At 46.4% G+C, this 69,702-nt stretch overlaps 1 protein-coding gene across 1 annotated transcript; it reads left to right on the top strand.

Moving 5' to 3' along the window:
- Nucleotides 1-21,050: 21,050 nt before the first annotated feature.
- PACC1 (proton activated chloride channel 1) lies at nt 21,051-69,288 on the top strand. Its single transcript, XM_040430398.1, has 8 exons — nt 21,051-21,175; nt 33,393-33,495; nt 39,881-40,084; nt 41,739-41,893; nt 47,890-48,032; nt 63,443-63,587; nt 63,811-63,918; nt 65,603-69,288. The coding sequence occupies exons 3-8, from the start codon at nt 39,904-39,906 to the stop codon at nt 65,762-65,764; spliced, it is 894 nt and encodes a 297-aa protein (XP_040286332.1). The 5' UTR covers nt 21,051-21,175; nt 33,393-33,495; nt 39,881-39,903; the 3' UTR covers nt 65,765-69,288.
- Nucleotides 69,289-69,702: the final 414 nt, after the last annotated feature.

Genomic DNA, 69,702 nt, shown 5'->3' with positions numbered 1-69,702 from the left:
AGCAAATAGATAAACTATTAATTTTATGGTCCTGGATCCTGGTCCGATCTAGTCTAAAGAAAAAATAAAATTAGATTAAAACATGCAGTGGGGTCTGCGCTCGCACATCAAAAATTTGCAGTCGCTAGTTAGCAGTGATGGCCAGTTCGCATTGAACACATGCGGGCTGCCATCTTAACTCACAAGTCCGGCGAGGCACAGGTAAGCCCTTACCTGTGCTGCGAGCCCGTCTGAAACAAATGCGGTCAGCGGGAGCAGGCAGTTCCGAGAACAGCCCGATGAAGGCCCCCGGCGGCTGTTCTCAGAACTGAATCCTGACCCATTCATTTCAATGGGTCTGTGTAGATGAGAGTTGTTTTTCATGCATCAGTTCTGCGTTGCGTGAAAAATGCAGCATGTTCTATATTCTGCGTTTTTTTTACGCAGCCCTGGCCCCATAGAAATTAATGGGGCTGCATGAAAAACGCATTGCATTCGCAAGCAAGTGCGGGCGCGGTGCGTTTTTCACTGATAGTTGCTAAGAGATGTTGTTTGTAAGGCCTCTTTCACACGGGCGAGATTTCCGCGCGGGTGCGATGCGTGAGGTGAACACGTTGCACCCGCACTGAATCCGGACCCATTCATTTCTATGGGGCTGTGCACATGAGCGGTGATTTTCACGCATCACTTTTGCGTTACGTGAAAATCGCAGCATGTTCTATATTGTACGTTTTTCACGCAACGCAGGCCCCATAGAAGCAAGCAAGTGCGGATGCGGTGCGATTTTCACGCACGGTTGCTAGGAGACGATTGGGATGGGGACCTGATCATTATTATTTTCCCTTATAACATGGTTATAAGGGAAAATAATAGCATTCTGAATACAGAATGCATAGTACAATAGGGCTGGAGGGTTTAAAAAAACAAATAAAAAATAATTTAACTCACCTTAATCCACTTGTTCGCGCAGCCGGCATCTCTTCTGTCTTCTTCTTTGAGGAATAGGACCTTTGATGACGTCACTACGCTCATGACATGGTCCGTCACATGGTAAAAGATCATGTGATGGACCATGTGATGACCGGAGTGATGTCATCAAAGGTCCTATTCCTCAAAAAAGAAGACAGAAGAGATGCCGGCTGCGCGAACAAGTGGATTAAGGTGAGTTAAATTATTTATTAATTTTTTTTAACCCCTCCAGCCCTATTGTACTATGCATTCTGTATTCAGAATGCTATTATTTTCCCTTATAACCATGTTATAAGGGGAAATAATACAATCTACACAACCTTGAACCCAAACCTGAACTTCTGTGAAGAAGTTCGGGTCTGGGTACCACATTCAGTTTTTTATCACGCACGTGCAAAACACATTGCACCCGCGCAATAAAAACTGAACAACGGAACGCAATCGCAGTCAAAACTGACTGCAATTGGGTACCTACTCGCGCGGGTTTGCCGCAACGCATCCGGACGTGTGAAAGAGGCCTAAACCTTCAGGTGTTTATCACACATGTGAAAAACGCATCAAAACACATTGCACCCGCGTGCAAAAAACGGAACAACTGAACACCATCGCAGACAAATCTGACTGAACTTGCTTGCAAAATGGTGCGAGTTTCACTGAACGCACCCTGAACGCATCCGGAGCCAATCCGTCACGGTCGTGTGAAAGAGGCCTAAGAGAGCAGCTGCTAAAAGGCCATTACAAAGCAGCAAACAGGTATATGAAGCTGCTGGTGCCTCTGGACTCCCGCGAACCTCAAGGTGTAGGATCCTCCAGAGGCTTGCAGTTGTGCATAAACCTACTATTCGGCCACCCCTAACCAGTGCTCACAAGCAGGAATGGTTACAGTGGGCCAAGACAGACATGAAGACTTATTTCCAAGCAGTCTTATTTACTGGTGATGAGTGCCCTGTATGGTCCAAATGGATGGAGTAGTCAGTGGACGGTTGGTGGATGGCCACCATTTCCCAACTAGGCTTCAACATCAGCAAGGAGGTGGTGGAGTCATGTTTTGTGCTAGAATCATGGGGAGAGAGCTGGTAGGTCCCTTTAGGGTTCCTGGAGGTGTGAAAATGACCTTGGCAAAGTATATCGAATTTCTGACTGACCACTTTCTTCCATGGTACATAAAGAAGAACTGTGCCTTCTGAAGCAAATTCATCTTCAGGAATGACAATGCACCATCTCATGCTGCAGAGAATACCTCTGGGTCATTGGCTGCGATGGGCATAAAAGGAGAGAAACTCACTGTGTGGCCACCATCCTCCCCTGACCTCAACCCTATTGCGAACATTTGGAGTATCCTCAAATAAAAGATCTATGAGGGTGGGAGGCAGTTCACATCAAAACAGCAGCTCTGGGAGGCTATTCTGACGTCCTGCAAAGCAATTCAAGCAGAAACTGTCCAAAAATTCACAAGTTTAATGGGTGCAAGAATTGTGAAGGTGCTATCAAAGAAGGGGCCCTATGTTAACATGGAACTTGGCCTGTGAAGATGTTTTTGATTGAAATAGCCTTGGATTTCAGTAAAAATGACCTCTTAATGCTGCAAATTCAACAAATTACCATTTTTAGTTCTTTACAACTGTGACAGGACCAGGGGGAAGTGGTAGAAGGAGTCTACATTTCACCGAGGTTCCTGTCTTAGGGCCCTTTCACACCAGCGTTCTTTTCTTCCGGCATAGAGTTCCGTCGTCGGGGCTCTATGCCGGAAGAATCCTGATCAGTTTTATCCTAATGCATTCTGAATGGAGAGAAATCCGTTCAGGATGCATCAGGATGTCTTCAGTTTCGGAACGGAACGTTTTTTGGCCGGAGAAAATACCGCAGCATGCTGCGCTTTTTGCTCCGGCCAAAAATCCGGAAGACTTGCCGCAAGGCCGGATCCGGAATTAATGCCCGGCCTTAAGCTAAACGTCGTTTCGGCGCATTACCGGACCCGACATTTAGCTTTTTCAGAGTGGTTACCATGGCTGCCGGGACGCTAAAGTCCTGGCAGCCATGGTAAAGTGTAGTGGGGAGCGGGGGAGCAGTATACTTACCGTCCGTGCGGCTCCCCGGGCGCTCCAGAGTGACGTCAGGGCGCCCCAAGCGCATGGATCACGTGATCACATGGACACGTCATCCATGCGCATGGGGCGCTCTGACGTCATTCTGGAGCGCCCCGGGAGCCGCACGGACTGTAAGTATACCGCTCCCCCGCTCCTACTATGGCAACCAGGACTTTAATAGCGTCCTGGGTGCCATAGTAACACTGAAAGCATTTTGAAGACGGCTCCGTCTTCAAATGCTTTCAGTACACTTGCGTTTTTCCGGATCCGGCGGGCACCTCCGGCAACGAAAGTGCACGCCGGATCCCAACAACGCAAGTGTGAAAGAGGCCTTATACATTCTAAATAGCAGCCAGGGAGTTGAAGGAGCAAGGAAAACTAGGTTTTATGTTTGTAAGGGTTTTATCAAAAACCTGGTTAGAAGGGCCTGGCTGCTTGGTGCAGGGAGTTGGGTGGGTTCTTGCTCCAATTAACCCCTCCAGGTATTCATGGTGAATGTGGACTATAAGGCTGGGTTCACACTTGAGCGTTTTACAGCGCGTTCAAACGCGCTGTAAAACGCTCAACACATGAAAACCAATGCTTCCCTATGGCCCTGGTTCTCACTTGAGCGTTTTACAGCGCTGAAAAACGCGCTGTAAAACGCCCTACGCTCAAACAAGTACTTGAGCTTCTTTGGGGCGTTTTACAGCGCGTTTGTGGCCATAGGACATTGCAGTCAATCACACAAACGCGCGTCAAACGCGCGTTTACTATTGCAAAAAACGCGCATAAAAAACGCGCGTCAAAAACGTGCGTTAAACGCGCATATCAAAGACGCTCAGGTCTGAACCCAGCCTTAGGCTCAGTTCACACCTGAGCGTTTTACAGCGCGTTCCTACGCGCTGTAAAACGCTCAACAAGGAGAAACCAATGCTTCCCTATGGGAATGGTTCTCACCTGGGCGTTTTACAGCGCGTACGATCGCGCTGTAAAACGCCCGACGCTCAAACAAGTACAGGAGCGTTTTTTTGGGCGCTTGTCGCGCGTTCCCGTACATAGACTTTCGGGAACGCGCGACACTGTGTGTACGCTTGTCTCTGTATGCGCGCTTGTAAACGCCCGTACAATCGCGCATACAGAGCGCTCCTTTCAGAACCCTCAGGTGTGAACTGAGCCTTAGGCTGGGTACACACTTGAGCGTTTTATAGGGCGTTCAAACGAGCTGTAAAACACTCAACACATGAAAACCAATGCTTCCCTATGGCCCTGGTTCTCACTTGAGCGTTTTACAGCGCGTTTGAACGCGCTGAAAAACGCCCTACGCTCAAACAAGTTCTTGAGCTTCTTTGCGGCGTTTTGACGCGCGTTTGTGGCCATAGGACACTGCAGTCAATCACACAAACGCGCGTCAAACGCGCATATAAAATACGCTCAAGTGTGAACCCAGCCTAAGGCTAGGTCTACACGACGACATTTGTCGTGCGACAGATAGGGCACAACTACACTGCAACATTTGTCACGCGACATTTAGTTGCACCAATGTCGCGCGACAATTTGTATAATGGCAGTCTATGGTGTCACACTGCAACATGCGACATGCTGCGACGCGACAGTCGCAGAAAAATTCATCTCAAATGGATTTTCTGCGACTGTCACGTCGCAGTCGCAGCATGTTCCATGTTGCAGTGCGACACCATAGACTGCCATTACAAAAACTGCCGCGCGACATTGGTGCAACAAAATGTCGCGCGACAAATGTCGTCGTGTAGACCTAGCCTAAAAGGGGCAGACAGCTCACTAGCTGAGGGCTCTGCTCCTGGGAAAAAGCTCTCATGTGAGTACAAAGCAACCGTGTGATTTGGGTTATGGCGCTGGGCATAAGGCTCAGTTTCCTGTAGTTAGGACCTGCTGTATGTATTACTGTTTTGTTTAATATTTTTGCCGGCAAAAGCCAAATAAAACTGGCTGCGGTCAGTTGCACCATACTTGCTTGGACTGGACTGTCTTTTGTGTGCGTACAGCGCCCGTCTATCCCAGGAGACGATGATCCTGTGAGCTAATCCCGGTACATATGGTGGAGGCTGCGCTGGCACAAAAATCCAGCAAGTTTTATGTCCTGGGTTAAGTCTGCTGTTCTTTCAAAACCAAATACAGCAGACATGGAGGAAGTTGTTAAACAGCTGATCCCGGCTAACATTCAGCTCCAAAAGGCCAATGCTAACCAGCAAGAAACCAATCGGTTGTTCATGGAGACTATGCAAGCTGGGTTCAGAGAACAGCAATCGGTTAACAAAAGTATGGTGGAGCAGATAAAGATGCTGGCTGAAAGTCCGGGAGGAATCCATAACTGCGGGTAGGAGAGTGCAAGCTTCCCTTCAAAAAATGACCATAAAGGATGAAGTGGAGACCTACCTCACCGCTGGGCAGACACCCTTGCTCCATTCCTCAGTGGAGAGCCGCAGAAAGCCTACTTTGATTTAAGTGAGCAGGATGCCCGACAAAACTGAAAGCAGAAATCCTTGCTCCACTAGGGGTAACATCTGCGCTCAGAGCCCAGCGGGTGCACAACTGGATTTTCCAACTGGATAAACCAGCGAGGTCGCAAATGTATGACCTTTTCCACCCCGCTAAAAAGTGTCTGCAGCCTGAGGTCTCTACAGCCGCTCAGGTGGTTGAAAGAGTGGTCCTGGACCGATTTGTTCGTGCTCTGCCAGTTCGGATACAGCGCTGTGTGGGACAAGCGGACCCCAGGGATGCGGATCAGCTCGTCGCCCTAGTGGAGCAGTATCTGAACACCGAGGAGTATCTCCAAGACCTCTTTCCTACTCAGTCGGCCCTAAGGAGCCAGAAGACTACTGATCGCGGTAAGACTGTTCTTAATCTAAGGGGGCGAGGGTGTGGCAGGCGCAGCACTATGAACTGCCTTTTGCGCTATGGCATTAGAAGAATTTTGATATCTCTTTTAGTCTAACCAGACTGTCTGTTACTCTGTAATTCCTCTAGCGCCGTTCTATGGAAACAGTAGGTTTAAAGAGCACACCAACTGCTTGAAATAACTTCTTTATTAACTTCAACTTTTCTTCATATAACACTGCCGCCTCCGCAGCAGATAGTCCATGTACATAACATGTGTTCAAAAGATATCGCAAAATGGCGGTATGTATAAGATGGTGGTTCAACTGTTCAATCTTGTCATTCAACATAAAATCGTGGATATATTTCTCTTGAGTATCTGTACTCTCACTTTAAGTTATTTAAGCACTTTATGATCTCTCTGAGAGGTATATCTGAGGTCTAACTAATAGTTCACTTGCTGAATTTGGTTGCAATTTGCAGTATGCAGTTAGCAGTAACTATTTGCAGATTGGTTGAGTATGATCTGGTATGGTTTTATGCAGTTTGGATTGCAATATGGAATTTGAATTTGGATTGTGAACTTTGTAGTTTGCAATTGTATGGTGGAACTGTAAGTAAACACACATATATCTGGTTCAGTATACAGTTCTAATCACTATATTAACAGTAGGAACATTATATAACTGTTTTAAATACCTATTTTGGCCTCTCTGCTTCCATAAAACACAGCTCTTAGTGGAGTGAATGTCACTCTCTGGTGAATGATTGCAGCAGCTCCTGCAAGGGGAATTTTCCACACAGGCTGTGTGTGAGGCTGGCTGTGATTGGTCAAGACTCCTTCCCAGCAACAACAGTTTAACTCTATGCTTTCTGTTTCTGCTGTGTCATTGAGCTTACCTCACATCCATATAATGAATCTTAAAGGCATATTATCTTTTCTGCTTCTGTGAACACAATTGTAACGGGGTGCCGAAGGCACACTCAGTCTCCCATCAGCCGCAGACCTGCTGCTCAGCTTCGGAATCGAGGATCTGTGTTTGACCTCGTTCCCAGGGCGGCTTTGCTAGCTGGGAGGCTCCCTGCTCCTAGGTCTGCCTTGAGCGCCGAGCTGATCACTCGGTGCTCGACTGGTCGGTCTGTCGGTCATGTGACGCTGGCCACGTCACATGACCCTCACTCCCCACTATAAATACAGGCAGCCTGCTGGCCACAGGTTGCCTGTTAATTTAGGTTCCTGGCAGTTGTTGGATACCTGTATACTTACCTGATCCTGTTCCCTGACGATCCTTTGCCTGCTCCTCCTGTACTGCGCATCCTTCCTGGTATATTGACCTCGGCTTCCACCTGACTATTCTTTGCGGACTCCTTTGGTACTTCTCGACTCTCCTGGTATTTATGACCCCGGCTTCTCCTGACCTTTCTTTGTTTATCCCTCTGTACTGCGTTGTCCTCTTGGTTTTGACCCGGTCCGTTCACTATCCGTTATTTGTCTTGTCTGTCCTTCCCGCACGTATCCTAAGTTAGGGACTGCCATCCAGTTGTCCCCTGTCATCAGGACTCGTGAGGCAAGTAGGCAGGGCCAGGGGTGAGGGTGGAGCACAGTGGTCACTATCCTTCCCCCTGTGTGTGTGTGTGTAAGTGACCGTTACAACAATATATAACAGTTATATGACATCCAAACATGAAGTCACTGTAAATAACTCTCCTTTTGTCTTTAACACACAAACATAGCAACTGTATTAAGGTTATTAGCAGGTCTAGCTGTATAAACATATAAGCTATGTTAGCAACCTAGGACAGGTCTTAGCTGGCCAGCTACAGAGGGAGGGCCATAAAGTAGGAACTGAGACAGACCTATTAGCCAGGCCTCTAAAGCTAGTTAGCACTAAACAGCCTTGGGCTGTCAAAAACATTGTGTGCTGGCGGTGGCAAGGAATGGGCCACATGGCAGCCAACTGTCCTCTGGTTGATGAGCCTATGGAGTGTGATCATTGTTTGCAGGAGCCAACTACTCTGCCTTGCCAACACCAGATACAGAGCGACAAACTTGCAGCTTGGTGATTGAAGGGCACTCAGTTAAAGCTCTGTTGGACTCGGGTAGTCTAGTGACTCTTGTGCATGACAGATGGGGCCTGGGGGTAATCTGCATACATGGGGATACAAAAGAGTACCCCACTGCTATAGTGTCTTTTGAAACCCCATGTGGAAAGTATCCCATGAAGTGGGGGTTGTAAACAGTCTGGTGCATAATGTCATTGTGGGGTGTGATTTTTCCTTTGTTTTGGCAAATGTGGCATATGCGTGAAAAGTGCTTAAGTGTAACTGCTGTAGAACCTATGCCTCTGGCTGAACCAGAAAATGTACAAGCGGTAGGGGTGATCCTGAGTGAAACCGAGAGTTTTCCCTTAGCCATGCTTGCAGGTGATACTGATGTCCCTGAAATTGGTCTCCCTGACTTGCCAGCCTCCAGTGATAACTTTGGGACAGCTCAACTCAGGGACCTTACATTAACCCATGCATGGAAAAGTGTGAAAGTAGTCAATGGGGTGTCTCAAGAACCTGGGTTAGAGAAAATATTTCCCCATTTTTCATTAGAAAATGAACTCTTGTGTAGAGTCGATGAGCAAAATGGACAAGTTGTGGAGCAACTTGTGGTCCCAAAATCGCATCGCCAGAAGGTGATGGAGCCAGCCCTTCACAGGTACTAGGGGGGCATTTGGCTTATGAAAAAACCAAAGACCGTATTTTGCAGCGGTTTTACTGGCCAGGGGTACATAAAGAGATAAAAGAATACTGTGATTCCTGCCCCGATTGTCAGTTATGCAACCCTGTAGTGACCTTTAGGAGTCCGTTAGTGCCACTCCCAATTATTGAAACCCCCTTCGAGAGGATTGCAATGGATTTGGAGAGACCTCTTGTTAAGTCTGCCCGAGGTCACCAATACATTTTGGTTGTCCTTGATTATGCTACCCGCTATCCTGAAGCAATACCTCTGAGGAAAACCTTGGCAAAGGCTAAAGCAAAGGAGTTGTTTCAAATGTTTACCCGAGTAGGCATACCTAAAGAAGTACTCACTGAACAGGGGACACCCTTTGTAACCTTTGACATAAAGGAGTTGTGTAAGCTATTAAAAATAACTTACTTGCGGACATCAGTTTATCATCCCCAAACGAATGGGCTAGTCGAGAGGCTTAATAAAACCTTAAAAGGGATGCTCAGAAAAGTGGTGGCACAGGATGGTAAAGAATGGGATTGTCTTTTACCGTATCTGATGTTTGCTGTACAGGAGGTGCCTCAAGCATCTACCGGATTTTCACCCTTCGAGCTAGTGTATGGTCGACACCCTTGGGGTCTTTTGGATGTTGCCAAAGAGACCTGGGAGAGTGAGGCTACACCCTACAAAAGTGTGATTGAACACATTGCCCAAATGCAGAAAAGGATTGAAAAAGTAATGCCTATTGTAAAAGAACACTTGCTGCAGGCCCAGGAGAGTCAGTCCCGGGTTTACAACAGGTCTGCTAAATTAAGAAACTTTAACCCTGGGGATAGGGTATTAATCCTTGTTCCCACAGTAGAAAGTACATTTTTGGCCAAATGGCAAGGGCCTTATGAAATTGTCGAAGGTCGGAGAGGTAAATTACCGGGTTCATCAACCAGGTAGACGTAAGCCCTACCAAATCTATCACGTGAACCTAATCAAACCCTGGAAGGACCGAGAGGTGTTAGCAGCTAACAGTAGTTGCAAAAAGGGATGTAGCACTGAGATACCAGAGGTAAAGATTGCAGACCCCTTGTCAGGATCTCAAACCCAAGAGACAAAGGAATTTGTACAGAAAAATAAAAATTTATTTTCTGAGCTACCTGGTCGAACAGATATAACCAAGCATGATATCATACCGAACCAGAGGTCAGAGTAAACCAAAAGCCTTATAGAATACCTGAGGCTAGGCGGAAAGCCATTTTCCAAGAAATACAAACAATGCTTCAGTTATAGAGGAGTCCCACAGTGACTGGTCTAGTCCTATAGTCTTAATTCCCAAACCTGATGGCACCATACGTTTCTGTAATGACTTTGGAAAACGGAATTCTGTCTCCAAGTTTGATGCTTATCCAATGCCTCGAGTGGATGAGCTGATTGATAGGCTTGGTAATGCCAGATTTTTTTTACCACATTAGACCTTACAAAAGGTTACTGGCAAGTACCGTTGACTGATGAGGCAAAAGAAAAAACTGCTTTCAGTGTCTCGGATGGCCATTTTTAATATGTAGTCCTTCCCTTTGGTTTGCATGGGCCCCAGCCACATTCCAGAGAATGATGGACAACATTTTAAGCCCACATCGTAAATACACAGCTGCCTATTTAGACGATGTAATAATCTATAGTCCGGATTGGGAAAGTCATCTACCCAGGGTGCAAGCCGTCCTGAATTCTATTAGGGAAGCGGGTTTGACAGCAAATCAAAAAAATGTGCCATTGGGCAAGAAGAGGAAAAGTACGTGTGGTACACGATTGGGCGCGGGGTTCGAAAACTTCAAACGAAGTGGAAGCCATCCAGAGCTGGCCAAGGCCTTTGAACAAAAATCAAGTTAGAGCATTCCTGGGTTTAACTGGTTATTATAGGCGTTTTATAAATTTTTTTGCCAGCATTGCTAGCCCTTTAAGAGACCTTACAAAAGGGAAGGATTCAACCATGTTCAAGTGGACCACGGAGGCGGAACAAGCTTTTCAGAACCTGAAGCAGGCTCTATGTGCCCAGCCAGTGTTAGTCACACCAGATTTAAAAAAAAGATTTTTTTGTGCAAACAGATGCCTCAGATGTGGGTGTAGGGACCATGTTGTCGCAAACGAGGGCTGGTGAAGAGCATTATGTAGTTTACCTGAGTAAAAAGTTGAATGAACATGAGAAGAAATACTCCATTGTAGAAAAGGAGAGTTTGGCAATTAAGTGGGCGGTAGAAGCACTCAGGTATTATTTGGTAGGGAAAACATTCAAACTGGTAACCCCTCAAATGGATGTGCCAAAACCGTGAGAAAAACAGGCGAGTGACCCGATGGTTTATATCTTTACAAGATTATAGTTTTACAGTGGAACATAGACCCGGGCGTCAGCTTGGAAATGCCAATGCCCTGTCCAGGGTGTACTGTTTTTAAGAGCACAGTGTGTTCCTACCCCAAGGTCGAAACAGGGGGGAGGATATGTGACAGGACCAGGGGGGAGTAGTAGAAGGAGTCTACATTTCACCGAGGCTCCTGTCTTATACATTCTAACGCTGCGTTCACACCTAAGCGTACGGGATGGAGCACTTGTGTATGCGCGTTTACAATCGCGGCTCCGGAACAAGCGAACGCCCATTGTCGCGCGTTCCCGGAAGTCTATGTACGGGAACGCGCGACAAGACGCCCCAAAGAAGCTCCTGAACTTCTTGGGGCGTCGGGCGTTTTACAGCGCGATCGTACGCGCTGTAAAACGCCCAGGTGAGAACCATGCCGATAGGGAAGCATTGGTTTCTCCTTGTTGAGCGTTTTACAGCGTGTAGGAACGCATTGTAAAACGCTCAGGTCTGAACCGGCTGTAAATAGCAGCCAGGGAGTTGAAGGAGCAAGGAAAACTAGGTTTTCTGTTTGTAATGGTTTTATCAAAAACCTGGTTAGAAGGGCCTGGCTGCTTGGTGCAGGGAGTTGGGTGGGTTCTTGCTCCAATTAACCCCTCCAGGTATTCGTGGTGAATGTGGTTAATCACCTGAGCACCTGGGTGTGCTATAACAGAGGCAGACAGCTCACTAGCTGAGGGCTCTGCTCCTGGGAAAAGCTCTGATGTGAGTACAAAGCAACCGTGTGGTTTGGGTTATGGTGCTGGGCATAAGGCTCAGTTTCCTGTAGTTAGGACCTGCTGTATGTAAAGACATAGCGACCAGGTATTTCTTTTGTTATACTGTTTTATTTAATAGTTTTGCCGGCAAAAGCCAAATAAAACTGGCTGCGGTCAGTTGCACCATACTTGCTTGGGCTGGACTGTGTTTTGTGTGCGTACAGCGCCCGTCTATCCCAGGAGATGGTGATCCCGTGAGCTAATCCCGGTACACAACCTATAAAATGTTTTGAAACTCCGTTGTGACGAATAGTGCATTTTGGGGTTTTTTTTATTTGAAAAAAAAATATTGTTGGCATTGGGAGGTTTGGTCAATAAAATTAGATTTTGGCTCTTTTTACACGAGCGAGTTTTCAGCAGGGGCGCACTGCGTGTTGTGCATCAGTTCTGTGTTGCGTGAAAATCGCAGCATGTTCTATATTCTACGTTTTTCACGCAGCCCTAGCCCCATAGAAGTGAATGGGGCTTCAGTGAAAAACGCATTGCATCTGGAAGCAATGCGTTTTTCACTAATTGCTAGATGTTTGTAAACCTTCAGTGTTTTTTTTTTTTTTTTTTTTTTTTTATCGTGTGTGTGTGTGTGAAAAACGCATCAAAACGCATTGCACCCGCTCGGAAAAAAACTGAACGCAATCACAGACAAAACTGACTGAACTCGCTTGCAAAATGGTGCGAGTTTCACTGAACGCATCCGTCACGCTTGTGTGAAAGATGACTTAAAAATTATACTGACTGTTAGGCCCCTTTCACACGAACTATACGGATTAGGTCCGGATTCGTTCAGGATGCGTTCAGTGAAACTCGCACCATTTTGCAAGTTCAGTCAGTTTTGTCTGCGATTGCGTTCATTTTTTTTTCCGCGCGGGTGCAATGCGTTTTGATGCGTTTTTCACTTGGGTGATAAAAAGCTGAAGGTTTACAAACAACATCTCCTCCTAGCAATCATCAGTGAAAAACGCATCGCACTTGCTTCCGGATGCAATGCGTTTTTCACAGAAGCCCCATCAACTTCTATGGGGCCAGGGCTGCGTGAAAAACGCTGAATATAGAGCATGCTGCGATTTTCACGCAACGCAGAACTGATGCGTGAAAAAACCGCTCGTGTAAACAGACCTATTGAAATGAATGGGTCAGGATTCAGTGCGGGTGCTGTGCGTTCACGTCACGCGTTGCACTCGCGCGGAAAACTTGCTCCTGTGAAAGAGGCCTTAGGCTAGGACTACACAACGACATGTGTCGCGCGACAGATGGAGAACAACTACACTGCAACATTTGTCGCGCGACAATTTTTACCATAGTGTCACACTGCGACATGCTGCGACCGTCTCAGAATCCATTTTGAATGGATTTTTTGCGACTGTTGCGTTGCGACACCATAGACTATTATAAAAATTGTCATTGAGTAGACCAAGCCTTGTTTGCATCGACCACTTAGGAAAATAGGAGAAATATAATTTGGAATGAGGTGTATGACGAAGCGCGTATCTCTTGCAGTGGGTGGCGTAGATTTAGTTTTTTTGCACCAGAAAACTGGCGTAAAAAAAAAGATAAATGTGCTGTGCCCGCTGCCCCCCCCCCCCCCCATCACACAGAGGAAAAACGAAAAATTTTACCGCCAAAAAACTGGCGTGGGGGGAGAAGTCCCCTCCATGATGTTTCTTCACAACAAAATGTGGGCTCATGCACATGACTGGATGTGTAATGCAGAGCAGATGCGGCCCCATTCTTTTCAATGGGGGCTGCAAAAGATGCAGACAGCACACTGTGTATTGTCCGCATCCGTATGTCCGTTCTGCGGACCTGCAAGAAAGATAAAACGGACAAGAATGGGACAACTCTATAGAGGGCAGGACATTCCGTTCCGCAAAGTCCGGATCACATGTGGCTGGTTTCCGTGTTTTGTGGATCACAAAAACGCCAACAGTCGTGCGCATGAGGCCTATGTGCGAGAAACCAGCCTAATATTTGTTGGTCGCATGAAATTAAAACACATGTCCTATAGTTTGCGGAACGGCTGTGCTGATCCACAGAAAATACGGATGTGTTCATGGCCCCATAGAAATAAATGGCTGTGTGCTATCCGGGAAAAATTCTGAGAAGACTGGTGAAATGTACAGTCGTGTGCATGAGGCCTAATCTAGTACACGCCATGTAGTAATCTATACTTTTTTTGTTGTTGTTGCCCATAGCAACCAATCGCATCACATCTTTCATTTTGTACAGTGCCCATGACCTATGAAAGCAGCACTGTGATTGGTTGATCTGGGCAACAAAGTCAGTTCTTCGTTTAGACATTTTTTCCATTTCATCCACCATGACGGCCCACCTTGAGATTGACCCTTGACCTCTGTAGGGGCAGGAACACATAGAGAGTTTAAGAACCCCCCACCCCTCCACCTCCTCAGTGCTTTCCTGCCCCTACAGGGGCCAACACGTGGAGAGGATCCTCCTCAGGGAGGATTACATCGTTAGTTTTTACTTTGCAGGTTCTCCAGCTGGCCTCCCGCGGCATGGGCTAAGGCTGGCCAGCTTGGAACATCGAGGACCCTCGTCTCGGCCTATGCTGAGGCCTGTGGTCCTCCCCCATACCTCTCGTACTTCCTTCCCTCCTTAGGGAAGCAGTCGGGGGTGCCGGATTCGCGGGCGCGCGGTGTGTCCTCTGCATGCTGTGCGCTTGTGACCGGCTGGGGGAGCAGGTACGGCGAGGAGGCAGGCCGGACGCCGCACGCATCCTCTCATAGGCTCGTGTGGCACCGGCTCTTGCCGTCACTAGAGGCGCAGCTTGATGACGTCAGACGCCGGGAAAATTTGAAAAGGAAAGTAGACCGCGGTTCCCTCCAGCTCTTGCCTGCAGCACCGCGATGTCTGAGACACCTGCTCCCCGCCAGGAAGGCCCTGATCCCACTACTGCCAGTACCGTGAGTCCCCTTCTGGGGGGTATATATTTCAGTCTTTTGACATTGAAATTCTAATTGGCATATCTGGTTGTTTCCTCTCCAGGGCAGCAAGGAGTCAAAGCCAAAGTCCAAACTCCTAAAATGCTGCGCTTGTTCTAAGCGTCTCCCTGAGAACTACAAAAAAAGGTTGTGCAAATCTTGCACATCGGAAATTTGGAAAGAAGAACAACCAGATATTCTGTCTGAAATGAAATCTTTTATTGCAGACGAAATTAAGTCCTCTTTAGCCACCCTGACAACCCCCGCTAGTACTCCTATCCCCTCCAAGAAACGCAAGTTGTCCGCTATCTCCTCCTCTGAGGGCGAGGAGGTGGAAGTGGCTTCCATCTCATCCAGACAATTTCCTAATGAGGAACCCTTGTCTGACGGGGAAATTCCGGACGAGGATAAAAAATATTTCTTCTCCGCTGATGAAATGGAGGAGCTGCTGAGAGCAGTTAGATCCACAATGGGTATCGAGGATACCCCTAAACCTCGTACGGTACAAGACGAAATGTTTGGGGGCCTTAGATCTAAATCCCCTATAGTTTTTCCCATTAATGAAAATATAAAGGAGATGATAATGGAAGAATGGTCAGACCCGGAGAAGAGGTTAGGCGTTCCTAAGGAGTTCAGAAACAGGCTCTGCTTTGATCCGACTGAATGCAAACTTTACAATCAGACCCCTAAAGTGGATCTACAAGTGGCTAAGGTAGTAAAGAAGACCGCTCTACCCTTTGAAGACTCCTCACAGTTGAACGATCCTATGGATAGAAAGGCGGACGGGCTCCTAAAAAAATCCTGGGAATCAGCCATGTTTGGGGTCAAGACTAATATCGCTGCTACTTCTGTTGCTAGAGCAATGTATATATGGCTAGGGGAGTTGGACGTACACCTGAAAAATAAAACCCCAAGAGAAGAGATCAGAGACTCGCTCCCTCTTCTACGCTCCGCCACTGCATTTCTGGCCGATGCTTCTGCAGAGTCGATCCGCTTCTCAGCCAAGGATGCGGCTCTTTCTAATGCAGCCCGGCGGGCGTTATGGATGAAGGCCTGGTCCGGGGACAAGGCTTCCAAGGCTAAACTCTGCTCCATCCCCTTCTCAGGGGAATTTGTCTTCGGTCCCACTTTGGATAAAATCCTAGAGGGGGCAGCAGACAAGAAAAAGGGGTTCCCAGAGGAGAAAGATTCTAAAAAGAAGCCCTTTCGTCAATTCCAGCCTCAGCAGAGATCCTACAGGGGGAAAGGGAAAACTGGCCGATGGAGCTATCCCAAAGGAGGGAGAGGAAGAGGCTTCATACTCAACCCCCAAAATAGACCAAACAAACAGCAGTGACGCCAGAGTAGGGGGGCGACTGATGGGTTTTCTATCTTCCTGGAAACAGGTAACTTCAAATCCCTGGGTTCTAAATGTAATCTCTCAGGGCTACAAGATAGAATTCGCATCAGTCCCCCCAGGAAGATTCTGCATCTCACACCAGCGCAGATCAGAACTTCCAAAAATTTGGCAGGGCGTCCAAGACCTCTTGGACCTAGGGGTGATTCAAAGGGTCCCTATCCCAGAGGAAAGGAGAGGGTTTTATTCCAGCCTTTTTTTAATAAAAAAGCCAGACCAATCCTTTCGCACCATTATAAACTTAAAACCCCTAAACAAGTCCATTCTATACAGGAGGTTCAGGATGGAAACAATCCCATCCATAATTCCCCTGATCCTGAAGGGGGCGTTCATGACATCGATCGATTTAAAGGACGCCTACTACCACGTCCCCATTCATCATCTCTCTCAGAGGTATCTAAGATTTGCTATAAAGGGTCAAGACGGATCAATCCATCACTTTCAATATGTGGCCCTTCCCTTCGGTATCTCCTCGGCCCCCAGGGTCTTCACAAAAGTAGTAGTAGAGATGGTGGCCTATCTTCGTCAAGAGGGAATTACAATCATCCCATATCTCGACGACTTCCTGATTCTGGGCAAAACAGAGTCCGAGAACCTCCGAGCTACGCAAAGATTCTCGGAATTCCTAAACAATCTCGGCTGGATCATAAATCTAAAGAAATCCACCCTAATCCCATCCAGGAGAATAAGGTTCCTGGGTGTGGAGCTGGACTCATCCCTGTTAAGAACCTTCCTCCCTCAGGACAAGGCCACGACTCTAGTGGAAAAGATCCGAGCATTTCAGAGGTCTCGCAGTTGCTCCATCCGGAAGGCCATGAGTCTCCTGGGAAGCCTAACAGCCTGCATCCCTTCGGTTGCCTGGTGCCAAGGCCACACAAGGGTGATCCAGAGTTGGATCCTAGGCATCTGGGACGGGAAGCAGGTAAGTCTGGACAAGACTTTCCGGATCCCGCAGGCCGTAAAAACAGACCTAGACTGGTGGAAAGAAAGAGGAAGACTGCTTGGAGGCCTACAGTGGCAGAACCATCCGGCAGTTCAGGTTATCATGGACGCAAGCCTCGGAGGCTGGGGTGCAAAGATTGGAGATCATCTTCTACAGGGCTCCTGGCCAGCCGAGATACGAGTCAAATCCTCAAACTACAGAGAGCTGTATGCAGTCCTGGAGGCGTTAGTAAGGGGAGAGAGTTTTTTAAAAGGGCAACACCTAAGAGTAATGTCCGACAACACCACAACGGTGGCCTATCTGCGACATCAAGGAGGGACAAGGTCACGGCCTTTGGGTGCGTTAGCAAGAAGAATCTTCTCCTGGGCAGAAGAGAACGTCTTATCTCTCTCCGCCATCCACCTAAAGGGCTGCGAAAATACGATAGCAGATTTCCTGAGCAGGAGGACGATAGATCCAGGAGAATGGTCTCTGAACAGGGACATCTTCCGGAAGATCTCGGAAAGATGGGGCCGTCCGGAGGTAGACTTGTTCGCCTCCAGAAAGAATGCGCAGGTGGAATGCTTCTGCTCCCTAAACCGGGAAGACAGACCCTGGGCAATCGATGCCCTATCGATACACTGGAATTGGAACCTGGCCTACGCCTTCCCCCCAATACCTCTTCTTCCCAGGGTCATCCAGAAACTCCTAGGGGAACCAACTACTCTGATCTTAATAGCCCCTTTGTGGCCGAAGAGGAGTTGGTTCTCCACTCTAAAACAGCTATCGCTGGAGGATCCCTTTCCAGAAATCCCTTTCCAGAAAGATGTTCTAGTCCAGGGCCCTCTACTTCATCCAGACCCCGGGATATTCAAACTGTCAGTCTGGATCCTGAGAGCGAGACATTAAAAACAGGGGTCTTTCAGAAAAAGTGATATCTACCCTAAGGGCCAGTAGGAAAAATGTGACGTCTGCCATCTACCTAAAGATCTGGAAGAGATACTGTTCCTGGTTAGGAGTGGAGCGCCCAGACACCTCCTCCCCTCCCATCAATAGGATCTTGGATTTTCTACAGTGCGGCTTGGAATTGGGCCTAAGACCTAGTACCCTGAAAGTCCAGGTCTCTGCTCTCAGCTCCTTTTATGACTGCAGCCTAGCTAGCCACAGATGGATCAGGAGGTTCTTTAGAGCGGTTTCAAGATTGAGACCCTCTCTGAAATCAAGGGCTCCTACTTGGGACCTTAACATAGTCCTAGAAGGCCTAACAAAACCTCCCTTCGTACCGTTATCAGAAATCTCTCTAAAACACCTTTCCCTAAAAACTGCCTTTTTAATTGCTATCACCTCAGCAAGACGTATTGGAGAGATCCAGGCCCTTTCTTGTAGGGAACCCTACCTCCAGATCACCCAAGATCACATCCGTTTAACTCTCGATCCAGGTTTTCTCCCAAAAGTAGTCTCTCCCTTCCATCGGGAACAGGAGATCTTTCTACCTTCCATCCCCAGATCTGAATCTTCAGGGTCTAGTGTTAATTTACATCTCTTAGATGTCAGGGATACAGTGATCCAGTACCTGGATTATACCAGGGATTTTAGGGTTGATGGCAATCTCCTTGTTCAGTTTTCGGGGAAAAATAAGGGAAAGAAACTAGCTAGGTCTTCCATAGCCAGATGGATCAGATCCACCATTGAATATTGTTACAGGTTCCAGAATATACCCAGTCCTGATAATGTTAAGGCCCACTCTACTAGGGCCACTGCCTCCTCTTGGGCTGAGAAGGGAGGAGTCTCGCTTGACCAGATTTGCAAGGCTGCAACCTGGTCAAGCACCAATACCTTTGTAAAACATTACCGTCTTAATCTTCCGGATTCGAATGAAACTCTTTTCGGCCGGAGGGTTTTACAGGCGTTATCCCCACCCTTTTAGTTATCTGTTATGTCTCAAGGTGGGCCGTCATGGTGGATGAAATGGAAAAACCGCAATTAGACTTACCGGTAATTCCGTTTCCTTGAATCCACCATGACGGCCCATACTATTCCCCTTCCCAAAAAAAAAAAAAAAAAAAAAAAAGGGGAGATATATGCTTACGAATATATCTTTTCATACTTACGTACTTTAGGATAGATAGGAGTTTAAGGGTATGGATTAATATCCTTTTACTTTTGTTCCACCTTTTCGGGTAATTGTAAAGCACTGAGGAGGTGGAGGGGTGGGGGGTTCTTAAACTCTCTATGTGTTCCTGCCCCTACAGAGGTCAAGGGTCAATCTCAAGGTGGGCCGTCATTGTGGATTCAAGGAAACGGAATTACCGGTAAGTCTAATTGCGGTTTTTCGTACATATGACTTCATGTTTTGCCGCAAATTTAGGGGCATACTAAAAGGAATAACAGAGTGGAATGCCCATAGACTTTAACAGGAAAGTGGAATGCCCATAGAGAATAAAGGAAATGTAATATTTGAATTAGAGACAAACATTTGACATATCTAATAATTATTTAGCAGACATACTCTCCAAATTCTGTGTGATTATTTAATGTTCAGATTAAGTGGGATTATCATTGGTTTCTATGAAATGACAAGGGGAAGGACACAATGGAATGCCCATAGACTATAATGGGAAGTAAAATATGCGTTTATTTGCAGGTAAATCTATGTTATGTAGGACATTAACCTTTACCGCAAGTGTTCCCTGGGTAGAGTAGCAAATTGTTAAATGAAAATTACCTTGGATTATAACCGTTTTCTATAGAATGCAAAGGTGAATGACATAATGGAATACCTATAGACTATATTGGGAAGTTCTATAGAAAACCGCTATAATCCAAGGTAATTTTCATTTTACAATATGCTAGTCTACCCAGGGAACACTTGCGGTAAAGGTTAATTTCCTACATAACACAGGTTTACCTGCAAATGAGCTCATAGTTTACTTCCCATTATAGTCTATAGGCATTCCATTGTGTCATTCCCCTTGTTATTTCATAGAAACCAATGATAATCCCACTTAATCTCAATTTTAATAATCCCACTGAATTTGAAGAGTACGTCTGCTAAAGATTTATTTGATATGTTGAATGGTTCAGACCCCAAGTCACGTTTTACTTCCCATTATAGTCTATAGGCATAATATTGCTAAATAACACAGATTAACCTACTAATAAAAACATATTTTACTTCCCATTATAGTCTATGGGAATTCCATTGTGTCATTCCATAGAAAATAATGATAATCCCACCTAATCTCAATTTAGATCAATGCTACTGTGTTCGGATAGTATGTCTGTTAAAGATTTAATTGAGGTGTCCTATGGTTCTCGACTCCACGGCCCATCTTTCTTCCCATTATACTCTATGGGCATTCCATTGTGCTATTCACCTGTCAGTCCATAGAAAACAGGAAAAAATCCAAAATTATTTCAATTGTAAAAGATGTTACTATACACAGGGAAGATCTGTGGTAAAAGAGAAGTTGATATTTTTTGCAGATTTGCCTACAAATTATCTGATACTTTGCTTCCCATTATAGTCTATAGGCATTCTGTTTGGCTTCATTATAGTCTATGGGCATTCTCTTCCCCTGTCAAAGTCTATGGGCATTCCTTTTAGTATGCCCCAAACTTAGTCATTCATCCCCAATTATACCCAAGACTTTTAGAACTATGCCGCCAGGTTTGATAAGTGTTAATAAAGTTTTGTCATTTTGACTCGGGCTGTGATATCTATCTATCTATCTATCTATCTATCTATCTATCTATCTATCTATCTATCTATCTATCTATCTATCTATCTATCTATCTATCTATCCCGTTCATATACATACAGCAGTGTACAGCTATCACTTTGGCATGACGTTCAGGGTGACAAAGTCCCACTAACTCCGTCCGCACTACTGTGTATCCCGCTGTGGAACTACAAAACCCAGAATTCCCTGCTGCCTGCCCGGGGGAAAAAAAAGATGACTGCTGAGAAGTCCACGGACTACATTTCCCAGCAGCCTCCGGGGCAGTGTGTACTGCGCATGCGCGCGGCTGTCCGGGAGCTGAATACGGGACCGCAGTGGAAGCGGAGGCAGCATCCTTGTACCGAGAGCCCGAGGGTCCTGTGCAGCCAGCCCGTCACCCTGGAGTCCCTGCCCAGTGCCATCATCAGGAGGGAGATCTCCAGATCCTACCAGGAGGTAAGTGATCCCTGTGAGATCCCATCAGAAACTTCACATCCCGGCACAGCAATGCCTGCAACTACAGCTCCCAGCATGTCCTGCCTCCCAGCCTGGACACCTCTGCTGTGAGCTGACCACTCCAAGCCCGCTCTGGCAGCCAGCTGTTGTGGAACTGCAACTCCCAGCAGACCCTGACGTGGAACTGCAACTCCCAGCAGATGGGGGAGGGCTGGAATATGTAGTTTCCTAGCAGCTGGGTGCTAGTAGGTGCTGGGGGTTGTAATTTTATAGCTGTGGTGTGAGAGAATGCTGGGAGTAGTAGTTGCACTGTTTGCGCCAGTCCAGGGGAGGTGCATGTTACTGGAGATGATGGGTGACAACACTCTGATCGCCATGGCCTCTGTTGCGACAAACGCATCGCATTTCATACGTAGATCTTCTGACAACTCGGAATAATGAGGAGGTAGTCGGGCTAGGAGGGGTTAATGCCATTTTTTTTAATGTACTGTAAATGTCATGTGTGCGCCATTTTATTAGAGAAAAAAAATCCCTTTATCAAATATCCTGGATTATCGGACGTCTCATGGGTCGTTCCCTCTGTGGATCAGTTGCCAAACAGCTGATCGATGGGGGGCGTCGGACCCCCAGCCATCCGATATTGATGACCTACCCTGAGGATATCAGGCCTTCTATATATGAAAGGAGTGGACAATCCCTTTAAGGCCTCTTGCACACGAACGTTGTGTGCCCCTTGCCGTGTTGCGGCACCGGCCCGTGTGCACTCTGCATTACGGAGGCGGACCCATTCACTTGAATGGGTCCGCAATCATGGAGATGCGGAACGGAAGCACGGATCGGAAGCTATACGGAGTGTTTCCGTGGTGTTTCTGTCCACGCCTCCGCACCGCAAAAAAAATTGAACTTGTTCTATTTTTATTTTTTTTGTGGTGCGGTCGGATCACGGAACCATTCACGTTGAATGGGTCTCGATCCGTCCTGGCCGCCGCCGCACGGAACGGATGCACAACGTTTGTGTGCAAGAGGCCTAAGTATGTGATGCAGTTATTGGAAGACTGTCTGTACTGAAGGCAATGGCAAGGCATAGGCAGCACGTGCCCCAAAAACTGCCCTGTGTGAACCCGGCCGTGCATCCTCTTCTTCGGTCACGTGTCGGCCGCGCTCCGGCTGTCACCCTTCACCGCTCCGTAGCCTTAATACATTATTTATTGCTAAAGCCGGCGGCTGAGACCAACACGTCCCTCCTCGCTAAAGGTTATTAGTTCTATCTGTTTCTTGGGGGACCACCAGTCCGGCCGCCATTACGGGGTTGTCGGGTTCCCCAAAAGCCTGAATAGCGTATTGGCCCCGACTGCTGCGGCACAGCTGGGCCGACGTGTAGTTTGAGGTGCGGAGAGACCCTGGGTGACAACCCACTGGACGCGGTCATGGCAGCGGTTAGTGGTTGTCACCCAGAAACAAGACGAGAAGATGCGGATTCCGGGTCTCCGAGGATGAGGACGGAGCGGAGGATGTTTACTAGGAAGTCACGAGATAAGGATGTGTTAGAGGAGCAGGAAACGTCTCATCTGTGAGGAGGCTTATTCAGCTCTTAGCCAAGCGCCCCTTTTAAGGCCGGGTTCACACTCTCAGGTTTTCTGATTTGTAGTTTTTGAAGCCAAAACCTGGTGGAGATCCTAAAAACGACAGATATTACTTCACTTTTATTTTTTAAATCCACTCCTCGCTTTGGCTCCGAAAACTGCAACGTGTGACCACAGCCTAACCGATCCCTCATGAATCCTCCACTCACAGGTCAGGTCAAGCAGGCTTGTGTTTTCAGTGGGGAAAGTGGGATAATCCTCTCCCAAAAAGGGCTCATGCACACGACCATATGTATTTTGCAGTCAGCAAAAAAAATACAGATGTCCACGTGCATTCTGTATTTTGCGGAACTGAACAGTCCTATCCTTGTCTGTAATGCGGACAATAACAGGACATGTTCAAATTTTTTACGGAGCGGACATACGGAAACTGAATGCACACGGAGTACCTTAAATTTTTTTTTTTTTTTTTTGAGGACCCATTGAAATGAATGGTTCCGTTTACGGTCCGCCAAAATAACGGAACAGACATTTCTGTCTGAGATAAGTTCGTGTGCATGAGCCCTAACGCCTCTACCTCCCATGGGCAAAAAGGATTAGGAATCTTTAAATCCAACATGCCTGAACCTTCTTTCCTACAAGGTCTGCTGTCGGGGGAGCAGTGACTAGTGTTGAGCGCGAATATTCAAAAAGCAAATGTTTATCTCCAATATCGCCATTTCGAGAATTCGCGAATATATTCAGAATATAGTGCTGTATGTTAGTTTTTCGAATATTCGTCATTTTTTCCCATCTGAACACGACGACTCCTTGCTTGTGGGCCAATGAGTCATTGGCCCAAAAGCAATTTGAGCCGGGAGGAATCGTGACTTCAGATGGGGAAAAAAATGACGAATATTCTAAAAAAAACCTAATATATAGCATTATATTCGTTTTTGACCCACGCCTGTATTGATTGCGTAATATTCACATCATTACCTTGCCGATTTTCGAGTAATAAAAAAAAGAAAAAGTAGAATATAACGACTATTCAAATTCGCGAATATTCGAAGAATATTCTCCATAATATCCGTGAAATATCACGAATTCGAATATGACCCCTGCCGCTCATCACTATCGGTGACGCCCCCATACAATTCAGATAGATGTCTGGGCCTGCCAGAATTTTCATGGAGTTTGTATGGACTCTTTAAAGGGGTTCTGCACTTTGTTTAAACTGATTATCTATCCTCTGGACAGATCATCAGCTTCTGATCGGCGGGGGTCCGACACCCGGGACCCTCGCCGATCAGCTGTTTGAGAAGGCAACGGCGCTGCAGCCTTCTCACTGTTTACCGCCGGCCCAGTGACGTCACGACTAGTATCACTGGCCTGGGCGGGGCTAAGCTCTGTTCAAGGGAACAGAGCTTAGCCCCGCCCAGGCCAGTGATACTAGTCGTGACGTCACTGGGCCGGCGGTAAACAGTGAGAAGGCTGCAGCGCTGCTGGAGCGTCGATGCCTTCTCAAACAGCTGATCGGCGGGGGTCCCGGGTGTTGGACCCCCGCCGATCAGAAGCTGATCTATCCAGAGGATAGATCATCAGTTTAAACAAAGTGCAGAACCCCTTTAAGGCCTGATGCATACTGCCAGGGTACAGTGTTGTACATGTCGGCCTCCTTTGCCCCCTACTGTACCTCTATCTGCCTTTTTTTGTTTTGGAAAAGTGACTCTCTCAGTTCTCCATGATTTATTATTTTCGGAAATTACTTCTAAGGCCTTGTGCACACAGCTGGATTTTTTACTTTTTTGCAGATTGCACACTGGCCAGTTCATTTCAATGGGACCATACACTCATCCGGATTTTTGGGGGATCTGTGTGGTCGTTATGTAAATTATAGAACGTGCCCTATTCTGCTCCATATTGTATATGATAATAGTCCTTTCTAGTGATGGGAGTGAGAAAATGCGGAGTGAAGGGGTGTGTAATTTGCGGATTGAATTACTGACACGACCGCGAGCTTCAAGCCTCGGAAAGATTTTGCTGCATCTCATAGGGATTGTGGGGCCAATTTATCTCAAGGAAATCCATTTTGCTTTAAGTTTATGTTGCCACAATTTGCAACGCGTGTATCAGATGGCGCGTGTAGATCCTACATTTACTACCTTTTTTTAATAAACGTCATCTTTTTGTCTACAGCAGTTTTGGCGACTCTTGCATTTTAGTTTTATTTGGTACTTTTTTTTTTTTCCTGGTGGTTTTTGCCCACAGGGGCACCATCTGCGCCAAAAATCTGTCTAAGAAAGGGGCACGGTTTTGCACACCTAGAGTTTCTACACACTTTTCCCGATATTCTCGACTGGGGTGGGGCTTAGTAGTAAGTGGGCGTGGCTTTGTTAGAAAGAGGCCGACCTTAGATGCACTATCTTGTGCCAAAATTTTGGCGCAATTCTGCTGTAAAAATCTGTCTCAAAGTTAGGGTGCATTCACACGACCATGTTTTTGGTCGGATCAACACTTTATGCAGATAGCACGCGGACCCATTCATTTCTATGGGGGCTGCAAAAAATTCTGACCACTTGCGGACGTCATCCGTGTGGCCGAGCCGCAAATCATAGAACCTGTCCTATTCTTCGCTGTTTGGTGACAATAGGCATTTTTTTTTCAATGGGGCCCTCAGTGTGGGATGCACATGGACCGCGTCTGTATTTTGCAGATTCTGGCTTTGCGGACCACAAAACGGATACGGATGTGTGACTGCCGACCAATCGTTGGTATAGAGTCAGAGAAAAGTGTCCCTCCCTCCACCATATTCATCCTCTGAGCCCCGTGATAAATCTGGCGCAGGTCTGAGCTTACGCCAAATACTGGATTAGTAAATCTGGGCCACTGTCTTTATCACTAGTGTGTGTTTTTTTTTATTTCTTGCCATTTTTCTCTGATGGAGAAGGTGATTGAAAGAAAATGCCCAAAAAACACCAAGAGCTCCAGCATGCTGCATTTTTGTAAGGCTCCATTCACACATCCGCAATTCCATTCCGCATTTTGCAGAACCATACATTTTAGTTTTACAACAGCTGGAATGCTGGGGGTTGCTGATCCCTGCTATAGACTTTCAGGTATCATCTGGAGCTGGTGTTTTTGGTGCAAAAACCTATGACTGAACCCGTCCTCACTGCGCTTTTTATTTATTTTTTGCAACTTTTTTAAAACTTGACATTGATAAATCTGGAGTGCCTCTAGTTAAGGCCTCCTGCACACAAACGTGTGCACCCCGTTGCCGTATTGCGGAGCACATTTGCGGATCCGCAATACACAGGTGCCGTTCCGTGGGCATTCCGCATCACGGTTGCGGACCCATTCACTTCAATGGGTCCTGAGATTTGGAATGGTGCGGAACGGAACCCTACGGAAGCACTATGGAGTACTTCTGTTGAGGGAAGTGACATATTCAGATATACATATGTATGTGTGCCCTGACATGTATGCATATGTGTGTGTGTGTGTATATATATATATATATATGTATATATATATAATGTGTGTATATATATATGTATATATAGGCCCTTCTTCTGGGCCCGTCCAGTTGTGATGTGTTACACATATAGAGATGTATGTGTGCCCCCTGGGCAGCATGCATCTATGTATGTAAGCCATATGGGTACATATATATCTATAGATGTGGCCCAGACATCTATGGATGTATATGGGCCCCTATAATATAGGAGGGCTTATTCCTGCCCCTATGTTAATATAATGTCGGTTCATATATACGTATAGATGTGCCCCAAGCATCTATACGCATATATGCCGGAATCCCGCCGAAGTGCGCCTGCCAGGTGGGTGGAGGAGACCGACAGTTGGACAATTATGTCCAGCGTCGGCCTCTACAAAGGACAGAGGATCAATAAGATCCTCTGCCCTTTGTCACTATCTCCGGCCGCGCCGGAGATGGTGCGCCTAACAGAGACATGGGAACAAAGAGTTCCCATGCCCCTGTGAGTGGCTGACCTCCGGCGCTGTAATTACAGCTCCGGAGGTAAGCGTCCGCTTCACAGGCGGGAGGATCAAGGGATCCCCCCGTCTGGAAGCGCGCTCCGAGATCCTCGGGCCGGCGCGGTGACGTCACATCACCACGCCGGCCCACGGGTTGAGGCCGGCGGTGCGCATGCGCACGGCGCCAAGAGGAGGACTGCGAGCGGGCGCCGCAAAGTTTAAATAGACCGGCGACGCTCCGCTCTGCAGTCAGGTAAGTCCACCGTCCACCAGCAAGAGAGGCATCCCCTGGACCAACGAGCCCCCCTGGACAACGAGCATTATAACCGCTATATATATATATATATATATAATTAGGGGTGCACCGAAATTTCGGCAGCCGAAAATATCGGCCGAAAATGCACCTAATCCACTTCGGCCGATATTGTTACATATCGGCCGAAAATATGGGGTGTGGGATTTGTCACCCACCATCTGCGGGCGGGCGCCGGGCGGGCGGTTTACTTTGTCACTGCATCTTTATTTTACCTTACAATCGTGAGGCTCCAGTAACTAACAACTCTGCAGGCAGAGCGGAGGCCGGCGTAACGTCACTTACTCACGTGACGCGCCTGCTCCGCCTCCTTCATTCATAAAGTGGGCGGAGCAGGTGCGTCACGTGAGTAAGTGACGTTACGCCGCCCTCCGCTCTGCCTGCAGAGTTGTTACCGGAGCGTCACGATTGTAAGGTAAAATAAAGATGCAGTGAGTGATGCTGTGAGCAGCAGGGCCGGGGCTGTTATGGGTAGGGGGATCGGTCTATGGCACTGCTATGGGGAGGGGGATCTGTGCACTGCTATGGGGAGGGGGGGATCTGTGCACTGCTATGGGGAGGGGGGATCTGTGCACTGCTATGGGGAGGGGGGATCTGTGCACTGCTATGGGGAGGGGGGATCTGTGCACTGCTATGGGGAGGGGGGATCTGTGCACTGCTATGGGGAGGGGGGATCTGTGCACTGCTATGGGGAGGGGGGATCTGTGCACTGTTATGGGGAAAGGGATCTGTGCACTGTTATGGGGAAAGGGATCTGTGCACTGTTATGGGGAAAGGGATCTGTGCACTGTTATGGGGAAAGGGATCTGTGCACTGTTATGGGGAAAGGGATCTGTGCACTGTTATGGGGAAAGGGATCTGTGCACTGTTATGGGGAAAGGGATCTGTGCACTGTTATGGGGAAAGGGATCTGTGCACTGTTATGGGGAAAGGGATCTGTGCACTGTTATGGGGAAAGGGATCTGTGCACTGTTATGGGGAAAGGGATCTGTGCACTGTTATGGGGAAAGGGATCTGTGCACTGTTATGGGGAAAGGGATCTGTGCACTGTTATGGGGAAAGGGATCTGTGCACTGTTATGGGGAAAGGGATCTGTGCACTGTTATGGGGAAAGGGATCTGTGCACTGTTATGGGGAAAGGGATCTGTGCACTGTTATGGGGAAAGGGATCTGTGCACTGTTATGGGGAAAGGGATCTGTGCACTGTTATGGGGAAAGGGATCTGTGCACTGTTATGGGGAAAGGGATCTGTGCACTGTTATGGGGAAAGGGATCTGTGCACTGTTATGGGGAAAGGGATCTGTGCACTGTTATGCCCATAACAGTGCACATATCCCCCTCTCCATAACAGCGCCACCCACAGATCCCCCTCTCCATAACAGCGCCACCCACAGATTACCCTCTCCATAACAGCGCCACCCACAGATTACCCTCTCCATAACAGCGCCACCCACAGATTACCCTCTCCATAACAGCGCCACCCACAGATTACCCTCTCCATAACAGCGCCACCCACAGATTACCCTCTCCATAACAGCGCCACCCACAGATTACCCTCTCCATAACAGCGCCACCCACAGATGAATTTCATTCATGAAAAAGAATTATTAATAAAATCATTAAAAAAAAGTATTTTAAAAGTATTTGGGCAAAAAGGCGGTTTCGGTTTTCGGTCAAGGGCATCCTGAATTTTCGGTTTCGGACCAGAATTTTCATTTCGGTGCACCCCTAATATATATTATCCCCTGATTCCCCTGCCTTCCCTGTAGTCCCCTGAGTAACCCCTTATACCACCAACGATCCCCTGCCCCTGATTAACCCCTCATATCCCCTGCATTTCCTGTAGTCCCCTGATTAACCCCTTATACCACAAACGATCCCCTGATTAGCCCCTAACCCTCAACCCACCAACCTCTGTGTTCCCCTATAGCCCCTGGTTTCCCCATTACCCCTGGTAACCCTTACCTTCCCCTGCCCTGAGCCTAATCCCACTGTGTTCCCCCAGGATCCTACTCCTGACACCCCTTCCCGGCTGCCCTGCTTATCCCAGCCGCAGCAGTGTCTGGATTTACCCCTTGTTATTCCCGTAGGGAGAGTATATTGGCAGGATTGGGTGGGCTTCTGGTAAATGTATGTATGTGTATTATAGTTAGATACTGGGGAGGAATTGGGACTGTGTTAGCGTAGACAGAACCGTATTAGTGTGTGTACTTACATTGCTGTGGGTTGCCATAAACTATATATACCTATTCCCTTTGATATAGATATATATAGTTGGAAACATAAATCCGTCGTAGTAGTAAGGCGCGACAGCAATAGTTGTAGTGTATTGTTGATACTGTATTATTAGTGTATTATGTATGTTATGTTCGGTAAGGATTAATAAATACTGTCATATTTATACCTATTGTGTAACGTGTGGTTACTAGCGGTAGTTAGTAAGGCGCATGCAGCTAGTTTAGTGGTTAGTGTAAGGCAATCAGTAGCGATTTGTTGTTAAGTAAGGCATAAATAGGCGGAGTTATCATAAGACGACCCACGCCTATTTATGAATATTAATTATTGAGATTTGCATAAATACCAATAATTAATATCCCCTTTAACAACTTCCGTTCCGCAAAAAGATGGAGCATGTCCTTTCTTTTTGCGGAACGGCCGGATCGCGGACCCATTAAAGTGAATAGGTCCGCGACCTGCTGCGGCTGCCCCACGGACTGTGTTCGTGCATTGCGGCCCGCAGCACGACCACGGGGCGCGCACGTTCGTGTGCAGGAGGCCTAACCTAAAAGCTAACCAGGTGCTGAGAGAAAAAAAAAACAAAAAAAAAAACACAAAGGGGGAATCAGTTGTAGCGCAAGTAGTGGTTTAAAAAAATAAATAAATGCAAACACTGTCTTTTCTGCCAGAAAACTGGCGTGCGGGGGATGGTTAATTCCCCCCCCCCCCCCCCAAAATGTTGCAAAATTGGCATGTCTGCTACCATATGGGGGCTGTACAGGCCTCCTTTTTTTTTTTTTTTTATATATATATATTTTTTGTCTTGAGTTTTTATCTGTTGTTTCCATCATGTGATTGGTATAGAAAAAGAGAACTAAACTGCCGGCAACTTTTCCATGAAAACACCCGCACCCACAAGTTTCCATAACTGAACCTGATTTTGCTGCTGATTATTTGTATTTTTCTCCGAAAACTGATCGTGGCTGTTGTGACGCCAGTTTGCCGGTGGTTTAGGTCTGATGGCCGCTAGCGCCTCACTTATTTTCTTTCTGTTGATGCCGATGGGAGTTGTCAGGCCACATTCACACAAGTGAATTCGTTCTTTCATTTCCTGCGATTGTCGGGATACCAGTGAGAACTTGGACAGTTCTTTTGATGCTGTGTGAACTGTGCCAGAGAAGTATGTGCTGTCAAATCTGCAAAAACCGCAGCAAGAAGTGACATGTTTTCAGATTCGCAACTGGATTCCCATTGTACACAGTGAGTTGGATGCAGATTTCGGTGGCCCAGCAGCCATAAAATTACCGCCATGTGAATATACCCCCATAGTGCTGCAGTTCATATGTAGAGTTAGGGTTCAAAAGACGATATTAAGGGCTCGTGCACATGAACGTATTTTCTTTTTGTTCCTTTTTTTTTTTTTTGCAGAACCATTAATTTTAAAGTCAGCAAACAAATTTTTTTTCCGTATGTCCGTTCCGGAGAATAATAGAACATGTCCTATTATTGGCCACATTATAGACAAGGATAGGACTGTTCTATTAGGGGCCGGCTGCTCCGTTCCGCAAAATACTAAATGCACACCGACGTCATCCATATTTTTTGCGGACCGGAAAATACATACGGTCATGTACATGAGCCCTAACAGTGTAAGGCCTCATGCACACGACTGTGCAGTTTTTTGAGGTCCGCGGATCCACAAAAAACGGAAGCCGCCCGTGTTGCCTTCCGTAATTAACGGAATGGGCGCCGGCAATATAAATGCCTATTCTTGTCTGCAAATCGCGTTGTTATATTTTTTTAGCGGGGCCGCGGAACAGAGCCACGGATGCGGACAGCACACAGAGTGCTGTCTGCATCTTTTGCAGCCCCATTGAAGTGAATGGGACCGCATCCGAGCCGCCAAAACGGCTGTGGGCATGAACCCTAAACTCGAGAAGAGGGCTGTTGTGGGTAGTGTGAGCCTGCTGCCTGTCTAGTCTCCAGCAGTACCATACAGTGTGTGTGTGTGTGTGTGTATATATATATTTTATTAACAGTGACAGCTGTCACATTGGTTAATAAATCGCCCACTTTTTTTTCATGTATTTTTGGAGTGCTGCCTTCTCTTTTTTTCAAGATAACTAGCAAGACCTTGGTCGCTGGTCTTTTGAAGGAATTTGCACCTCTATTTGCGGTTTGTGTGCTGCTCTTTACTTTTTTTATTTTGATATATAATTAATATATATGTATGTATGTTCCGCGATCACTCAAAAACGCAACCATCAATTTCAACGAAACTTGGCCTACACATCCCTTGCTACCTGGAAAGAAATCTCTCTAGGACGTACCGTTCCTGAGATTCCCCAAAAATGACCTGCATAAGCCAATACAAGCCTGCAAGTCTCTCTCTTCATATCCCGACTGCCATACACACGGTCACATGACTCTTATCAGCCAATAGAAGCTTGCAGGCCCTTAGTCTCCACACACACACAGTTTTACTCCAGGTTTCTATGACAACCCAGCCATTCTTCCTCACTGCTGTAGCTTAGCTTTAGGCTAGGGCTACACGACTACAATAAAGTCGCACGACACGTAGGGCCCAACTACACTGCTACATGTGTCGCGCGACAATTTTTATAATGATAGTCTGTGGTGTTGCACTCAGACATCCCAACCTGCAAAAACTCATTTCAGGGAGGTGCACTTCTCATTTCAGGGAGTTATTTTTTTCTTTCACAAACTTTTTATTACATTTTCCAGACATATGCAGTATCTGCACACTTTGCTCTATGGCGTGGAGGACGGGGCTCATTACCCTGCCCCAAATTATCATATTTATGTATATGATTAAAGGGATTCTGTCCCCACCTATAAGCCCTGTGAGCTAAACATCTGCTCATGTCCAGGGCAGCATTCTGATTTCTAAGGTGGCCTTATAACAGCTATTTGTGGCTTTATTCTGCGGGAAAAACAGGTTTTACTAACCTGTCAATCATTGAATTAAGGTGCCCAAGCAGGGGAGGTCTGTGGATGCATGGTGCCCGGCCGCACGCATCGCCGTTCGTGCTCAGCGCCGCCTTCTACTCCTCAGTGCCGCCTCTCCCTCCCGCTTTGAGATCCCGCGCGTGCGCACAGGCTCAGCCTGATGCGCCGTTGCGGACTGCTGGCATCGGCTTCTTCTTGCACTGTGCGCATGCGCGGATGCTTCCATTCACTTGCTGACTCGCTGAGTCGGCTCTTGGTCTGAGTCAGGAAGTTTATTCTTTAAAACCGGAAAATGCAGCCCCATTGAAAACCCTGTGTGTAATTATCTACCCCACTGTCAGAAAAAAACAAGCATCCAGGGGGTGTGAATTTAACACTGGGGTAAATAATATAATTAAAATGGAGGGTTAAATGTGTAATTGTATTTAAAAAAAATGCATCTCTCTCAATAGTTCTATAGCTACTGAATGAGACAGAAGGAGGGATGCCTTTAACATATAGATCTCCTTGAGAAGCCAATTTGACCCTAAAGGGTTAATTCAACCTGTAATCTAAACTCTGTCCTGTCACTTCTCTTATCTCTCTGCTCTGCTATCAGTAAACCTTTCCAGGATATATTGTCTCACATGCCTCAGGGAGATAGCGGGAGACTCCCTGAACCTCCGGGAGAGTTGAGATCCCTGTGCACTGAGATGCGTGATACAACTGACGCGACAATCACAGAAAAATCCATCTTGGATGGATTTTTTGCAACTGTCATGTCACATGTCGCAGTGCGACACCACAGACATCATTATAAAGATTGTTGAGACAAAATGTTGCGCGACACATGTCGTCGTGTAGCCCTAGCATTAAAGGGGCACGGCTGTGGAGGTCACTGTTAACGAGGCGTTCACTGTGGATGTTAATGTTAAGGGGGCAGGCAGCTGTGGAGGTCACTGTTAAAGGGGCGGACACTGTGGGGGGGGGGGGGGGGGTCAGTGTTAAGGGGTGGAGGACTGTGGAGTTCACTGTTATGGGAGATACTGTCGATTTTATCTTTTAACGACACACAAACATTAAGTGAAATAGATGAAATATACCTGTGCGAAGCTGGGTCCTTCAGCTAATGTAATATATAAATATATATATTAAAACAGTCTTGCTTTTCCCTTAGTTAGGTGAAGAGTTAGAACAGAGTGCGGAGGATGCGGAGACTCTGGAGGATGTGGATGAAGAACAGGAAGACCTGGAGGAGCCCAACTCCGATCCTCTGCCAGGTGACAACTCGATTACCCGCTAATCAGATAAATCGGGTGCTGGGAATGTACGGCGGTGTGCACACGGGAATGTGTTGATGTGGACTTGCCCCAGATTTAACCCTGTGCATGGCCTAAAAGTACGCTGAAAGAATAGACATGCTGCGGACATGAAAATTCCCAACACAGGCCAATTGACATGTGGAAAATTGCCACAACACAAGATTTTCAGAATCTCTTCTACTTAGCTGGTACTGTATTAGGGCTCATGCACACGACCGTATGTATTTTGCAGTCCGCAAAGTACGAATCTTAGAAGAAATTTTTATTTTATTTTTTGCAGATCCATTATAACAATGTCTGCCCTTGTCTGCAAAATGGACAAGAATAGGACATGTTCTAGTTTTTATGCAGAACAGCCATGCGGACATACGGAAACAGAATGCAGTCTTTTACTTTTTTTTGCGGACCCTTTGAAGTGAATGATTACGCATACAGGCCGCAAAAAAAAATGGAACGGACACTGAAAGAAAACACGTTCATGTGAATGAGCTCTTGCGCGGCAGATTTTCGTGTGCATGTGGCTTAATGGGGGCGTTGAGTAAGGCTCCTGTTTGTTTCAGGGGTCCAATATGATTACCGGTATTTACTAAGGCCTCTTGCACACGAACGGTTTTCTTTTCAGTTTACGTTCCATTTTTTGCGTTCCGTATACGGAACCATTCATTTCAATGGATCCGCAAAAAAAATAGGAGGTACTCCGTATGCCTTCCGTTTCCGTATTTCCGTTTTCTCCGTTCCAAGATAGAACATGTCCTATTATTGTCCGCATAACGGACAAGGATAGGACTGTTCTATCAGGGGCCAGATGTTCCGTTCCACAAAAAAAGGAATGCACACGGACGTCATCCGTATTTTTTGCGGACCGCAAAATACTGAAAAAGCCATAGTCGTGTGCAAGAGGCCTAATACAGTGTGGACTCTTTTAGGGAGCAACCTGTGGTTGCAGCTGGCTGCATGTGGACAGGCCGCATCCACCCGCAGCAGTGAATGGTTGTGCAATTTTGCAGTAGAATTGTGGAGCTATTATTTCTGCTAGAAGTTATCAATTGAATTGTCAGCAGCCTAAAATAAAGGTCCAGGTGAGTTGTTACCGGTTGTAAATGTGTCCCTGCACAATTTGACACTGGCAGCACTGATTTAATAGTGTTAGACTGTGCGGGGGAACACCCCCAGCTGGTAACACCCATCTGATTCTTTATCTTGTAGGAATATTGGGCCGCTTTCAGACGAGCGAGTTTCACGCATTGGACTTGCAGCATGAGTATGTGGCAGCACCCGTCCAGCACTGACAGAAGTCGCATAGCGTTATATTGATTTATGAGGCCATGTAACCCTTACAGTTCTGGAATGTCTTGGATAACACTGACAGCATTATGTCAGTGTTACCCAATACATTCCAGAACCGTAAGGGTTACATAGCGTCATAAATCAATATAAAGCTATACGACCCTGGCAGTACCAGAGTGCTCAGGACGTTTGCTGCCACATACTCGCACTGCAAGTCCGGAGTATGCAACTTGCTCGTCCGAAAGTGGCCTTAGAGGAATGACCTTTATCTGCTTCAGAAGGCGCAATTTCGAAGTATTTTAACCTTGTTAATGTGACAATTAAACTAATAAACCACAGTAGGCCTGCACGATATATCGCCAAAGCAATCGTATCGCAATAATCTCCTATGGCGATTTGGCCGACCCAAAAATGCTGCGATTTATTTTTCGCTTTATAAGGCACACTGTGCGTCTCATAAAGCGATGGTTGACTTTTTACGTGGCTGACACTGCACAGCGCGGCCGGCGATACATCAGTTACAGTGCGGGGAGCAGCTGGAGGCAAGTTGCGGCGGGCCCCGCGCACATAACTGTCTTTGTATGCAAAGTCTTTCTTTACTGCTGAAACAATCCCTCTCCTATTGATAAAATCACCAGCCTCTGTGCTCCCTATGAATGCACTGCAGCGAGCGGGCCGGCGCATGACTTCAGTCAGTCGCGCTCCTGCTTCATTAATGAAGTGGGAGGAGCGTGACTGACTGAGTGACGTTAGTCATGCGCCGGCCGGCCCGCTCGCTGCAGTGCATTCATAGGGAGCGCAGAGGCTGGTGATTTTATCAATAGGAGAGGGATTGTTTCAGCAGTAAAGAAAGACTTTGCATACAAAGACAGTTATGTGCGCGGTTTAGGACACATGAGGGGACATTAACAAACTAATGCTGTGACACATAGGGCCACGAGGGGGACCAGCATAATATGCTATGTGTGTCATTCACACATATAGCATCTTATGTTGGCACCCCTCATGGCCCTATGTGTCATAGCACAGGTCCCCCATAACAGTGCATCATCCATAGGTCCCCTATAACAGTGTGCCATCCACAGATCCCCTCCATAAGTGTGCCATCCACAGATCCCCTCCATAAGTGTGCCATCCACAGATCCCCTCCATAAGTGTGCCATCCACAGATCCCCTCCATAAGTGTGCCATCCACAGATCCCCTCCATAAGTGTGCCATCCACAGATCCCCTCCATAAGTGTGCCATCCACAGATCCCCTCCATAAGTGTGCCATCCACAGATCCCCTCCATAAGTGTGCCATCCACAGATCCCCTCCATAAGTGTGCCATCCACAGATCCCCTCCATAAGTGTGCCATCCACAGATCCCCTCCATAAGTGTGCCATCCACAGATCCCCTCCATAAGTGTGCCATCCACAGATCCCCTCCATAAGTGTGCCATCCACAGATCCCCTCCATAAGTGTGCCATCCACAGATCCCCTCCATAAGTGTGCCATCCACAGATCCCCTCCATAAGTGTGCCATCCACAGATCCCCTCCATAAGTGTGCCATCCACAGATCCCCTCCATAAGTGTGCCATCCACAGATCCCCTCCATAAGTGTGCCATCCACAGATCCCCTCCATAAGTGTGCCATCCACAGATCCCCTCCATAAGTGTGCCATCCACAGATCCCCTCCATAAGTGTGCCATCCACAGATCCCCTCCATAAGTGTGCCATCCACAGATCCCCTCCATAAGTGTGCCATCCACAGATCCCCTCCATAAGTGTGCCATCCACAGATCCCCTCCATAACAGTGCGCCATCCACAGATCCCCTCCATAACAGTGCGCCATCCACAGATCCCCTCCATAACAGTGCGCCATCCACAGATCCCCTCCATAACAGTGCGCCATCCACAGATCCCCTCCATAACAGTGCGCCATCCACAGATCCCCTCCATAACAGTGCGCCATCCACAGATCCCCTCCATAACAGTGCAAATCGTTATCCCAATTTTTAGGGCCCTAATCGCTATCGCACCAAATTCCCAACTTGTCATAAAGTATATACCACACTAGTCATACACATAGTCGGAGTCCTCTTTGTTACTGCAGTTTGTCAGTTCATGCTGAGCACATTAATAGTCAGACAGGATGTCACAGCAGCAGAACAGGCGTCAGTGCTGCCGTTTTATTCCATGTTCATAGACTGTCCTGGGATTATGAAGAGGTCTCTGTACGGGCTCATGCAAACGGCGGATCCGCAACATACAGGCACTGGCCGTGTGCACCCCGCGTCACGGATGCAGACCCATTCACTTGAATAGGTCTGCAATCTGGAAGGTGCGGTACAGAACAGAGGCACGGAAGCACTAGAGTGAACTGCTCTTTTGCGATCACGGACCCCATTTAAGTGAATGGGTCCTGCGTCTGCATACGGCAGCCCTGCGGTCGGTGCCTGTGCATTGCGGACTGCAATTTGCGGTCCGCAGTACGGGCCCGGCCGGCGCACGTTCGTGTGCATGAGCCCTAATGAGGAGATGGCACATTATATGGGAGGGGTTCACATAATTTACCACCTTGTTTCAGTAAAGTAAGTTTTAAAGGGCATTGCCAGCCCCCGTGTCGCCTTTGTGTGTTAATTCGGGTTTAGGCCTCTTTTACACGAGTATATTTGCAATCCGTATATGGCACATATTTTGTGTACCGGAATCCGCTGCTAATGTCTATGAACAGAGCTATTCACACAGACGTGTAATTTCCTTCAGTATCTGAAATCTGCAGCACGTCCGAATTTTGTGCGTATTTGCTTCCAAATACGCCCATTATTGTCTTTGGGAGGTGGATCAAAAATGCAGGAAGGAAGGAAAATGAATCTAAATCCGGATAAATAACTAGAGCAATCCTGATGACAATACTGGTGGTATAGCATCCGAAATCCGAGTGTGTTCCTGGATCGGAATCCAGATGGTTTTCCAAACTGTTGTGTGAAAGAGGACATAATTATTGAACCTCGCAGCACTCAAGGGGTTAACCACCTAATGTGCAGGTGCTAGGCTGTGTGGTGCGGATCACCCCTGCTATATATAGTGTCCCACCCCTTGTCTGTGCGATATGTCTCTGTAGATTTGCCAGGTCACTCTGGTCTGGTCGACCCTGCCAAAGAGCTAATCTGTTTGTCTGTCTCCGGACTAGGTCTGTCTGTATGTCTGCCATCTGACCTGTCCTGTGCCTGTTACCTTGATCTGTTTGCTCTGTTTTCTGCCTTGACCATGGGACTGTTTCTCGGATTTGCATGTACTCTGCCTGCCTGAACTCAGCCTGGTTCTGTCTATAGGGGTCATTTTTTACACCGGTGTTTGTTTCCTCTTTGCGCTGCCAGAAGTTTAAGCTAATTTATGACAAGGCATGCCCCTCGTCATAAATTGCCCCGCTCCAATCCCTGACTTGATTCGTTTTCACTCCTCTTTTACGCTTGTTTCCAGGTGTAAAAGATGGTGAATTTGTTGGGGCCGAAGCCCTGGTCCCCGCCACTCGCAAGTGTCAAACACAGTGCAAAAACGCCCGTGTGACAAAATATTGTCACAGGGGTGTTTAAAAATCCACAAAACACGGGCTTGCAACATTTTTTACTCCAAAAAGTGGTGTGACACATGTAGCAAATGATCCCCTGTGGGATTTGCCTTAGTGTATTTACTGCCAACTACATCGGGACTATTTGAAGAGGTAGCAGCCTGGTGGTTCCCCTGCAGCAAAGACCAGATCCCTGTATAGGATTTAAAAGGTGAAAACCAGGGGCCACTAGGACAGCGTCCTCTGGACTAGCCCAAAGTCAAACCGGTTAGTTGGCGCAGTGGTTCCACAAGCATTGTCAGTAACGCTCTGTAACTGAGAATGACATACGTGTATATCATCGGCGGGATGTAGCTGCTGTGCTCTCACAATCTGGAGATGGTGTGTGGCTCTGTCAGCCGTCTTCTTGCACCAGTGTTTGTGGAATTGCTTTGTCATGCCCTCCCCATACTTAAAAATTCATATAAATGAAACACTACCTGAAAAAAATGTCTACGACTCGTCCCACAAACTATAAATCCTCCTCAAATAGCTCTGTAGTTTAATAAGATGTAGGGTACAGAGGAAATGTGTATGCAGACTCTGACCACACAGGGTTTCTTTGTAGTCTGTTACTATGGAGACACAAATACAAATTTTTAATCAACGTTGTTTGCGGAGTTGCTTCATTATTTATTATTTACATGTATATGGAACAGTTAAGAAGTGATAGTGGACCTTCCCTTTAAATAAAGTTTATTGGCTTGTTCCTGGTAGCCATTTTTTCTCTCTCCATTTTCCAGCACCCATAACTTTCTTCTTTATCCTTTTATGCAGCTGTATGAGATGAGGGCTTGTTTTTTGCAGCTCTTTAACCCACCCCATACACCCACTGTGGCATTATGATGTATATGTATGGCAAATGTTGGGGAGGGGTTAAAAAAAAACAGAAAAACTAAATCCGTAGTGGAGTTGCCAAATTCTGTGCATCCTGCCTTGGATGAACAGTGGCAGATAAGTACTGTATATGTCAGTGATGGCTAACCTCCGGCAACTCCAGCTGTGGTGAGATTACAACTCCCACCATGCTCCATTCATTTCTATGGAGTTCTGAGAACAGCCAAGCAAGTGTACATCTTGGGAGTTGTAGTTTTACCACAGCTGGAGTGCCAGAGGTTAATCATCCCAGGTATGTCATCAATGTATAAGTTCAGGGGTAGGCGACCTGCAGCACTCCAGCTGTTGTGAAACTACAACTCCCAACATGCATGCTTCCTCTGCTCTTCTCAGAACTCTCATAGAAATGAATGGAGCATGCTGGGAATTGTAGTTTCACAACAGCTGGAGTGCTGCAGGTTGCAGATCCCTGTGTTAGGTCATCAGAATCTCAGTAGTGCAGCCTCAGGCTTTGGGCCTGTAACATTAAACGGTCATATCTCTACATAGACGTTAGATGTTGATGAGTTGTTTTCTCACTCACTAAGGGGCTTTTTATGACCCTTTTAACCTTTCTTGGCAGAGCGGGAGTTGGACAGGTCCTCCATGCGGTTCAGCAGGACGTGTTTGAAGAACGTGTTCTCGGTGCTGCTAATCTTTGTCTATCTGTCGCTCATGGCTGTCGCCGTCTTCCTGGTCTATCAGACCATAACTGACTTCAGGGACAAGCTAAAACACCCCGTCATGTCCGTCTCCTACAAAGAGGTCGACGTGTATGAGGCTCCCGGTGAGTGTGCACTGATGGATTTCTCCACACAACCTGTAATTTATGTCGTAGAACTAAGGGTTAATAGCGGCATCATTCCCAGTGAAACATCTCTGCATCTACTGAGGTGTGCATTAGGAGGTTCTGCAGCAGCTGAGGTGTGCATTAGGAGGTTCTGCAGCAGCTGAGGTGTGCATTAGGAGGTTCTGCAGCAGCTGAGGTGTGCATTAGGAGGTTCTGCAGCAGCTGAGGTGTGCATTAGGAGGTTCTGCAGCAGCTGAGGTGTGCATTAGGAGGTTCTGCAGCAGCTGAGGTGTGCATTAGGAGGTTCTGCAGCAGCTGAGGTGTGCATTACGAGGTTCAGCAGCGGCTGAGGTGTGTAGCATGAGGTTCAGCAGTGGCTGACATGTATATTATGAGGTTCTGCAGCGGCTGAGGTGTGTAGTTTGAGGTTCTGCAGCGGCTGAGGTCTGTAGCGTGAGGTTCTGCAGCGGCTGAGGTGTGTAGCGTGAGGTTCTGCAGCGGCTGAGGTGTGTAGCGTGAGGTTCTGCAGCGGCTGAGGTGTGTAGCGTGAGGTTCTGCAGCGGCTGAGGTGTGTAGCGTGAGGTTCTGCAGCGGCTGAGGTGTGTAGCGCGAGGTTCTGCAGCGGCTGAGGTGTGTAGCGCGAGGTTCTGCAGCGGCTGAGGTGTGTAGCGCGAGGTTCTGCAGCGGCTGAGGTGTGTAGCGCGAGGTTCTGCAGCATATCTCCTCCATTGTTACCTCTGTACATTTTCTTTGTGGCTGAGAAGTGGTGCAGATATGATCCTGCATAGTAGGAACATTGCTGAATAATTGACACTTTGTTTTTGTCAGAGATCACATTGCGTGCAGGTAGTGTCAGGCTCTGCGCAGTATTTCCTCCTGCGGAGCCATCGGCAGTACACGAGAAGCTTCTCTTACAGTGCGCTGTCTCTCTAAGACATTATTTCATAGTGCTCAGTAACTTTGCTGATACTTTGCTTTACTTCTCTTGTCCTGACCTTCATTTACACCACGCTGTCTTTTTTGTTAGTCTTTAGCTTGGCTGACTTTGCATCTTCCAGCAGTCCCTGCTGATTCAGGGTCTGTGCTGAACACTCTAGTGTTTACAGTAAGAAAAGTAGTTTGATATTGGGGACGACATCTGCTATGGGGCATTGTATAAGGTTGCTTTGCATAAGAGATATTGGCACCCTGAGGGTGGACGTGCTGGAACGCGGCACTAAATAGCAGCTGTGGCCCAAGATGTGGCAGACATATAAATCGCACACCTCTACCTTCTGAATTTTACTGCATGACGGTGAGCTCTAAGTTCACATCCCTTAGCACAGTGTTTCCCAACCAGTGTGCCTCCAGCTGTTGCAAAACTACAACTCCCAGCATGCCTGCACAGCCAAAGGCTGTCCGGGCATGCTGGGAGTTGTAGTTTTGCAACAGCTGGAGGCACACTGGTTGGGAAACACTGCCTTAGCAGACCCCTGCTGGTACAGTGTCTGCAGGGCAGTGGTTGCTGTGGTGCACTGTTGGATGCAGTTTTTACAGTAGGCACAGTACAGGAGTCTGATCTAGATGGGCACCATCTCCGCAGAGGGGTCAGTATTGTACTGGTATATGCCATGTGGATCCGATATCTCACCTCTCCGCTATTATGTTTCAGGTATAGCCATTTATCCAGGAAAAGCTCGGCTCCTGAGCTGTGAGCATCATCTGTATAACCATATTCCACCACTAAAAGATCCGGGACAGCCGGGGAAGAATAATTGCATCACTCAGACCATGAACTACACCGATCCCTTCACCAACCAGACTATGGTAATGGCGCTCCCATCTTGTACTGATGCAGAGCAGTAATATTTCCTGTGGGGATGTTCTCTATAGACCCGCGCTGGTAATCATACTTACTTGATCCCTCCCGCTGGGTTCTAGCTCCATCACTGCCCCGTTGGTTCTGCAAGTCCCGGGTCTGTCCGTGCCAGTGTCTGGTTTGTTTCCAGTCACGTGACCGCTGCAGCCAATGACTGGCTGCATCGGTGACTTGTGACTCGTGCACCACGTGACCGAGGGACATGGCGTCACGTCACCAGATGTTGACAACGGGGAAACCCGGAACCTGCATAGTCGGTGGGGCAGCAATGGAGCTGGAACCCAGCAGCGGGGATCAGGTAAGTATGATCACCACCGCAGGTCTAGGAAAGCATTTCCCGGAATGAACAACCCCTTTAGGTTTTCTTCTCCACACACATCCAAAGTAAAAATCTGGTTAGAGTATGATTGCTAATATCTGGCAAGTAATAAGAATCGTAGCCTGTCCCTGAAGATTCATACTTTCCTGCTCCAGTCCTCCTCGCTGCCTCCGCTGTGTCCATCTTCCGATCCCAACATCGTTCCAGCCAATGACTGGCTTCAGCCGTGATGTGGCCACAAGCAGAACGCTGCTGGAGCGGTGCATGTGACCATGTCCATGCACTGCGGGCTGTAAAGAGTGTTGGGATCGGAAGATGGACACAGCGGAGGCAGCGAGGAGGACTGGAGCAGGTAAGTCTGAATCTTCGGAGACCAGACGGCAGGCACTTGCTGCAAAGTCATTAATACCGGAAAACCCCTTGAAAGTGAATGTCCACCCTTGAGCTTGTTTTATTTTAGCTTTTATCAAAATTAATTCACAATTCTGTGCTAAATAATTTCTTCATCTACCTATATACGGGTTGATGCTCCGTTTTTACTGATACAGCACTTCATATAGACTGCCTAGACATGGAAGTAAGAGCTAATACTGGTACCTGCTTCCGCCACTAGAGGGAGCTAAGAAGCTTACTGTTTATACAGTGCTCCCCCTAGTGGTAACTGCAGATAACCTCTGTTATATTATAAATCTATGTATATGCAGGTGGTTTGGTGCTCTGTATCAGAAAAACAGGGTCAGTCCCTCTAACCCTTTCAGGATCCTACCATATTTCACCTTTAGGACCAGGCCGTTTTTTTTTTTTTGTTTTTTTTTCACTTTATGTGGTAATATCTTTAGAACCCTTTTACTTATCCAAGCCATTCTGAGATTTTCTCATGACACATTGTACGTCATAATAGTGGAAAATTTCAGTCAAAAATATTTCATTTTTATCTAAAAAAAAAAATCCCAAATTTACAAAACAATTGGAAAAATTCGCAACTTATGACTATTTGATCACTTGGTATTACATTTTTTGTGATGTAAGGTGACAAAAAAATGGTTGTTGTAGCACAGTTTTTCATTGTATTTTTATTTTTTACAGCGTTCAGGTCATGGGGTGGAGCATGTGATGTACAGGGTGGGCCATTTATATGGATACACCTTAATAAAATGGGAATGGTTGGTGATATTAACTTCCTGTTTGTGGCACATTAGTATATGTGAGGGGGGAAACTTTTCAAGATGGGTGGTGACCATGGCGGCCATTTTGAAGTCGGCCATTTTGAATCCAACTTTTGTTTTTTCAATAGGAAGAGGGTCATGTGACACATCAAACTTATTGGGAATTTCACAAGAAAAACAATGGTGTGATTGGTTTTAACGTAACTTTATTCTTTCATGAGTTATTTACAAGTTTCTGACCACTTACAAAATGTGTTCAATGTGCTGCCCATTGTGTTGGATTGTCAATGCAACCCTCTTCTCCCACTCTGCACACACTGATAGCAACACCGCAGGAGAAATGCTATCACAGGCTTGCAGTATCCGTAGTTTCAGGTGCTGCACATCTCGTATCATCTGAAGGCAATCGTCTATGCTGTGAAGATACGAGATGTGCAGCACCTGAAACTACGGATACTGGAAGCCTGTGCTAGCATTTCTCCTGCGGTGTTGCTATCAGTGTGTGAAGAGTGGGAGAAGAGGGTTGCATTGACAATCCAACACAATGGGCAGCACATTGAACACATTTTGTAAGTGGTCAGAAACTTGTAAATAACTCATGAAAGAATAAAGTTACGTTAAAACCAATCACACCATTGTTTTTCTTGTAAAATTCCCAATAAGTTTGATGTGTCACATGACCCTCTTCCTATTGAAAAAACAAAAGTTGGATTCAAAATGGCCGACTTCAAAATGGCCACCATGGTCACCACCCATCTTGAAAAGTTTCCCCTTTCACATATACTAATGTGCCACAAACAGGAAGTTAATATCACCAACCATTCCCATTTTATTAAGGTGTATCCATATAAATGGCCCACCCTGTAGAGCCATTCGTTACGGATGCGGCAATACCCAATACGTCTGAGTTTTTGTTTTTTATATTTTGTGTTTTACTATGGTAAAGGGACTTTTTATTTATTTTTTTCTTGAAACTATTATTTTTTTTTTTACACTTTTGTCCCACTCTGAAACTTCAACTTCTGGGGGTCTGACCCCCCCCCCCCCCCCCCCCCCTCTGCAATGCATTACAATACAGCTTTTATGCTGACAGCCTGCCTGTGAGACCCAGTCTAAGGGGCTGGATCTCACAGGCTTCCGTGGAAGGCATCGGGCTGCCTTCTCTGCCAGCGGGTCCCTGTCACTGCACCGCAGGCACGCGGAGGGAACCCATACTCTCGCAAACCCCCGGCAGTCAGCTTTGACCGTGGCATACAAGGGGTTAATACGCCGGCATCGGTGGTTTCATCGATGCCTGCGTATGAAGTAGGGGCCCGGCTGTCAGTGACTACTGGGTCCGTGCCGCTGATCGGGCAGGCGCAGCTCCTGCACCCGCCCGATCGGCCTGCAGTACGTCTACAGCGCTTGTCCTCTACGGGTTAAAGCTAGAAATAAGAGGTTAATCAGCATAGAATTTGTGATCTGCAGTTTATACAAAACAGAGAAATAAAATAGAAGAAAATATTAATTAGAAAAATAGCACAGTAGTGTGAACATCGCCAACACATATCCCAGTTCATAATTAAGTATGCATTATGTAGATTGCACTCTTAAAGGGGTTGTCCAAGATGATTAAAAATCTTGAACAAACCCTACAATTGCTTTAAAAAAACAACAAAAAAAAACGATCTGCTCGATGTTGAAGTTCACGGTGATATCTCAGGATATAGCGTGTGACCCCCCTGCAGCCAATCACTGCCCTCAAGCGTTTTTATATTTTTTTTTTATTTTAAGCAGTTGTAGGGGTTGTCTGACATTTTTAATTATATTGGACAACCCCTTTAAGTAACTGGGCACCATTTGCCTTAGTTAATACACAAATAACACAAACGCCTGTAGCCAAGAACACATGTATATCATGTCAGTAGGTTCAAGGGTTGTCTTCAGCAGACAGTTGCCAGCTAATGCCCAAACCCTCACGTACTGCTCGGCAGGATCGCCCCCAAGAACAGGGATACTCGGGGCTCTATCCCGGAGTAGGATGCTAGGAGCCAGCCCTGGAGTGTCACTCCACCCAGAGCTACTTAAATTTAGTGTTGGTTCCCTCTTTTGAAATATTGATTTCTCCTGTATCAGCGGTGTTTGCATTCCCCACAAATTCTCTTGGTTAGTGCACATGGCTGTATTTTCAGTCTGTTATTTAAAGGGGTTTTCCGAGATGTTAAGGGTCTATTCACACATCCGTGTGTGTTTTGCGGATCCAAGGATCCGCAAAACACAGACACCGGCAATGTGCGTTCCACATTTTGCGGACCGCACATCGCCGGTGTCTTGCAATTGCGGACAAGAATAGGACATGTTCTATTTTTTTCGGGATCGGAATTGCGGACCCGGAAGTGAATGGGTAAAGTGAATTGTGGACCCGGAAGTGAACGGGTCTACAATTCTGTTCCGCAAAATAGGATAGGATAGGTCATCAGTATCTGATCAGTGGGGGTCCGGCACCCGGCACCCCCGCCGACCAGCTGTTTGAAAAGGCATCTGTGCTCACAGTAGTGCCGCAGCCTTCTCCAGCTTTTCCTAGGTCAGTGATGTCACGTTCATCGGTCACATGGTCTAAGCGCAGCGCAGCCCCGTAGAAGTGAATGGGTTGAGTTGCGATACCAAGCACAGCCGCTATACAATGTACGGTGCTGTGCTTGGTGAGCTGAGGGGTCGTGGTGTTATTGTGAGTGCCACTGCCTTCTCAAACAGCTGATTGGGGGTGTTGGACCTCCACCGATCAAATACTGATGACCTATCCAGAAAAAAACTCTTGGAAAACCCCTTTAACCAGTTCAAGACCTGACCATCTACCCCCCTTCTTGACCAGGTGCATGTTCTGTTTCTTTTTTTGTTTGTTTTTTGTATCATCATTTATTTTTCTTTTCGGTTCATAAATGTGATACATGGGGGCTTTATTTTTGTAACTTTTATTTTAGGTCATTACATTTTTTTTTTTATACCGGGGAAAAATGAAAAAAAAAATGGGGAAAAAGTTATGCGCCTTTCACTTTTTTATTTTTTAGCAGCACAATGTGAATCTAAAATACTCCTTTCCGTCATATACCGTATGTTTGCCAGGGATGGGGCTAGAAGAATCTTTTGCAGCCCCATTGAGATGAATGGGTCCACATCTGAGCCGCAAAAATGTGACTCGGGTGCGGACTGAAACTACGGCTGTGTGCATGAGCCCTTATAATACTGACTGTAACTCAGGGTCAAATCAACCAGTCATTTACAAAATTACTCAACTTTTTATGCATGTTTATTCTGTATCTAAAAACTGGAAAATTGCTCGCTTTATTTATCCCTTACAGTTGAAAAACACTAGAGGGCAGCACTGACCACGATAAGCAAATATAGTGCATGTCATGTAGAAGGAGGGCTGTATAACAGCGATCATTGCAGTGACCTTTTCTCTTTTTTATATGTTGATAGAGATAGACGACTTCATTGTGAGTTTCTATTGCATTTTTAAAGTACCGCATTTCTCTTCCTATAAGACGCACCTGCCCATAAGATGCACCTATATTTTAGAGGAGCAAAATAAGAAAAAAAAATGCTAATCGCACCGAAGCTCAGAGCCCCAATCAGACCTCAGAACAAGCCCCCAATGTGAACAAGAACTCAAATCAGACTTCCATATTAGAAGTCCCCCAATCAGACCTCAGATTAGAACCTAATGTGAACGACCCCCATTCAGACTCCCATGCTCAAATCGGAGAAAAAAAAATAAAGCAACTTACCTTTCCCACTCCAGACTCCGCTAGCGTTCTTGTCATCCAGCTCTGTCTCTTCTTGTTCTTCCTGCCGCGCGCTGTGACCCGATGCTGCAAAGTGTGTGGTCCCAAAGCTTCGACATCCTCATGCTGTGCGCGGTCTCTGCAGGGCGAGCAGCCGAGGAAGACCAGGAACCGTTGAGTACAGATGCTGGCAGCGCTTATTAGTATTCGCCCCATAAGACGCACTGAAATCCTCCCCCCCTCCCACTTTTGAGGGGACAAAAGTGTGTCTTATGGGGAGAAAAATACTGTAGTTTTTTTACCACAAATTATAATGAATTGTATATTGCTTATTTATCACTGGAATGAAGTGACTAAAACACTGGCAAAGCGGAAATCAGGATATTTCCCTTACATTTCCGTACACTTTACCTATGGTTGGGCTGGGTTGGAGGGGGTTGCAGCCTTCAGACCCCCACGTTCTACAGACATAGCGTACGGGCGTGTACATATATAGAACATATCTAATGCAGAAAGATTCAACCCCTTCAAGTCCGTATTTAGTAGATCACGTTCTTGTGATTTCACTTTGATATTGAGCAGTATTTTAGATGTCAAAAGCCTAAATGAAAGTGGTGACGCATTAAACAAGTGAAGGAGGTGGGGTGTGAATACTTCTTATAGGCGCGGTAACCTTTTTGATGTTCTCTTTCCAGAAGCACGCCCTTATTGTTAAAGGGCCGCGGGAAGTGTGGAAGAGAGAACTGGTTTTCCTGCAGTTCCATCTGAACGAAACTGAACAAGACTTCAGCGCCATTGACTATCTGCTCTTCTCTTCCTACAAGAACTTCCTAGCCAGGTGCGTGTCCCCCTGACAAACATTACAGTCAGGACCGACCATCGTACAATAATGAGGGTGGACGCAACCATGCCAGATCACTTACCTTGATTACATTAGTGTTATATGCTTTTCTTGGCTCTGTTCACACTAGCGTCATGGCTACGGTTCATAACCCTGACGGATATGATGGTTCTGATCTAGGATGGATCTGGACAGTTCCCATTGACATTTAAATGGGTTTTCTGAGATATTTTAACTGATTACCTATTCTCCGGGTAGGTCATCAGTATCTGCTCAGTGGGGGTCTGAAACCCAGGACCCTTGCTGATCAGCTGTTTGAGAAGGCACCGGTGCTCGCAGTAGCACCATAGCCTTCTCTCAGGTCACTAAGCACAGCGCCGCACATTTTATAGTGGCTGCGCTTGGTATTGCGCTCAGCCTCATTCGCTTGACCGATGAGCAACCTATACGACCCCCTTTAGACTTTTATAGGATAGATCATCAGTATCTAAACAGTGGGGGTCCGACACCCAGGAACTCAGCCGATCAGCTGTTTGAGAAGGCACCAGCATTTGCAGTAGCGCCACGGCCTTCTCACGGCTTACCAAGCACGGCGCCGGACATATTGTATAGTGACTGTGCTTGGTATCGCAGCCCAGCCCCAGTCACTTCAATGCGGTTGAGCTACGCCTAGGTCATGTGACTGATGAACGCGTCGTCACTCGGCCTAGGAAAATCAGAGAGAAAGCCATGGCGCCGCTGCCTTCTCAAACTGCTGATTGGCAGGGTTCTGGGTGTCAGACCCCTACTGATCAGATACTGAGGATCTATCCAGAGGATAGCTCATCTGTATTAACATCTTGGAAAACCCATTTAATGGGGTCTGTCATGGTTTGCAAAACACTAAGAGTAGATAGCAATAGGGATGGTTTTGGTGTCCTTCTAGAAAAAGTACATAAACATAAAAATAACTTATTTTTGGACCCTTTAAAGCTTAACTTTTTAATAAAGATATGATTAAAATCGCCCTATATACCAAGGCGGATGAGATTATATATTCATGGGCAGAGATTTAGCCCAACTACCACTGAGCTTGTAACATCCACTAGGTAGTCAAAATGATGAAGTGTATAGATGGCTTAGATAGGGGCAATAGTAATGTCAGAAATAGGAGGCCTGGGGCAATGAAAAGTGCCAGGGAAAGAAATGAAAAAACTTTCCCCGTACAAGCCCTAACTAGGCCTCAGCCCAGGGACAATCCCTGATTGTGGAGTTTCCCTGTCCTCGTACCTACCCTGTCTAACCCTAGGAGGCCCTACAAGGTAAAAACTCCCCTGGGGTAGAGGATTGATAGACAAGATAGTAAAAAAAAAGTGCCCCTTGATAATAATTAGTTGGAAAGAACACCCAACGCGTTTCTTTCCTTCCTGGGTTCCTCAGGGAGTCGATAATAGCGGAGTACATATAGGTAATGTTGGTAACATACTTTATCCAAGGGATAGTAGCTGATAACATTCAAATATAGATACCATACTTATTTAGAAGATAAGACAGGAAAGGCAGACCTTATGGTAGAAGCTGAATACATCACATGTTCCCCGCTGTAAAAGGGAGAAGATACCACCTACAAATGACAGACAACAGATGTATGTGTCTGCTAAATACATGCTTATAAATGGTGGAAGCATATAGTGCAGGATTGTGAACTTACAAGTGATGTGCCCCATTCAAAATCGGACTGCTTGCTGCCAGGTGCTTGATGCGGCAGTGGGGCATGCCCGTGCTGTGGAGGTTTAAATAGCAGCACCCACGCGCGTCTCACCGCATAGGTGAAGGCGCTTCCGATCTGTGGAGCGCACGGCGTGTCTCCACTTCCGGCATCGGTGCCCGACATATGCTCCAACAACGCCGAGATATGGAAAAGAAGGGGCATCTGAGGAGGCAATGTTTGCTTCGTTACGCTGAGAGACCGCCTTCAATAAAACTGCCGTGCCAGGCAGAAGATAATAGCAGATAAGACAAAGGCAGGCAGAAGAAAAACATCCGCATTTTCTTATATACCATGAGCCATTACATTATGCTCATGCAACAGGGAATCAGTCTCCCTTCTTCAAAAGCATTGTGCCCTCCTACAGTTAAAAATATCCCAGAAAAATGCCGCACCGGATGGGCACGCACAACAGTCGTAGGTCACCTGAACTAAAAAATAGTCAGCTTGAGAAGAACAAGCGGGGTGCTTCAACTTGTTGTCACCCTAATATAAATTAATACGAATGCTTTTCGCATTCCTGACCAGTTGGGGCTATAGTTTATATACAGAAGAAGAGGTATCAAATCAAAAAGGAAGACCAATTACAAAGTAATCTCCAAAAACACCAGACACAGTGATAAACTATATGAAACGGGTAAAAGTCGACCTCTCATTGAGGCCAGAGGGTGACTGTGATCTGCATCTCTAAATCCATTCCGCCTCCCTCTGGAGAATTCTCTTGTCCCAATCTCCCTTTCTGGGGGAGACGGGGACAAGCTCCAGAGCTGAGAATTTTAGGACTTGGGGGTTCCCACCATGGTATTCGTTTACATGATTGATGTTTTTCTTCCTGACACCATTGACATACTCGTGTATCCTTTTTCTAAGCTCCCTAAAAGTCTTCCCGATATAATCCTTGGGACAGGGGCACTGACACATATAAATAACCCCTTAAGGCTCCATTCACACGTCCGCAAATGGGTCCGCATTCGTTCCGCAATTTTGCGGAACGGGTGCGGACCCATTCATTTTCAATGGGGACGGAATGGATGCGGACAGCACACAGTGTGCTGTCAGCATTTGCGGAGCGCGGCCCCGATCTTCAGGTCCGCAGCTCCGCAAAAGATAGAACATGTCCTATTCTTGTCCGCAGCTTGCGGACAAGAATAGGCATTTCTATAGGGGTGCCGGGCGGGTGTGTTGCGGATCCGCAATTTGCGGGTCCGCAACACACCACGGACGTGTGAATGGAGCCTTACTCCTACAGTTAATCACGGATGGTGAAAATGTTATTGGTTGTTGAGCATGTGATTGTTTTAGATACATTAATGAACGCACATGCTTTGCAAGTCCCACATCTAAACATGCCCACAGGTCGACTGTCCAGCCACGTCCCAAGTGCCGCAGGAGGGACATTGTGGCTATGTACCAGTCGATCCCTTATGCTCCTGCCCCTTCGGTATGTTATACTGGGATGGGGAGAGATCTTTTGTGCCACATTGGGGTCCATCCGTAGTATTGGCCAGCTTCTTAAAAAACGTTTTCACCTCTACATTAGCCGCATCGAACGTAGAGATGAGGCGGGTCTGCGTCTGTTCACCCTCTACAGATTTTTTTGGGGAAAGTAAGGTCTCCCTATTTATGGCCGATGAGTGTTGAAACGCCTGTCTCAGAGTGGCCCTGGTGTATCCCCTGTCCAATAATCTGTTTTATATAATTTTTTTGATTCCAAATGGAAATAATCCATGTTGGAACAGTTCCCTCGTACCCGCAAATACTGGCCTCTCGGGATGATTTTTTCTGGGGAACAGGATGATGGCTTTGCCAATGCAGGATTGCATTAGTTGCCGTGGGTTTTCTAAAAATGGTAGTGGTGAGTTTGTCCATTTAAAAGGTCGCCCGATAGTACAGTCCTGATCAAAAGTTTAAGACCACTTGAAAAATGGCTAAAAATCATATTTTGAAAAAGACCGTCCAGGTCGAAACGTAGCATGGATTTGATGGAATAAAGGAATTATTGAGACAAGAGTGCTGCGGTTCTACTATTTTTTTGGTCGCATACTTGGAGGGACGCTACGGACTGGCGTTCAACACCGCGTGCACCACCACATTAAGGCCAGTATACCCTTTAGTGCTGCTACACCTTCTATACCTATGTTAAAAATCATATTTAGCATGGCTGGATCTTAACAAGGTTCCAAGTAAAGCTTTAACATGTAACAAGAAATGGGAGTGAGACAAAACTTTTTTTGGAGTGGGAACATTTCTCCAAGTGGTGAAGACGGCCGCACGAAGGCCATCTACTGTCTGGAACTGTTGTCCATTTTTGTAAACTTCCCTTGCCATCCTTCCCCAAAGGTTCTCAATTGGATTTATAACAGGGGAACACGCAGGATGGGCCAAAAGAGTGATGTTATTCTCCTGGAAGAAGTCCCTTGTCCTTCGGGCATTGTGTACTGTAGCATTGTCCTGTTGAAAAACCCAGTCGTTACCACACAGACGAGGGCCCTCAGTCATGAGGAATGCTCTCTGCAACATCTGGAGCACTTCCTGAAGCTTCATTGTTCCACTGAAGGAAAAAGCACCCCAGACCATTATGGCGCCCCTACCACTGTGGCGCGTAGAAAACATCTCAGGTGGGATCTGCTTGTCATGCCAGTAACGTTGGAAACCATCAGGACCATCAAGGTTAAATTTTTTCTCACCAGAGAATAAAACTTTCTTCCACCTTTGAATGTCCCATGTTTGGTGCTCTCTTGCAAAGTCCAAACGAGCAGTTCTGTGGCGTTCAAGGAGACGAGGTCTTTTGAAGACGTTTTTTGTTTTTGAAGCCCTTCAGTCTCAGATGCCGTCTGATGGTTTTGGGGCTGCAGTCAGCACCAGTAAGGGCCTTAATTTGGGTCGAGGATCGTCCAGTGTCTTGATGGACAGCCAATTGGATCCTCCGGCTCAGTGCTGATGAAATTTGTTTGGGTTTTCCACTTGACTTTTTTGTTCCATAACCCTCAGGATCATTTAAGAAATTCCAAATGACTGTCTTACTGCGTCCCACCTCAGCAGCGATGGCGCGCTGTGAGAGACCCTGCTTATGCAGTTCAACAACCCGACCACGTTCAAAAAGGGAGAGTTTTTTTGCCTTTGCCATCACAACGTGTGACTACCTGACAGAAAATGACAATGAATCCACATCTTTGCACAGATTTGGCCTTTTAAAGGCATGTGGTCCTAAAATTTTGATCAGCTGAAAAACAGCCTGTTTCAGTTTAATCGTTATTTTCAATTAATTGAATGCTCAAAATTTTTTTTTGTCTCACTCCCATTTCTTCTTGTTGCATGTTGAAGCTCTACTTGGAACCTTGTTAAGATTCAACAATGTAAAATATGATTTTTTTGCCATTTTTCAAGTGGTCTTAAACTTTTGATCAGGACTGTATCAGGTGTGAATTCCTTAACCACCTCAGCCCCCCTAGCTTAAACCCCCTTAATGACCAGACCACTTTTTACAATTCTGACCTACACTACTTTCACGGTTTATTGCTCAGTCATACAACTTGCCACTCAAATGAATTTTACCTCCTTTTCTTCTTACTAATAGAGCTTTCATTTGTTGGTATTTGATTGCTGCTGACATTTTTCGTTTTTCTGATATTTAATCAAAATAGACCGCAATTTTCTCAAAAAAAGTAGTAATTACATTTCTATACAAGTTTGTGGCAGAATTTATTGTTCTACATGTCTTTGATAAAAAAAAATCCAATAAGTGTATATTTATTGGTTTGCGCAAAAGTTATAGCGTTTACAAACTATGGTACAAAAATGTGAATTTCCGCATTTTGAATCAGCTCTGACTTTCTGAGCACCTGTCATGTTTCTTGGTGCTAGAATGCCAGGATAGTATAAATACCCCCCAAAGGACCCTATTTTAGAAAGAAGACACCCCAAAGTATTCGCGGAGGGGCATGTATGATTTAATTTTTTTTCACAAGTTAGTGGAAAATGACACTTTCTGAGGAAAAAAATAAATAAAGTTTCCATTTCTGCTAACTTCTGGCAAATTTTTTTTTAATCTCCCACGGACTCACTATGCCCCTCAGTGAATACCTTGGGGTGTCTACTTTCCTAAATGGGGTCATTTGTGGGGTCTGTTTACTGTTCTGGCATTTTGGGCGGGGCTAAATTGTGAGCAACCCTGTAAAGCCTAAAGGTACTCGTTGGACTTTCGGCCCCTTTACGCACCTAGGCTGCAAAAAAGTGTCACACATGTGGTATCGCCGTACTCAGGAGAAGTAGGGAAATGTGTTTTTTCGGGTGTATTTTTACATATACCCATGCTGGGTGAGAGAAATATCTATGTAAATTGACAACTTTGTATAAAAAAAATTGCCGTACTTCTTCTGAGTACGGCGATACCACATGTGTGACACTTTTTTGCAGCCTAGGTGCGCAAAGGGGCCCAAATTCCAATGAGTACCTTTAGGATTTCACAGGGCATTTTTACGCATTTGAATTCCAAACTACTTCTCACGCTTTAGGTCCCCTAAAATAGCAGGGCAGTATAAATACCCCACAAGTGACCCCATTTTGGAAAGAAGACACCCCAAAGTATTCCGTGAGGGGCATGGCGAGTTCATAGAAGTTTTTTTTTTTTCTTAAGTCTCATATTCCACGAACTCGCCATGCCCCTCACGGAATACCTTGGGGTGTCTTCTTTCCAAAATGGAGTCACTTGTGGGGTATTTATACTGCCCTGGCATTTTAGGGGCCCTAAAGCGTGAGAAGAAGTCTGGAATCCAAATGTCTAAAAATGCCCTCCTAAAAGGTACTCATTGGAATTTAGGCCCCCTTTGCGCACCTAGGCTACAAAAAAGTGTCACACATGTGGTATCGCCGTACTCAGGAGAAGTTGGGGAATGTGTTTTGGGGTGTGAGAAATATCTCTGTAAATGACAACTCTTTTTTAATTTTTTTTTATACAAAGTTGTCAATTTACAGAGATATTTCTCTCACCCAGCATGGGTATATGTAAAAATACACCCCAAAACACATTGCCCTACTTCTCCTGAGTACGGCGATACCACATGTGTGACACTTTTTTGCAGCCAAGATGCGCAAAGGGGCCCACATTCCAATGAGTACCTTTAGGATTTCACAGGGCATTTTTACGCATTTGGATTCCGTGAGGGGCATGGTGAGTTCATGTAAGATTTTATTTTTTGTCAACAAAATAAAAAACTCGCCATGCCCCTCAAAAGTGATCTTTATAGCGCCGCAGCGATTTTACTGTGTTTTTGCAGTGATCAGAAAAAAAAAATTCTGTCACTGCGGTGGGGCGAACTGAACACTGCGTTTTTTGTAGAGCCTGTAGAACATGTCCTATTCTTGTCCGCAATTGCGGACAAGAAAAGGCATTTTCTATATAGTTCTGGCAATGTGCGGATCCGCAAAATGCGGAAAGCACATTGCAGGTGTCCGTGGATCCGCAAAACACATACGGACGTCTGAATGGAGCCTGACAGGGGGGTGATCAGGGAGTCTATATGGGGTGATCAGGGGTTAATAAGTGACAGGGGGGGGGGGGGTGTAGTGTAGTGTGGTGATTGGTGCTACTTACAGAGCTGCCTGTGTCCTCTGGTGGTCGATCCAAGCAAAAGGGACCACCAGAGGACCAGGTAGCAGGTATATTGGACGCTGTTAACAAAACAGCGTCTAATATACCTTTTTGGGGTTATAAAAAAAAGCATCTACAGCCTGCCAGCGAATGATCGCTGCTGGCAGGCTGTAGATCAACTTCTCAGCTGCGCGCGCATGTTCACGCGAAATCTCGGCTCTCGTGAGATGACGCGTATATGCGTCCAGGAGGAATAACCTGGCTGCCCGCAGGACGCATCCCTGCGTTAGGCGGTCGGGAGGTGGTTAAAGGGGTTCTCCGGGCTTTTAATATTGATGAACTATCCTCAGGATAGGTCATCAATATCAGATCAGCGGGAGTCTGACACCCGGCCACTCCGCCGATCAGCTGTTTGAAGAGGAGGCGCGCGCCGTGCCAGCGCTGCCTCCTCTTCACTGTTTACCTTCTCGCCGTCGCATCTGCAGCGGTGAGCAGGTGTAATTACACCTAACCGTCCCATTCCTTTCAATGGTACGGATCGCTTCTATACAAGTGTATAGGAGCGATCCGTCCTATTGAAATGAATAGGACGGCTTGGGTGTAATTACACCTGCTCACCGCTGCAGAGGCGACGGCGAGAAGGTAAACAGCAGAAGAGGAGGCAGCGCTGGCACGGCGCTCTCCTCTTCTTCAAACAGCTGATCGGCGGGGTGGCCGGGTGTCAGACTCCCGCTGATCTGATATTGATGACCTATCCTGAGGATTAAAAGCTCGGAGAACCCCATTAAGGAATTCACACCTGATACTATCGGGCGACCTTTTAAAGGACTTGTCCCTTCATGGACTTTGGAAAGTTCGTAAAAGGTGGAGATTTGTGATGTAACAGGTAACCTAAAGTGATATTCAGCCTCACTAATGAACTTTTTCTCCAGACCGGAGTTCCACCTGAAATATATCGGTGGGGTCACTTTGTAATATCTGATAGCCATTTTTGTCCTTGAGAAGGTCCAAACACATTCTACAGTAATTGTCATGATCCATGATGACAAGGTTTCCACCCTTATCTGATGGTTTAATAATTATGGATCTGTGACTTTCCAGCGTTCTCGAGGCTTCTAATTCTAAAGTAGACAGATGCCTACGGTATGAGGGGGGGAAGGTCTTTCAACTTCTCGAGATCGGAAGTTACCAGTTGTTTGAAAGATATCTATATTCTCGTAACTCGATGGAGGGGGCGTCTTAGTGCTTTTGTAATTCGCTGATCCCTTTTTAGGGCCGGCCTGGTCACCTTTATTAGTGACCTCTCTGTCGGAGAATTCCACCTCTGAAGAAGAGATTTCAGACGCAGAAAGGTTAACCCCTTTCTTCTACAATCGATAGGCCTTATTTTCCCGGAAATCACTCAGATCCTTAACGAATTGTCTGTTTTCGTTCTTTAAGAAGGTTTTGGAACCTCTCTACTGACGTCTGGAGAGATGCCTCCCTGTTTTTTGAAATCCAAATCGGTTTCAAACTTCAAGGCTGTCTCAAGGTCACGTCGTTTCTCGTAAGTTTTCTCAAACAAGGCTCTTTCTAAGAGGATCCGTAAGATTGCGTGAACTCCCTCCGGGTAAGTTCCTGTTCTCAACGTTTTTTCAACGTAGGGGAAGAGATACGATCTCCTGGACTAATCGGGATACGTAGGCCCCTAGGAACAATTTGATGTTGTAAAGACCTAATCTCCCACCACGATTTTTAGGTTTTCTTTAAAGCCTGTATACAGCTTATTAAATGCTAGCTTACACGTGACAGATGAGGAAAGACCGGGGATCTCCTTTTCTGAAAAATTATCTTGTGCCTCTTTGATTAAAGCTTCCATAAAGACAGTCCCACTAAGGAAACTGGCCATATCAAAACTTGAAAATACAAATCGTGGTTTAGGTATCGAGAATCGCAAGATTAGAAACTGCCAGTCTTGCATAAAAAAATAAAATAAAATAAAAAACTTCCCTGATGGAAAAAGCATAATGCAAATATGAACAGAATCTAACTTGAGGGTCCTGGTACAAAATCTGTAGCAAGGCTCCCCAGCTTCACACCCTGCGCAAACCTTTCTGTATTTGCCGCACTTGATGGTGCAGCTGGGAATCGTCATCATTTTAGGTGAAGACGTGGCCTCAAAAGGCTAAATCTCCTGCAATGCACTATGCAGAGACTAAGACAGCAGGGGCTGCAGAGAGATGTGAAGTCTAGCAGCAGAATTTTTAAAGACCGCTCTCAATGTAACTCAGACTCTGTACATATAATGCACATGGATTCTCAGCTATAATAAGCGGTCAAGTAATGGGTTAAAGGGCGGCTGGTTATAGATAATGCAGATATTGCACAACTTGGTGTCCCCGCGTCTCTCTCTGGGTAATGAGACGGCACAGACAATGTGTCCTTGTGATCGGCGTCTGAATGAGCTCTTTGTTCGGCGCACGCACAGGTTCCTCATCTAAGGCATTAGGTTATTGGCGCGATGAGCCGGATAACAGAGCGTCTCTATTGTTCAGGGCAGTTACTGATGTCTATGGAAACATCTCCGCGTATCGCTCCTCGTCATCCGACTGCTCCACCTTCAAGTGTTTAGCGAGACCTCAGCGGAGACCTAGAGAGGGCCGTCACCTCTCCGGACATGCCTGGTTTAGTAGCTACTACTTTGCAGTAAAATCCTACAACTATTATTCCTATTAGAAGTTTGACTGAATTGCCAGCAGTCTGTAATAAAGGTCCAGAGGGGTGTTACCAGTTGGGGGGTGTCCCCGCACAGTCTGACACTGGCAGTACTGATTGAATAATATCAGACTGTGAAGGCACACCCATCTTTATTGAACCTTCACTGAAAACTGCTAGTAATTCATTTGTAGCTTCTAGTAGGAATAATAAAGGAATGGCACAACATGGTAATATGAAAAGAATTGTTGTTACACGGGGAATGCAAGTAGTCAATAAAACGGACAAGTCAGGCGATGTGACAGGTCCCCTTTAGGGGATGTCTGGTTAAGGGAAGACCTTTTCAGATACCCTGTTGGGGAATTCTGAGTTAAAGGGAATCTGTCAGGACATATCTCAGTATTAAACCAGCTGTGAGTGACGGGGTCAGGCTGATGATGTCATCTCGACTGGCCTTGTGTTCTCACGCTGTCGCTTCAGGAATTGGCGCATGCGTAGTACAGCCCTGGTGCTTCAGGCTAAGTGCACACGATCAGGATTGTGTTCGGATTTGCGTGCGGAAAATCCGCACCGTAGGTCATGTACTTTTGTATTCTATGAGAATTTGAAGTTCTCATGTGCACGATGCAGATTTTTTTTCCATGCGGATTTTGACCTGCGGTGCGGATTTTAAAATCTGCAGCACGTCAATTTATTTTATTTTTCTTGACCGGAATTTCTCCATTCACTTCCGCGGGGAGAGTAAAATCTGCATTTAAATCCGCACGGATTTCCCTGTGAACACCTCCGGACTTCAGTGCGGATTCTCCACACACAAATCCTGAATGTGTGCATTTACCCTTACGGGGCTGAAGTGATTTGTATTGTGCAGCCCTGTCGAGCGCCAGGGCTTTACTGTGCGTGCGCCAGTTCCCGAGGCGACGGCACAGGTTTGAGAACACAAGGCCAGGAGAGATTACACCGCTGGGGTGGATGCTGTCCACAATACAGGGTAGAGCTTTTGGTGTGATGAGGTGCAAGGGTGCCGCCCTCGTTGCACCAAAGAGCTCATTTGCATATGAGAATAGACGTGATTTTTCTGAAACGGAGCCATAGATCTTGATGGAGGGAGAAACCTTTGAATCAGCAGAACAGAAGGAATCTGACAGTGCTCTTCGTTTAAAGGGCGTCTGTCAGCAGATTAGTACCCATGACACTGGTTGACCTGTTACATGCGCTTGGCAGCTGAAGGCATCTGTGTTGGTCCCATGTTCATATGTGCCCGCATTACTGAGAAATATGTTTTAATATATGCAAATGAGCTTCTAGGAGCAACGGGGGCGTTACCATTACACCTAGAGGCTCTGCTCTCTCTGCAACTGCTGCTCTCTCCACTATGGTTGATAAGACCAGGCAGTGTAAATGTGATCAAGCCTTGTCCTGTCAAAGTGCAGAAGGCTCAGCAGTTTGCAGAGAGCAGAGCCTCTAGGTGTAATGGTAACGCCCCCATTGCTCCTAGAGGCTCATTTGCATATATTAGAGCTTCATTATTCTCAGCACTGCGGGCACATATGAACATGGGACCAACACAGATGTCTTCAGCTGCCAAGCGCACATGTAACAGGTCAGCCAGTGTCATAGGGAGAAATCTGCTGACAGATGCCCTTTAATAGAATGGGGGACTCGCTATACAGGACCCTCCTCTTTTAGGCTAGGTCTACACGACGGCAACATGTGTCGTGCGACAGTAGGGCACAACAACACTGCAACATTTGTCACGCAACATTTTGTCTATGGTGTCGCACTGCGACATACTGCGACGCGACAGTCGCAGAAAAATCCATCTCGTGTAGACCTAGCCTTAGCTAAATGAGAATGGTGGCAGAGAGCGTCTTTCACTCTGGAGGACCCGGCATGTTTGTGTATCACACCCCATTGCCAGGACATCTGCACACTTGGCTGAACCGGTCATGTATAGGGGGGGAATCGGAACAGCTGTTGACCAAATGGGACTGCGGCTGGCGGGCATCTCGTGCGTACGGCCGACCTAAGGGCTGATGCTTCAGGCTGTCAGTATGGAATGTGGCGTCCGAGGCTGCTATCCTGGGGGGTGGGTGGGAGGCGGGTGGGAGGCATCTTGAGGCATTAATAAATGCTAATGAGCCGAGGCATTTTGAGGAATTTGTTTTATCCAAAAGGCTTACTCAATATTTATAGAGCGGTGACCATAAATATGGCTGCTCTTGTTGATCATTCTCCAACAATTATCCGCATTCCAGAGCTTCGAACAGTTATTTCTATTATCCTGAAACCACCGACGGTGGAGACTGAAATAGCGAGTGAGTCGCCTCATAGAAACAATTAAAGAAGAGCGGCGCCCGTTGCAACTGCTGCTCCGGTCTGTGAGCAGCGACCCCAGAGTGGATCATTCTCTAAGGAAACCGAATCAGAGAGACTTCTGGTTGCATCTGAGAGTCCATGATCTGTGTCTGCTCGGCCTTCAGTCCAGATATTGGGGGGATGTACAGATTAAACTGTTAGAGGACATGCTTGTCCTAGGGCGGTGGTTAAATAAATCCATTAAAGGGATTTTTAGGGTGTTTAATATTGATGACCTATCCTCCAGTGTCTGACCCCCCCCCCCCCCCCCCCCCCCCCCACCGATCAGCCATCTGAGAAGGCTGCATTGCTCCTGTGAGTACTGCGCCGTACATTGTATAGTGGCTGTGCTTGGTATTGCACCTCAGTCCCGTTCACTTGAATAGGACTGAGCTGCGCCAAGTTCATGTGACCGATGAACATGACATCACTGGCCCAGGAAAAGGCGGCGGCGCAGTGGCCTGTTCAAACTTCAAATTGGCAGCGGTGCCAGTAGCTGGACCCCTCCAATGATCTGATATTGATGACCTATCCTGAGGAAAGACATTGAGCCACTTATAATGAGCAGACCATAATCTATATAATTGGTGGATATTTGCAAGCCCTTTAATTAGCATTTACTAATATACAGTAAACTAGACATTAAGCCCGTTACAATAACTGGCGCTAGAACAATAGTGCATAAACATTAGTAGGAACAGTCTATATTAAATGGCAAGGGGACAGCTGGCGGTGGCTGAGACTGCTGGCACTGTGAATGGTGGCTGTGGCACTGACTGGTGGTAGAGACTGCTGGCACTGTGAATGGTGGCTGTGGCACTGACTGGTGGCAGAGACTGCTGGCACTGTGACTAGTGGCTGCTGGCACTGACTGGTGGCTGAGACTGCTGGCACTGTGAATGGTGGCTGTGGCACTGACTGGTGGCAGAGACTGCTGGCACTGACTGGTGGCTGCTGGCACTGACTGGTGGCACTGTGAATGGTGGCTGTGGCACTGACTGGTGGCAGAGACTGCTGGCACTGTGACTGGTGGCTGCTGGCACTGACTGGTGGCGGAGACTGCTGGCACTGTGAATGGTGGCTGTGGCACTGACTGATGGCTGAGACGGCTGGTACTGACTGGTGGCACTATGCTGGAACTGTGGTGGCTGTGGCACTAACTAAAGGCTGGCACTGACTGGTGGCTGAGACTGCTGGCAGTGTGACTGCTGGCACTGACTGGTTGCTGAGACTGCTGGCACTGACTGGTGGCTGAGACTGCTGTTGGTGGCTGGGAGTGCTGGGACTGTGTGATGCACGGACAGTAATGGCAGCGCTCTGACATGGAGAGCACACCATAACCTGCGATCGGCGGTGGTTATTGGGCGGTACGCAGGCGTCGGTGGTGCGGGAGGCTTGTGGAGCGCCGTGTGATTGGTTGGCTCGCCGCACATGCGCAGTTAAATTATCAGCACAGACACGCAGCCCTGAGCACGCACACGGGCTTTTATTATAAGAGAGCTTGTACCATTGATTCCCTCAAACACAATCTATAATAATAAAAGCCCTGTGTGCGTGCTCCGTGTCCATGTGCCGATAATTAAACTGCGCATGCGCGTCGACCAAACGGCATAAGACGCTCCACACGCCACCCGCACACTGTCACACCAGCGTGCCACCCAATCATCACATGGCGAGGTCTCAGCCATCCTTTCCTTTAAAATGAAATGGAACATGGTCAAGATCATCTATTCAGAGAAAAATGAAATGATATCCTATTTTCTTGTCATCTTAGCCTCCTCTCTTAATAATCCCCCTGTCTGCCCGGCATCACCCCCCACCCACTGATGCCCCTTCCCTTTAAGCAACCTCACCATGCTCGAGATGACATCATCCCTTAAATTTCATCCCGCCTCCGATTGGCTCATTGGCACTCCCGACACACCTCTCCAGCGATTGGTCCAGGTCTGTCATTGAAACCCCGTAGCCACGCCTCTATAGGTGTTTGAGGCAGCGTCTGGTCTCTATGGAGGCGGTAATTAATTGGCTGCGTCAGCTGTCTATCAAATCTCAGAGAGTGGTGCCTGGGTGCCAGGGAGGTGCTGGTAATAGGGGTGATTTTCTGTGCACCCCGTTGTTGGAGCTATTTGGGAGGAGCGGGGTGTCAGCTGGAAGGGATGATGGAGCTGGAAGACACCGGTTTTTCTTCCCTTGTCGCCGGCATCTCCGCTCCACAGTCTGCAGCTCTGACTGAGGTAGGGAGCGGAGAGGAAGACAGGAGCCCATCTTGTGTGGCAGTCAGCCGCCAGCACTGAGAGCCGGACCACGGAGCCGCCCCCAGCTGCCACTCTTCTCCTCACAGAGCCCGCGGGGAATAGAAGTTGCTGGGCTGTGAGTGCCATGGCAGAGGGGCCAGAAGGGGTTTGTTGGCGGTGCAGCGCGCGGTGTCCTGATTGGTCGCCCCCTGCGCATGCCCAGTGTAAAAATCAGCACACACACCCGGACACAGCACGCACACGGGGCTTTTATTATATAGGATTATGGGAATATGTTCAGAGGCCGTGATCTGCATTGAAATGAGCAGGAGGATCTACATTGCCCCTGGGTGTACATGCGGGCTGTTTTGTAAATGTAGGTGGCCTTCCATGATGTAATGACTATAGGACCAAGTATTACAGAACCTTGACCTCTTGGAGACCAGCCAATCGCTAGTCCTGACTGTAAAAATGATGGCCGCCTCCAAGACACCAACCTGTGTGGAGCTCCTGTTCGGGGGTAAACAGCCCAACTTAAAAAAAAAAATGTGTATAAGCAATAAATTGGGTGGAGAGTATGACCGGAGAACCATACTACAGGTTTTGGGTGAAGTCTGAAACGGCTTAGGTCTGCACGGGAGCTGTGGTCTCAAAAACGTCTTAAATTTTTTTATCATAAAGGCAATAACATTGTTATAATAAATGGACATACCCTTTAAGATACTACAGATACGGTAGGGACATCATAGGATGTTCTTTGAAACTAATTTTCTTTTTTACACAGTGACAACAAGACAAAATTCATGCAGGACTGCGAGAGCTCCTTCTCTAGCTGGAAATTCTCTGGGGGGTTCCGGACTTGGGTGAAAATGTCCTTGGTAAAGACGACTGAGGAGGACGGGAGCCAGTCGGTGGAGTTCAAGCAAGAGGTTGGTTCGAGTGTGATCCTGCAGCGACTTCAATATGAACCTGTGGTTAAAAAAAAGTGACCTGGTGGGAGTTATTGTGAGGGGTACAAGGTCACTGATAACCTTTTGTCCCAAAGGGGACATGGAAGATGAAGTTGTGGTGATCCCTCTACTCGTAGGCATCACCACAGACCACAATGATAACTATAATCACAATTCATTATAACGTCTGTTCTCGTCACAGACCAGTTTCGTCAACTACATTGATCGGAGGCAGGTGACGCAAAAGGGAGACCAGTTATTCTTTGTGGTTTTTGAATGGAAGGATCCGTACATCCAAGAGATTCAGGACGTGAGTATCCAACGTTCACTCCAGAAGATGACGACCTTGGCATTTATGTCCAGTGTTTTTGGCAAGAAGATGTATAGGTCCAGTAGTAGGTTTCCTAGAACTTCTTACGTATGGATAGGATAGTGCAGCCCCGCAGAAACCTGACAGATCCCACTGAAGTCATTGGGTTGTGTCAGAAACTGTTTGTGAATGCAGCCTTGGACCTTCAGTAGGATTCACCGAATGTAGATGTATGCAGGAACATTGCTCTGAGGGGTTTATCTGAAAGCAAATTCTTCTTCACTTTAGTCTCTTCCATTAGGTCACGTAGGGCTAGAGGCATGGCTATAGGGAGTGCAGAGGTGACAGTCGTACCCAGACTGTCATGATAAGTGGTAGGCAGGCACTTTTTTACAGATTCTAAATTGGGGCCTAGGAGCGTCGACTTACCATAGAGCTGTCCATAGAGGTAGCTGGCAGAGGAACAATGAGACTGCAGATGACCCTTCTCTACCCCAACGTTACCTGTCAGGAGCTACCCATACACATTAGATTGATGTCCGAAACTGCAGGTTTTGTCAAACAATGCACTAATTGTTAATGGGGGATAATTTACCTGATAGTCTAACACTTATTAGGTCCACAGTGGCTCCTAAAGATCAGGGGGTGAGGGGACGGGGCCTCACTACACATTACGCTCTGGCACTTGCATATATTGCATATTGGTGAGTGTTCCTGTCAGGCTGCTCAGCCATGATGGCATGTCGTATGCAGGATCACATCATTACACTGCTCTACAATATATGGTAGTCCGGCATAGGCACTCTGCAAGTGGATATAACCAGTCCTGCTCGCATCCTAGGACAGGTTGCTGGTGGCCATAATATAGTGTGTGTGTGTTTCATGAAAACTCAAAAACGCAACCATCCATTTCAACGAAACTTGGTATACACATCCCTTGCTACCTGGAAAGAAATCTTGCGGGGGTCTCTGCTCTCTAGGACGTACCGTTCCCAAGATATTCCCAAAAAATTACCTGCATTAGCCAATACAAGCCTGCAAGTCTTTCACTTAAATCCTAACTGCCATACACACAGTCACATGTCCTTTATCAGCCAATAGAAGCTTGCAGGTCCTACTCGAGGTTGCCATAACAACTGATCACAGGTTTTAGCAGTTCGCAGGTCCTGAAATAGTCAGTCATATGATGTATGATGGCACAACTACACTGCTACATGCATGGGGGGCAGGGGCCACTATTAAACAAACGGGAGCTGGGAAGTTCACTGTTAAAGGGGCGGGCACCGTGGAGGTCCCTATTAAAGGGGCGGCCACTGTGAAAGTCACTGTTAAAGGGGCGGCCACTGTGAAAGTCACCGTTAAAGGGGCGGCCACTGTGAAAGGGACTGCCACTGTGAAAGTCACTGTTAGGCGGTCACCGTTAAAGGGGCGGCCACTTAGTTGCATAAGACGTACCGTTGAAATTACTACATAACGTATGAATAAACCACAGGCTAACACCCATTACCGCTATTTAGTAGATCCGGCCGCCAGCAATGATGTCACTGGCAGGTGGCGGAGCAGAATGCCGCCTCCACACACTCTGCACAGTCCCTCTAGAGCAGACCCTGTACATCTGCTTCTTGTACCCCGTGATTTACTTGTCTCTCTTCTTTCCCTTGTTTATTTTATTTTTGGCCTGCAGATCATAGCTGCCAACCCCTGGAGCATGATCGCGCTGCTCTGCGGAGTCTTCCTGGTTTTATTTAAAGCTGCAGACTTTGCCAAACTCAGCGTGAAGTGGATGATCAAAATCCGCAAGCGGCACCTGAAGAAGCGGGTGCGGGAGCTTAACCACATAAGCTGAACCAGGACGCCACTTTGTTATGGTCTGGGCATCGATGGAGCTGCTGGACCAGCGTCTGGACAATGCCCCTGAACTTATTCTTTGTCTTGATTAATATAGGAATAGCAGATTTTCAGGGGGCCTGTGCCGCCATTACTCCGTAGATGTGAACGGTAGGAATGTTTTCTACATTTAGTTGTGGTGTCGGACCACCGTAGGGGAAGACAGTGAAAATGTCTTTGAATCTCTAGAGAAACCTCACTAAAGGTCTATGGTTCTTGGTGGTGTGAAAAAAAAAAAAAAAAGTAACAAAATTGGATTTAGGGACTATTTAAAGCAACTTCCTAGTATAAACCTGTGTTTATAGGGGATTTCTGCTGCGCCATTAAACGCTGCTGTAGAATAGCGGCTGCACAGGGGATTGTGCAACCACAGGTCAGGTGCCCGCCGTCAAAGATAGCGAGGCACCCAGAGGAGTAGGCAGATTTTTTTGCCTGTTTCGTCAGGGGCATATATATATATTCTTTTTACCATTCTGCCTGCTCCATCTCTACATACACAGCACACAATGACCGCCGTGTATACAGTAGTAGCAGCAGCGCCTCTGCTGATCCTGGCGATCACATGATCCACAGCGCAAGTAAATTGTGTGATACCGTCAAGTTATCACAGTTGCTTTTGTAAACGGGACTGTTAGGATAACCCTGGTTAGGGTTTGTTCTCACTAAGCTGATTTGCTGCACATTTTCGGTCCGAATTTGCAGGAAAAAATTCTGCAGCATTTTACAGTAGCTGCAAAGTGGATGAGTTTGTAACAAATGTCATCCTCGCGCTGTGGGGGAAAAAATCTGCTCTGCAAGTGCAGATTGTAAGTTCGCGGCGTGTCAATTCATTCTGCTGATATTCAGCCTTTGCAATGTACTGGTGCATCTCAATAAATTAGAATATCAAAAACTTTATTTATTTTAGTAATTCAGTTCAAAAAGTGAATCTTGTGTATTCTACATGTTCATTACACACAGAAGGATGTATTTCAAGCGTTTTTTTTCTGTTAGTGTTGATGATTATGGCTTACAGCTAATGAAAACCCAAAAGTCAGTAGCTCAGAAAATTTGAATGTTATATAAGAGCAATTAAAAAATATATTTTTAATACAGAAATGCTGACCCACTGAAAAGTCTGTACAGTATACACTCTCAATACTTGGTCGGGGCTCCTTTTGCATGAATTGCGCATCAACGCGGCGTGGCCTGGAGGCGATCAGCCTGTGGCACTGCTGAGGTGTTATGGAAGCCCAGGTTGCTTTGATAGAGCGTTGTTGGGTCTGGGGTCTCTCGTAGATTGTCTGTGGGGTTTAGGTCAGGCGATTTTGCTGGCGAATCAAGCCCATTGATAATGTGGTTATTAAATCAGGTATTAGTACTTTTGGCAGTGTGGGCAGGTGCCAGGTCTAGCTGGAAAATTAAATCCGCATCTCCATATAGCTTGTCAGCAGAAGGAAGCATGAAGAGCTCTAAACTTTCCTAGTAGACGGCTGCGCTGACATTGGACTTGATCACACAGTGGACCCAAAACACCAGCAGATGACATGGCTCCCCAAACCATCACTGACTGTGGAACTTCACATGGACCTGAAGCAGCTTGGACTGTGCTCGTCTCCACTCTTCCTCCAGACTCTGGGACCTTGATTTGCAAATGAAATGCAAAAATTACTTTCATCTGAAAACAGGACTTTGGAGCTCTGAGCGACAGTCCAGTCTTTCTTCTCCTTTAGCCCAGGTAAGAGTCTTCTCAAATTGTCTCTGGGTCATGAGTGGCTTGACACAAGGAATGTGACAGTTGTAGCCCATGTTCTCTATACGTCTGTGTGTGGTGGCTCTTGAAGCACGGACTTCAGCCGCAGTCCACTCCTTGTCAATCTACCTCAAATTCTTGAATGGCCTTAACTTGACAATCCTTTCAAGGCTGCAGTTGTCCCTATTGTTTGCAACTTTTTCTACCACACTTTTTTTTTTTTTTTTCCTTCCACTCAACTTACCATGAATATGTTTGGATACAGCAGTATAGGAACAGCCAGCTTCTATAGCAATGACATTGTGTGGCTGTCCCTCCTTGTGGAGGGTGTCAATGACTGTCTTCTGGACAACTGTCAAGTCAGCAGTCTTCCCCATGATTGTGTAGCCTACTGAACCAGACTGAGGGACAATTTAAAGGCTTAGGAAACCTTTTCAGGTGTGTTGTGCTGATTACAGTGGGACATCATGAGTGTCATATTGAACTTTTCCACAATATTCTAATTTTCTAAGATATTGACTTTTGGGTTTTCATTAGCTGTAAGCCACAATCGTCAACATTAAAAGAAATGTTTGAAATAGATCACGCTGTGTGTAATGAATCTGTAGAATATGAGTTTTCCTTTTTTGAATTAAATTTCTAAAATTTAGTTTTCGATGATTTTCTAATTTAATGAGATGCACCTGTACACACTGGTGTCGGCAACCTCCGGCGTTCCAGCTGTTGAGAAACTACATCTCCCAGAATGCTTCACTTGCGTCTGTGGGAGTTAGAAGAAGAGCCGATCATGTTTGCATGCTGGCAGTTGTAGTTTCACAGCAGCTGGAGTGACAAATGCTACTGATCCCTGGTATAGGGAGATGACCGCAACAGAATTAAGGACATGTAAGAGAAATAGGCAGTGTAAAAATAAGTAAATCTGTGATTTTTATTTTTTTTTTGATTTTTTTTTTTTGTCTTTTTGACAATCTGAGTTACAAACTAAAACACAAAAAATACAGAAAATGAACATAAAACAAAAGAGGTAGAATAATTATATTAAAATAATAAAAATTTATTATGTCCTGCCAACGTGTTCGACTTCCCCATCCAGACACAATTCCACTAACTAGGTCATGATCTGTCAAAATAAATGTTACACTGTAGCAAACAAAAATATAAAATTGACATTTATGATACTGATAATTAATTGAAAGTTTGCTTTTTAAATTGATAGAATCTTGAAATTGTTTTTACTCTGACACTAAAAAAACTGTGTAAAATGATTTTTTTTTTTTTTAATATCCCCAGTGTGTCATAGACAAAAAAAATCATCTTATAACATAAAAACATAAATGTACACTCGTTTAACCAACACAAATAGGAAATGGCCAAAAATGGCTCGGTGATTAAAGCACAATGTCACTAAGGGGTTAAAACAAAATAGGTAAAAACTTCAGTGCTAATTAATTCATAATATATCTTTATGGGGATCCATTACTTTGTTACAGAGTTCAACCCTTTCCTGATTGAGCAATTTTCTTTTTCTTTTTTTAATTTTTTACTCCATGTCTCCCCGGAGCCATAACTTTTTTATTTTTTCGATCACATAGCCGTATGAGGGCTTGTTTTTTGCGGGACAAGTTGTACATTCTAGTGGCATCATTTTTAATATTGCATAGGATGTAGTGGGAAGCTTGAAAATAATACCAATTTTGGGTGGAATTGGGGAAAAAAAGATTCCACCATAGTTTTTGTTTTTACGGCTTTCCCAATGCGGTAAAACTGAACTTTACCCTTCATTCTCTGGGCCAGTACAATTACAGCAATGCCACATTTATATAGTTTTTCTTGTGTTTTAATACTTAAAGAAATCACTTTGATCACTGAAGTGATCACTTGTTTGGCAGGTGAGCGATCACATAACTGTGAATAAGTCATTTTGATGGTTTTTTTTTGTTTTGTTACAGCGTTCACCATATGGGATAAATAAGTTTTATATTCAGGCATTTTGGGATGTAAAGATAACCATGATCTTTATTCTTGTTTTATTTTTTCAATATGGTGAAAAGAGATGATTTGAATTCTTTAAAAAAAAAAAAAATTTTTAAGACCCCTCAGGGGATTTGAACATGTGATCATCTGATCGCTTCGCCCATAGATTGCAATAAATTACCATTGCAGTC

Source organism: Bufo bufo, chromosome 4 (genome assembly GCF_905171765.1).
Source record: "Bufo bufo chromosome 4, aBufBuf1.1, whole genome shotgun sequence".
Taxonomy (NCBI): domain Eukaryota; kingdom Metazoa; phylum Chordata; class Amphibia; order Anura; family Bufonidae; genus Bufo; species Bufo bufo.
This window is presented reverse-complemented; position numbering and strand designations above follow the sequence as displayed.

What these genes read in the sequence shown, in the direction of transcription:
- PACC1 (XM_040430398.1), top strand. Translation starts at nt 39,904, where the DNA reads ATGCGGTTCAGCAGGACGTGTTTGAAGAACGTGTTCTCGGTGCTGCTA. An exon ending in CGACGTGTATGAGGCTCCCG is followed by an intron (nt 40,085 to 41,738) that starts GTGAGTGTGCAC and finishes ATTATGTTTCAG; the next exon opens with GTATAGCCATTTATCCAGGA. An exon ending in CCTTCACCAACCAGACTATG is followed by an intron (nt 41,894 to 47,889) that starts GTAATGGCGCTC and finishes TTCTCTTTCCAG; the next exon opens with AAGCACGCCCTTATTGTTAA.